The sequence below is a fragment of the Pinus tabuliformis genome, chromosome 2_2 (assembly GCF_031772625.1).
Source record: "Pinus tabuliformis cultivar Carrire ecotype Pingquan chromosome 2_2, CPIR1, whole genome shotgun sequence".
NCBI lineage: Eukaryota > Viridiplantae > Streptophyta > Pinopsida > Pinales > Pinaceae > Pinus > Pinus tabuliformis.
Genome location: NC_142300.1, coordinates 336,352,211 through 336,424,299, shown reverse-complemented (window position 1 = coordinate 336,424,299; position 72,089 = coordinate 336,352,211). Strand labels below are relative to the sequence as shown.

At 42.3% G+C, this 72,089-nt stretch overlaps 1 pseudogene; it reads left to right on the top strand.

The window, feature by feature from the left end:
* Positions 1–29,704: 29,704 nt before the first annotated feature.
* Positions 29,705–58,509, top strand: LOC149192656 (serine/threonine-protein kinase AFC2-like; annotated as a pseudogene).
* Positions 58,510–72,089: the final 13,580 nt, after the last annotated feature.

Genomic DNA, 72,089 nt, shown 5'->3' with positions numbered 1-72,089 from the left:
CACAAATGAAGTTGCAACCCTTCGAGAAGTGGGTAATAGATTTTGTAGGACCCATTTAGCCACAAGGGAAGACAGGAGCAAGGTACATTATCACTGTGACGGAGTATTTGACTCATTGGGCAGAAGCGCAGCTGGTGAAGGATTGCATTGGTGCGATGGCCGTGAAGTTCCTATTTGAGCATGTACTGACACGATTTGGATGTCCAAGGATCTTAATGAGTGATCATGGTATGCACTTCCTAAATGAGACAATCAGTGCACTCACAGAGGAATTTCAGGTATATCACCAGAAGAGCACACCATATCACCCATAGGCTAATGAGACAGTGGAGGTGTTCAACAAAGTGATTGAAAACACACTGACCAAGGTTTGCAATGCTCAGCGAAGTGATTGGGACCTACTATTGGGCAGCGGATACCTCGCGTAACAGTTTTGGGGCTCAAAGCCCGCAATTTTGGGTAAAAGTATTGTAATGGTTCCGCAAAGTGCGCAGAGTGTGAATTGTAATGGGTCAAGTCCAAGGGTAGTCCACCCTAAAATATTATAGGTTAATCTAGAATTTGTCGACTTGACCATGGTTCGCGGACCATGGGAATGTATAAATAGAGCAAGGATCTAGGTTTAGAAGGTAGTTTTTGGATAGTAACTTGGATGGAGATCTAAAGTGTGTGGGTTTGCAATAGCAAGAGTGCTCTGAGTCTGTAAGTCCGAGTCGTGGTTGGTAGTGGTTAAGGTAGGCTCTGTAGCTATGTGTGCAGAGGCCTGGTAAAGTCTGCAACTGTGTGCACGGACCCATACAGCTGTGTGCGCAGGGGGGAATCGGATTGTACTGAACTGAAGGTTAATAAAGATAAGTGATTCTGAAATATTGCATGTCTATTCTCGATTCTGGTTTATGCATCTAATCGCAGATCTTCATGATTATGCTTATGTTATCGTTTTATGAGTATATTTAAGATTTATGATTGTGCGCACTGGGTTTAATTGTTAAATGCTCGATTAAGGCCTTAAAGAATAGATCAGGTTTATAATAACTGCAATAATTCTAAGAATCTAAGAAACATCCCATTGCGGATCTTCGTGAAGGCCAGGCAGCTACATAGTGCAAGTGCATAAGATTGGGTTGCGACCCCTCCAGACCTCATCAAGACATCCCTAGGGTGCGGAAACCTGGTTCCAGCACCCTCCCATACAACCTTGGGTGAGACTTCAGTCTACGCTCTACGAATTGTTGCTGAAAGAGCCGGTAGTACAGGATTTAAGGAAATTGCGATGCTTCCAGGTGAGACTCCATGGGATCTAGATCAACACCTTAAAAGTATGATCCGTGAGGCTAATATGACGCTCTCAGATGCGCAGCACTGCTCCCAGTTTGTGGCATCCCTGACACCGCACCTAAGAACGGCGTTGTCACAACAGAAGATCTCAACCTAAGCTGAAGCATTAGAAATAGCGATGAGGTTGCATGAAACACCAATACAAGATCCTGGGTTGGGATTCCAACAAATCCATGCACAATTAAAAAACCTATGCCTAGAGATGTAGAGTTTGAAGAAGGATAGGGTGCCCCAGTCAGAGGCGTGAGAAGAAGTGTGGTGTATAAAATGTAAAGGCCAAGGTCACGATAAGGATCATTGTCCTGTATTCACGAACTATTTGGCAGGAGGGGGACCGATGCTGTTGAGACCAGAGGTGCAGGTAGGTCCGAGTGCATCCATTGCTCTCTAGTGCGCAATTTGTCAGGTAGGGGGGGAGCACACAACAGACAACTGTCACCTGTTGCAAAAGTATACCCAGACTCCGCGGCAACTATATTGTAATTTTTGTAGATCGGTGGGTCATGATGAGCGGACATGTTGAAGCTATGAACTAATGAAGGATAAGACTCCAGCTTATCGAATGTAGACAGAAATGCGAGGCCTCGACCACATTACAACAATAGCATGTGTTGGCTTCCAAGGGCAAGGTCGAGGATGAGGAGGAATGGGACCAGGACGAGGGCACGAACAGTTAATCTGCTACAACTGTGGAGGACCCGGGCACTACGTGCGCGACTGTACGAATCTGACCAGAATAAGTTGCCCATACTGCTATCAGTTTGATCATGAAGCAGTAGATTGTCTGACGTTGATTGCACAGATGCGTGAGAAGGGGGTACTACAGCCTGCTCCAACTCAAAATGTCCAAATGATGAGGTCGGAACCACGCGAAGGAGACCCCAATGTGAACATGGTACTTAGAAGTGGCACGAATATAGGGGAGGATAAGGAAAAGCAACCTGGGGACGATGTATGGGTCTGCAAGACCCCTACAAAGGCGTCTGAACTTGACTCGGGATGCGCAAAGGAAATGGATATGGAAGCTACGTAGAGCTTCGCAGATGTCTCTACCTCTGGTAGTAAGAAGCAACTAGAACCAGGAATGGATCACTAAGTGCGTAGGACCAGGGGAACCGCGCGTAGTCCGAAAGATGGGAAAGCATACTTTGCGTACGGGGAGGGAAATGTGGCTGATAGCGCAAATTGGTGAATATGAGATGGATCAGGTAGTTCTTGACCTAGGTTCAAATGCGAATGTGTTACCAAAATAGACTTGGGAATGGATGGGTCGACCCATGTTACAGTGGTCTCCTATTCAATTAAGGATGGAAAATCAGCAAAAGATTGTACCCATGGGAAGACTACAAGGGGTAACTGTGGATATTGATGGCGTGAATACACAGACAGATTTTGAGGTAATAGAGATTGTGGATGATAGTAACCCTTAACCTACATTATTAGGGATATATTGGGCTACGAACATGAATGGAGTCATCAACCTGAAGAAGCGAAAAATGATTTTTGAGAAAAAGTCGCTACGCGTAATTGTTTTGATGGATCCAACCGAAGGAGCGCGCTACACTGAACCTGTGCGCGATGAGGATAGTGATGATGAACTAGACTGCATTTACCAGATAACAGTGCAAGACCAGGATGGAGTGAATTCGATGGCAGGCAGGAGAATTTCATGGGAACACGACAGTTCCTCCACATCAGAGTCAGATGAAGAGATAGAGTGATGGCAAAACCGATTGCATGAAGTTACAACACTAAATTGTAATATTATGATCAGATTGTTGTGGTGAGTGACAGCCGAAGGAAGGACACTACTAGCAGAGGATGGTGCCACAAATAGGGAATAATTTATAGACCGTTGGGGAACTACATTTATGGAGCAGAAGCGGCACGGTGCACAAGAAGGGGTGTTGCATGCAACAACTACACAAGGGTGGAGAGCACCTGAGAAGATTAGGTGGAATAGGCACGACCGTAAAAGGCAGCTGCATGTAAGGGTTGGAGGCCCTCAGTGTCGAACATGGTCTGGGCAACAAGGATAGAGTGGTTTTGGCACCTACCTACGATGAGGGATGCAGCCGTATGTTGCGCAACCACCACCCCAACTAAATTTGCACGTACCAAGGGTTCGGTGGGCATATAGGACCATAAACAAAACGAGGCATGCAAAGATGACCCTATCCATGCTCAGACTAGATGAAATGAAGAAAGCAGAGAGAATTTCCCCGATCACCGCCCCTGCAGTTTGAACTAACCTGGGTGAAGGAATTCAGCAATTGCATGAAGTTATTTGGCACGACAACTTGAGACTTTGCGAACTTGATGAAGAATGGGCAAGGCTAAGGAGGAAAAGCGCGAGGTTGGATGAGGAAATTAGCAAAATAAAAATTGGAGTCGCACAAACGGGCCGTGCGAATTTGAGAATAAGGGGACCAGACCTGGCCGGCCCTCCTACAATACTAGAACGAACTGCGACCCTGCTATCATGGTTGCGACCACACCCTATTGAACGAGGGAGCACAGAACACAACGCGCTACTAGATTCAAAGGTATGCGAAGGGTGCCTACAGCCCAGGCTAGCAGGGAAGTGGAAGCCTCACATGGGGGGTGCGACCACCTGACTATCCGTAGGAGGCCCAGTCTCAGTGCTTCAAGCAGTTGAAAGAAGGCGCGGGACTATAAACAACTTTGCACGAAATCTACGTGGAAACGACGTTCCGCGCAGGACCAGTCGGTCATCCGGATCGCGGTCGCGAATAAGGGGTTGCGCTGCCATGTGGAGAGGCTGGGAGGTGACTGTTGACAGCACTATTCATGACAAGAAATTTGATTTACGGCCAAGAGGAGCGGGCGGCGGGCCATTAAGACAAGCATTCCAAGTTAGATACGAAAAGATCTACCGCCAAGAAGATGTTAATGACTCAAAAGTGGAGGGAAGGGTCGAATTCAAATTCACACGGTCTTATAAAAACCCTAACTGGCCACCCATGCATATGTGCCCGAGTGAATCTAGGATAAAAATCATGTCTAGAACCAGAGCAAGGTTCGTGGAAGAACCCTATCTGACCCAGGAAGAGTCGGGAAAGGCAGCCACTGCCCCAGAGATTCCAAAGTCCCCACATATGCCACGACCCTAGAAAGATAAACAAGTTATGGGGCTAATCCAAGCATCACCACGATTCAGTAAATTGTCAATGGCAGAAAATGGTAAGGCAATCACTACTGAAATCGAGAGGACGAGGACGATCTCCAAGCTCTGATCAATCAGATTGAAGCACAGGATGAGGAAGAGGAAAATGTTCCCCAAGTACCTTCGGCGATAATGCTACCACCATATATCTCTCCATGGAAAGGAACGACCAAGATTCTGAAGGACCTGGAGGCCACGAAGAGTACACTCTAGACCCCGCTTCTTTCGAATGAAATAAGGTTTGAAGGTCTATCGCTGGGTCAGATACCAAATATCAAGTTTGAAGATTGGGATCTCGCGAACAGTGAGAAGTTTCCCCAGTTGGCCAAGGAGAAATTACTGTAGCAGAAGTGGTTACGGGGTGTGGCGAAGGCAGGATTACTCAATCTAAGGTGGATACCCCACTATCACCGCGTGGCCATCACAATTTTTGTCTCGTACATGATGGGTATCTTTGGCTGGAGGAACCGATTCCCATCACGAATGATCTCATACACCGAATCTCCCAGCTACCTACTAAAGGAAACAATCCTGTAGACATAGCCGGAACGAGTAGCGACACGGGCCTTGCCGAAGCCATGAAGGTTAAATACAAGCTGGAAAAGCAGAAGCGAGGGTATGTAATAGCAAGCATCAAAGACCGAGGGGTGAACCTCGCCACCCAGTTGCTAGCTGGTAAGCTCATGAGGAAATGTCGTGCAAATGAGGTGCCAGCCTCTGTCATTGCGCTCGCGGAACAATGTGCAGAAGGAGTTCAGTTCAACTAGGCACAGTTTCTCTGTGATGAATTTTTTACGAATTTTCGAGAAGCCCAGGAGCAAGGTAAGACTTTCCATTATGCATGGTTGCTCCTAACAATCTTATTGGTTGCAGGAGAGCTGCCAAAAGGCAGCCATTTTTTCTATATTGAGAAAAACCTACCTGAAGTCGTGTGGTATAATTCGCTCTGGGCTACGAAAGATGCCACGAGGATTCGTGAGATCAAGGTGTTCTGGATATTTATGGAGGCAAGTATACAGACATGGATAAACCGTAGACCATGATTATCCCTGACAGTATACAACCAGTTTCAAAGTACAGCCGAGCTTAAGGCGGATATGCATAATCTATATATTCAAGCGTGAAAGGATCCTACTCGAGCATGGGTAAAGCTTCCATTCATTGCAACAGATGATACATTTTTTGAGGCAATGGTAGCATGGCCTCCAGAATGGCACACTCCAGACTTGGAGGAATTAGAAAAAGTTGCAGCTCAACAGTGGAAGAAAGAACTCAAGCTGCACATTACACAATTGGCAGAAAGAACGCACCACTAAAAGAAAACACGCACGCAGCAGGAGGTGACTAAGGCAACAGCAGAAACTATCACTGTGGCCACTGAAGAGATTATGGAGGAAATATCCATGGAGTAGGACATACAAGGGCAAGTGGAGACACAGGAATGCACAGACCTGACCACAACATCGACTTAACTTAAGAGACCGCGCGTCCAGGAGCAGCCACCAGCATGAAAAAAGGCGAAGACAGCAAGGACTTTGGAGGGAGATCTTCTTGCCAACAGGGAACCAGCACGTGATATCACTAAGAGTGCTCTGGAAGAATTGATGACGAAGCAAACAACTGTGTTGGGGGCGCTCAGAGCGCAACTGCAAGCATTACAAGTGTGACCCCCAGGAGGGATGGAACCAAACCTCACAGATGATACATTCGCAGCAAAGCAGATGGTGCACGGCCGCATAACGAACACCTTAGGATTACCAACAGGCACCATCATAGCAGAAGCCAAAGGTAACGTGAGAAGTTGGGGGTTGAATTTGTCCGCCCTTCCTAGAGAAACCCTCAGTTGCAGGATGGGGTAACAACTGAGATCCGCGCCAGGGAAAGCTGCGCCCTCCAGATCTTGATGGAGCAAAAGGGAAATCTAGACCAGGTCACTCTCCAGTGTGATGACTTGGTTGCACGCAACCAAGAATTGGAACAGGCCATGGCGGAGGTTTGCAGTAGTGTACCAGAGTTGGCTATGCCAATGGAACTCCCAACAGCCGACAAGATTCATCATATAGCCACAGGATTCCGTAAGGCTTTGGAGGAGGCTGCCAAAATTTAGTGGGAATTGAACTTGTAGATTGCGGAGCTAAGACTAAAAGCACAGCTCCCTACACCACTAGAAGTTAGAGAGCACTGCCGCCATGCCCTTCAAGAAGGATTGGCAGTAATGGAGCGCGCTATACAGGATTGCATGGGATTTTTGGATCAGTCCCTTCTTACACTCACATCAGTGCAGGAAGACCCAATGCTGCAATAGGTAGGAACAGAAGCACGGGAGTTCTAGCGGGCCTATGATAATGTCCGGGGGACCGCGCTAATGGTTGCCATTACTCAACGATTGGCCAAGATGAGGGAGGCCCGGGCACTCAAGGCACAAGTTGACACTTCTTGCCGGAAAGAAGCAGTCCTTAAAGAACGCATCCAATCGTGGCTTGATGAGTCATTCACAGTCACCACCAGCATCGACAGAAAGCTATCCCACATGCAAGCAGGATACGAACTCAGAGAAGCAAGTGAAGTTGATAATGATGTCTCGGAGGCTTGCGCGCAACAAGTACAGCAGATGGCAGAAGAGTGTGTTGTAGGAGTAAGTGAAGCGCAAAAGTTGTTGAATAACCTCCGCACAAAGATCACTGCACCAGCCATGTGACTCGGGACGAGTCACGATGATTATGCTGGGGGCTTGTTGTGTAGTGGATCCCCCGTGTAATGGTTTTGGGGCTCAAAGCCCACAATTTTGGGTAAAAGTATTGTAAGGGTTCAGCAAAGTACATGGAGCACAAATTGTAATGGGTCAAGTCCAAGGGTAGTCTGCCCTAAAATATTATAGGTTAATCTAGAATGTGTCGGCTTTCCCATGGGAATGTATAAATAGAGCAAGGATCTAGGTTTAGAAGGCAGTTTTTGAATAGTAACTTGGATGGAGATCTAAAGTGTATGGGTTTGCAATAGCAAGAGTGCTCTGAGTCTGTAAGTCTAAGTCATGGGTGGTAGTGGTTAGAGTAGGCTCTGCAGCTGTGTGCACAGAGGCCTGGTAAAGTCTGCAACTTTGTGCGTAGACCCCTGCAGCTGTGTGCACAGGGTGGAATCGGATTGTACTGAACTGAAGGTTAATAAAGATAAGTGGTTCTAAAATATTGTGAGTCTTTTCTTGATTCTGGTTTATGCATCTAATCCCAGATCTACATGTTTATGCTTATGTTATGGTTTTATGAGTATATTTAAGATTTATGATTGCGCACACTGGGTTTAATTGTTAAATGCTCGATTAAGGCCTTAAAGAATAGATCAAGTTTATAATAACTGCAATAATTCTAAGAATCTAAGAAACATCCCATCACGGATCTTCGCAAAGGCCAGATAGTTGCACAGTGCGAGTGCGTAAGATCGGGTTGCGACCCCTCCAAACCTCATCAAGACATCCCTAGGGTGCGGAAACTTGGTTCCAGCACCCTCCCATACTGCCTCGAGTGAGACTTCAGTCCACGCTCCATGGATTGTTGCCTAAAGGGCCAGTAGTACGGGATTTGTTTGGCTAACAACTCTTTTGAACTTGGGTCAGGGCCCCATAAGCCAACACCTATGCATACCTACAGTATTGTGGGCTTATCAAATGACATGCAAGAAGTTGATGGGACAAACCCCTTTTAGGCATGTCTATGGTGTGGAAGCCATAGTTCCTATGGAATACATCGTGCCTAGTTTGCGCATAGCAGCGCTCACAGGTATGACGAATCACGGAGCCCTAGAAGAGAGGCTCACGCAGTTGGATGAGCTCTAAGAAGAAATATTTTTGGTTGGATTTCACCAGCATGTCCAAAAGCAGAATGAAAAGGCATGGCATGATTGACACATCAAGTTTCACACATCTAAGGTAAATGATCTAGTTTTTTTGTAAGATAGTAAGTTTGAGAAATTTCCAGGAAAATTTAGGATGCACTGGTTAGGGCCTTATGTTATTAAGGAGATTACCAATGGAGAAGCGGTACAACTGGTCAAATTAAATAGAGAACCCTTCCCAGGAAAGGTGAATGGCAGTCGCTTGAATCCATGCACCGGTGGTCCGGCCATGTGACTCAATGAAAGTAGCATAGTCTTAGCACTCCAGGAAGCTAAAAGGAGGCGCGAGACTATAAACTACATTGCCCAAGTTGGGGAGCTGCATGATTGGAAAATGGTGCAAAGCAAGGACATGTCACTGGGTTCGCGACAGCGTGGAGGGAGCTATGCTACCCAAGGAGAAATCGTGCAGGTCGGCTGGAAAGTGACTATTAAAGTCACTGTTCATGAAAAGATAGTAGAAGTGAGGCCAAATGGAGCAGGCAGCCGACATTTAAGATTAAATTTATGGCTTATATCCTTGAAAATATATCGCCAATCCGACATTAATGAACCGATTTCGGGGGAACAATCAAATTTGAATTCAAATTGCCCGATAAATTACAAGTGGCTGCCCAGCGAAGAACACTTGGCATCTTGAGAATTGAGTTGTTGCGCTCTTAGGTGCACATGAACTGTGAATTGTTTCAAGACCTAATAGTAAGTCCAGCGTCTGAACAATTGTCAAAAGAGACACAAGCACTAGTGAAAAACGTCATGTCAACTTGTGTAGAAGCTATGAAAACCGAAGGAGTGGCCGCTGAGGAAAATGTGCAAGAAATTGATATGGGGACTGAAGTAGCTGCCCCGGAAGTGGCCGAATTATTGGCGGAGGTACCTAAATCCCCGAGAACACCAATATCGAAGCCAAACCCAACCAAGGAGACCATGAAAGACAAGAAGGGCAAGCAGCCTTTCGTCCTGGTGTGCACGTCGCCAAGACAAAACCCACCAAAGCCCACTACCCAAGGGAAAGGCAAGGCTACAAACCTAGAGGCAAAAGAGGAGGATATCGAAGACATCCCCATGGACGATGAGGATGTGGGAGTGGAAATAGAGGAGGTTGAAGCCTAGGGTACAGACCCTATTACACGGTTGCTAGAGTATGTCCCTCTGTGCAAGCCTAAGTCCGACGTCCCGAAGGACATTGATGAAAGTAAGACTCCCCTACAAACCCCATTGCTACCAGATGAGATCACTTTTCATGGTCCGCATTTGGCACGAGTACCGATTTTGAAGCTCGAAGACTGGGACTAGGCGGACCATGAGAAGTTCCCAATCCTGGCGACCGAATAGTTGATGCACCGCATCATAGACACAAATACGAGGATGACTACAATGGAGCCACGGAAGTGGCTCGGGGGAGTAGAGAAGGTAGGATTACTCAACCTTCTTAGGGTGCCGCACTATAACCGCACCCCCGTGATAGTTTTAGTCATCAAGCAGTTGTTGTGCTTGGTGCATGATGGGGTGACCCCACTGCAATGGTGACAACGCAGATCCTTGTAGGGAAGGTGATGCGGAAATTCCACGCCGACGAGGTGTCGGCACCTGTCGTCGCGCTTGCACAGTAGTGCACAGAAGGAGTCCAGTTTAACTGGTCAGACTACCTTCCTGGAGAGTTCCTAGCAAACTACCGCGAAACACAAGAGCAAAGCAAGGCATTCCACTACACGTGGCTCTTGCTATCGATTGTGCTCATAGTGTGGGAGCTACCAGAAGAGAGCCAATTCCCCTCTGTCGCGCCAGACCTTCCTGAAGCAATGAAGTACGCTTCGTTGTGGGTGACCAAGGATGCGGAGTGTGTTCGGGACAGCAAGATCTTCTGGATTTTGATGGAAATGAATATCAGGATGGCTATCAATCGCAAGTTGTAATTTTCGCCCACGGTATATGCTAACTTGCAAATCTATGCCGAATTCAAAGTTGATTTCCATCAAATATCAATCAGGGCATGGAAGGACCCTGCGGAAAATTGGTACGATTTGTTGTACCTAGACACAGATGATGCCATCAATGTGGTGTTGGATAAATGGTTGGCGGAGTGGCACACCACCATGAACTTGGCGGTGGGTGGAAGCAAGTCTGCCACACAAAAGAAGAAGGATGAGGCCAAGCTAAAGATGGCACAACTAGTCGAAAAGAGGAAGAAGGAGGCCGCTGAGAAGGCCAAGGCAGAACAGACAGGAAAGGGGGCAAGAAAACAGACAGGTGGCATAGAGTGGGGCTCTGAAAAAGGCACGCGGTCACCTTCACCTGAAACCGAAGAAGAGGACACAGAATAGCACGGCGTGAACCCTCAAGAGACGTCTGGTTGCATTAAGCGCCCGTGAGAGAAGGGAGGGTCCAGAAAGAAGTCCAAGGCGACCAAGACCTCACTGGACCCTATCACACTAGAGGAGGGAGATTTATATGACATCGGTGACATAGTCAGAGATGTCACCATGGAGGACCTACAGCAATTTGAAAAGCAGCAGCAGATCATCCTAGGGGCCATCTAGACTAGACTGCAAGAGTTGCAGACCCGTGTGTCGCAAGTTGGTACGGTGTCTACCAGCTTGGCTATCAACACATCAGAGGTTGTCGATATGCTGCGCACAAAGGTTTCTAATGCGCTAGTGCTACCGAATGGAGCACTGACAACAGAAAATGAGGCTGACAAGCCCACTGTCAACACCTTGAAGGGAGTGGGATTGAACCTGACAGCGCTCCCATGCGAAGCACTCCACCTCTTGCAGGATGGAGTAATTGCAAATCTGAAGGCCCGCAAGCACCGCGCCCTCCAAGTGATCAGTGAACAGAAAATAAAAAATTTGCAGATGGCCTTACAGAGGAATGTTGCCATCGCCGCCGAGGTCGAGGTGACCAGCCAAAGCAAGAAGATCATACAGGTCATGGAGAAGGCCTAGAGAATGGTCCTAGAATTGGCCATTCCGAAGGAGGAGCCAGTCGAGGTCCACATCCTTAAATTGGCCACAGGGGTGCACCACACTCAGATGGAGATGGCATGGGTTCAATTGGAGCTGAACCTGCAGATTATAGAGGTCCAGTTGAGGGCTCAGCGTTCAACTATTATGAAACCAGCTCACAAAAAGATAGAAGAGATAGATCAATGCCTTATAAATAAGCCTCTTCGAGGGAGAAACCTCCTTTACATTACACAAATGAATAATTCTTAGATGATGCAAATGACAAGACCTCCTTTCTATATATAGGAGTCTAAGGGGTCATAATATAATCAGAGCCGATATAACAATAATAATGTAAGGGCACAATAATAACAATAGTGGACTTCTATGGGGCACAATAATAACAATATGGGGACTACATGGGCACAAAAATATAATAAGGGGGTTGTACTAATAACAATAAGGGGTTACAATAGTAGTATAGGGACCTAACATGCCCCTCTCCTTCAAAAAGTGTTGTCCTCAACGCTTGAGTAGTTCTTGATGCTTCTATATAAATTCTTGTCCTCCCATGTGGAATCTTAAGCAAGTAAGTTCTTCCACTTGATGAGATACTCTAAAACTAATCTATTTCGTAGCTGTCAATTTCTTGGTTCTGTGACTGCTTCAGGTTCCAATATGATTTTTCCTTCCTTGTCAAGTTCTCGAAATATTGTTTGAACTGGGATCTTCTGCAACTTTTGAATGAGTTCCCACTCCTTTGGGTATATAGATATCTGTAAGGCATGATGTTTGAAGGGACACTTCCTGTAATCAAATGAATAGCATGATCATGATCACGAATAGGTGGGAGGCCTTTGGGAGTCTCAAATACCTTGGAATGATTGTACAAAACGTTTTGGAGATCTAGAGAAATACATGATTTCGATGTGGGATCCTCCAGTGAACATAATTGTGTAATTACACCCCATTGTTCTTTATTTAGAAGCTTTGTCATGCTGTTAGAGTTGATTATCTTTCTGGGTTTCCCTTCGATACCCCTCAATTCAACTTCTTTTCCTTCCCAAAAAAATTTCAAGAAAAGTTCTTGAAAATTAAAAGCTATCGTACCCAAAGATTGTAGCAATTGGACTCCTAGTAAAACATCAGCACCACCCATTGGAATGGAAAGCATTGGGCTATTCAATACATATTCTCCCATCGATAGCTTGATATTATGGCACTTTCTAGAGAAATTTATGGTTCCTGCACTTGCAACCATCACTTGACACTCTAGTGTTGGATATAGGAAGGAATTTAATTCCTTGGCTATATTACAATGAATAAAATTATGGGTACTACCCGAATCAATCAACACTATTACCTTTTTCTTCTTGATATGTCCTTCTATCTTGATAGTTTGATGAGTGGTAATTTCTTCCAATGCATTACAATATATGGTCGGATTCATTTCTTGATGCTCGATGTAATCTTTCAATTCTTGAACATTTTTCTTCTTGATATGTCCTTCTATATTGATAGTTTGAGGAGTGGTAATTCCGGCCAATGCATTACAGGATATGGTCAAATTCATTTCTTCTTTCTTGATGTGATCTTTCACTTCTTGAACCTTTTTCTTATTTATATGTCCTTCTATCTTGAGAGTTTGAGTGGTAATTCTTTCCAATGCTTTACAAGATATGGTCAAATTCATTTCTTCTTTCTCTGGGGTGGGTTCCTGGTGTATGCCCTCTTCTTTTGATGTTTCTTGATCCTTTTCTTCCTCCTCTTCATAATCTATGTAAAATAATTTCTTCTTAGCACACTTATGACCTTTAGTGTATTTGTTATCACAATTGTAACAAAGCCCTTTTTCTCTTTTTTCTTCCAATTGTTGTGGTGTAAACCTTGTAGGTTGTGGAAGGCTAGGAGAAAAGACACTTCCATAATTATAGTCGTGAGATGTGGGATTCCTTGTTTCCATAATTTTGCTTTCAATTTTTCTTGCCAACCTGAATGCCTTCTCCAATGAATCAGGTTCCCAAAGATGAACCTCGTGTTGAATGTTATCCTTTAAAGTCCCTATGAAGACTTCAAACATTTTCTTATCTGGAATATCATTTACCCTTATATTCAATTTTTGGAAGTCCTCAATGTGGTCTACCATTGAACCCTTTTGTTTGAGATTTATCAATTGGCTAAAGAAGGTGTTTCTCTTTGTATCCTCATAATGTGCTATCATTTCCTCCGTGAAAATTGACCACGTGACAAGTGGTTTATGATAACAAAGCCCTTTATACCATAAAAATTGATTTTGTTCTAACTAATTAGATGCAATATGTACCTTTTGTAACAGTGTAACACCATGTAGATCAAAATATTTCTCCATCTGTAGTATCCAATTTACAGGATCCTTGCCATCAAACTTTCTCATCTCGCTTTTTCTTGATTTTAGGAGCTCGGTCTTGAAACGACTGTAACTTTCTACTTTCGGATCTTTAAGTTCTGAAATTTTGGTCTGCAATATCCCTCTGAGTCCTCCTTCTAACTCTGCAAGTCTGATCGCAAATGGATTCCTGAAGAAAGATCTATTCCCAATCTCCCACAATGACCTAATTATAGACTAGTCCAGTAGAGTGAACTTGTATGACGTGCCACATGTCACTGTTTCAACCTTAGGTTCTAAAGTTTATACCAAAACAAAATACATTCTCTCCTCTTTCTGTAACTTCTTACTAAATTTCAATCTGATGCTCAGAGAGAACGTTGTGATGATTTTCCCAAGGTCACCTGTTTAGGATGTAATTCGGGAGTCTCCACAAACCCTAAATTCCTTAGATAATATATCCAAAAATATAGTGAGACAAGATCTAAAATTCGGACCCAAGGTTCAGACAGATTTCTTCTCAAATGGGTTTTTATTTTAGGTTCTGAAACTTTGTAGCAAAAACATTATAGTGAAAATTCCACGATGACCTGTTTTAGATGAAATTCTCGAGCATGCAAATACCCTAACTTCCTCAGATCATATATCCTAAAATATAGCGAGCCAAGACATGAAATTTAGATCCAAGTTTCACCGAGATTTCATCTCAAATGGGTTTTTTTTTAGATTCTAAAAAGTTGCATACAAAAAGTTATATCGAAAATTCCACAGTGGCCAGTTTGGAGCAACGAAACCCTAGAATCCAAGCTCTGATACCAAATGTCATGAAACCAGCTCACAAAAAGACAGAAGAGATAGATCAACGCCTTAGAAATAAGCCTCTTCAAGGGGGAAACCTCCTTTACATTACACAAATGAACAATTCTTAGATGATACAAATAACAAGACCTCCTTTCTATATATAGGAGTCTAAGGGGTCATAATATAATCCGAGCCGACATAACAATAATAATGTAAGGGCACAATAATAACAATAGTGGGCTTCTATGGGGCACAATAATAACAATATGGGGACTACATGGGCACAACAATATAATAAGGGGGTTGTACTAATAACAATAAGGGGTTACACTAGTAGTATAGGGACCTAACATCAACACCACCAGAGGTAAAGGAACAGCAGGCGACCATTGTCACAGAAGCATTCGCGGCAGTGGAGAGTGCAGTAGCAAACTTCACCCAGTTGTTCAAAAAATCATTTGAGGTCCTAACCAGCTTGCAGGAGGACCCAAACATCCAAAGGGCTAGAAACAAAAGCACGTGAACTCCAATAGCGCTATGACAAAGTTAAGGGCACGATGTGAACTGTCGCGCTGACACAGAGGTTATCCAAGCTGCAGGAAGTCAAGCAGCTGAAGGAATAGATGGACGTAGTGCTACACAAGGAACCAGTCTTGAAGGAGTGACTAAAGCCTTAGCTAGAGGAAGCTTATGCAGTCACAAGAAACATTGAAGGCAAGCTTGTGACTCTACAAGCGACGCAACAACAGCTTCAGGCTGACACCGCAAGGGCAATAACTAATAAAACAGTTGAAGATGTGAACCAGGCAACAACTCGATGCATAGCCAAAGTTACGGTCATCAGAGTTGAGCTGGATGGGCTTCGCTCAAAGATATCCATGCCTATCGAGTGACTTGAGGGTGAGTCACAATGTTTGTATTGGGGGCCTGTTGGGATCGGGATCCCCCAAGGGCAGTTTTGGGGCTAAAAGCCCATGTTTAAGTCAAATTTTTGTAATATTATTGTAAATAATCCGCATTTTGTGGTCACGGAGCATGAAGGTGTTATGTGTCATAAAAGGTTTTCTACCCTTATTTTTGTAAAGTAAAGTCGGTTGTAAGAGATCTACCCATGGTTTGCGGACCATGGGATTGTATAAAAAGAGTTAAGCTCTAAGTAGTTAGAGAAGAGAGAACAAGAAAGAGAGTCATAACTTTAGAGAAAGAAGTCTAAGTCTTGGGTTGTAGCGTAGATAGAGGCTCAGCAGCTGCGTGCACAAAGGCATAGGGTAGAAGTCCACAGCTGAGTGTGCAGACCCTTGCAGCTGTGTGCGCAAGGTGAACAAAGTCTATAACACTTGGAAGATATTAATAAAATGGGTTATTCTACAATTTCTGTGTATTTGTTCTATTTATGGGTTTGGATATTTTGTGTATCAATTTCCTTTATTATGTTTCTATGATGCGTGAATGAATACAATTACATTGAATAATTAAACACAATTATGAATATCTAATTACGCGGTGATAACTTTAAGTATTTGGCAAAATAAGCAAATCACTTAGGGTAATTAAGGAATCTACACGGCGCGTTGCCATAATAGCGTGAAAGTACCTGAGCCCTAGGTTAGGGCTACACGAAGGTCGATCGTATACTTTCGCGAAGGTATTGAAAGTTGGAATAAAGGGTTTGTCTTACAAGCCCTAGACCGAGATCACCTGCGTGAATGTAGGGATAGAAGAGATCAAACAACATCACAACCATCTCAACGTGTGGAAACTTGGTTCCAGCATCCCCCCATATTTCTTCGGGTGAGACTTCAATCCGTACTCCTCGGGCTGATGCCGAAAGGGCCAGTAGTGTAGGGATTTGTTTGGCTAATTAACGATGAACCTGGGTTAGGCCCCCTCAAGCCAACAAATGGTTCCATTGCCGGGATTGAAATCTGCATAAGAGATGTGTGATGCTGTATAACTGGAATCCAACTAAGAAGGAAATTGGAGACTAGTTGGATAAAAAGATCCACAAATTTGTGGCACAGGAGAATAGAAACTCGCGACTGACAAAGGAACAGTGGTTGGACTGATACCTGTATACAGAGATCCACAAGATCTTTTTCTGCTCTTTCGCTATTGATTTATACGAGTGGATCGCAAAGCTAGCAGATAGCCAAGGAAGGTGGGAACTTGATGGTCCTATTATGTGGACCCCAGAGCTAGTACGAAGGTTGGAATCATCGAAGGATAAGATCGCCTACGCTGTCGATCATTGGCTCGATAGCATCATAGGAGGATTTGTGACTGAATTCGCGGTCGACACCTTAGTCATTTACAGTGAGACAAAGCGACACTTTTTCAAAGGACCACGAGGTAAGTAAATAAAATATTTGAATACTTGGATTAAAAATTTGTTGTGCGAAAAATGGGTTATGCAACTACCTTGATGTTCGGGACTACACGAGGCGGAAAAAATTACAAAAACGAAGGAAAAAAAAGGTCTGGAGTATAGCCCCTTGATTTCACCTCCGCGAAGTGACGATGAAGGGATAGCAAAGGTTTCTCCGTGAAGTGCTATTTAGTTAAGAAGACAAGGATTCCGACGAATACCACCCCCACCCACACCACCTCTGACTTTGCCACCATTGCCTCCAACTTCACCCGTACCACCTCCACCTCCATCGCGGTTCAGTATGGAAAATAAAGTGAAGTTGCCTTTGTTCAAAGGCTTGGGAAATGAGGACCCGGACCAATTCTGGTTAATTGTGAGGGCTGTATGGGAAGCTCAAGGTGTTACAGATGATCATATATAGAAGGCTACACTGGTTAATTCTCTGAAAGATCGCGTGCTAACCTGGTATATTAAGTACTCTAACGATAACCCGAATGCTGGAGTAGCAGACATCCAGGCAGCACTAAATAGGGAATTTAGTAGGCCTAAATCTGAGGCGCAATCAATTGTGGGATTCAAAGAGATTGCGATGCAACCAAGCAAGACGCCTTGGGAACTAGATCAGAGGCTAAAATGTACAATCTGCGAAGCCGACATGAATTTGACATATGGATAGCATGGCGAGTGGTTTGTGGCTTTACTACTACCACACTTAAGAAGTGCGTTGTCGCAGCAGAAGATAACAACTCAGGCAGAGGCCTTGGAGATTTCCATGAGACTACATGAGACTCCGATGCAAGATCCTAATCTAGGAGTTTAGTAGATCCATGCACAGCTGAAGAATCTATGCCTTGAGATGCAAAGTCTGAAGCAGGACAGGGCGGTTCGACCAGAGGTACGCAAGTAGGTATGGTGCTTGAAATGCAAGAGTCAGGGTCATGACAAAGACCATTTCCCAGTCTTTGTAAATTACATTGCAAGAGGAGGACAGATGCCTTTAAGGCCAAAAGCTCTAGGATCTAGCACGGGGCCTGCATTATCGTGCGCTATGTATCAGGTTGTCAGAAAATATGCCACGGATAACTATCACTTGCTACAAAAGTATGTACAAGCACCGCAACAATTGTTCTGCAACTTTTGTAGGTCAGTAGGACATGATGAGCGTACTTGCAGAAGCTATGAATTGATGATGGATAGAACTCCCGCCTATAGGGTTCAGGCCAAAACGCGACCCCTTTATCAAAATGAAGGGATGGTGCGGACATGATTTCAAGGGCGCAGACGAGGCTGAGGCAGAGGAGGACATAGTAGAGGTCGAGGATAGTTGATTTGCTACAATTGCGGAGGACCAAGACACTATGCCTACGATTGCACTAATCCAACGTGTCCGTCGTGCAACTATTTCACATTGTTTCATCATGAAACATAAGATTGTCCTACACTGATAGCTAGGATACATGACAAAGGGGCGCTACCACCTCCACCGACTCAGAACCTATAGATGATGAGGTCTGAGCCACGAGAGGAAGATCCAAACGTAAATATAATGCTCAGGAGTGGAATCGTGACAGGAGATGACAAGGGGAAACAACCAGAAGATAGTACATGGGTTCGCAAAGCCCCAGAAAAAGAGGCTGAGTTCGATTTCGAGCGTGCTCATGAAGCCTTCATGGAAGCAAAGAAGAGCTTCGCTAAGGCCTCCACCTCAGGAAGCAAGGATAAGCCTGAGCTGAATATGGACCCGTCTATGCTCACAACTTTCCTAGAAACCTATATGAAGTTACTGTGTGATAGTAAGGCTGTCAAAGGGTTACAAGAACTCATCAATAGATGCACTGGAACCATGCCAGGTGAGCTGCATGTAGTACAAAAGATTGGCAAGCATAAAACAAGGACGAGACAGGAGATGAGATTGACCGCACAGATAGGAGAGTATGAAATGGATCAGGTCATTTTGGACCTAGGGTTAGATGCAAATGTCCTACCAAAGGAGACTTGGGAGCGAATGGGGAGACTCGCATTGCAATGATCTCTTATTCAACTAAGGATGGCGAATCAGCAGAAAATCATCCCCATGGGGCAGCTACAGGGGGTGACCGTGGATATTGAGGCAGTGAGCGCGCTCGCTGATTTTGAAGTAATAGAGATAGTGGATGACAACAATCCCTACCCTACACTCCTGGGAATTGACTTGGCTACTAATATGAACGGGGTAATCAATTTGAAGAAGTGAAAGATGATCTTTGAGAAAAAATCGTTGTACGTAATAGTACCCCTCGATCCTGCTGAAGGATCGCACTATACTGAACCTATCCATGATTATGAGAGTGATGATGACCTGGATTGTATCTATAAGATAACAGTGTGAGACCAAGATTGTGTGAATCCCACCGCGGATGGACGGATTACATGGGATTGCGATATTCCTGCACTTCAGACTCCGACGAAGAAATAGAACGCTGACAGAATCGGTTACATGAAGTAACTACGTTGAATTGCAACATGATGACCTATTCGTTGTGTTGTGTGTCATCAGAAGTAAGAAATCTGCCTATTTATGATGGTCTGAATGAGGTAGATATCTTTTTGGATGCATTTGAAAGAGAGGTACCAGAAAAGTAGTGCTTCCAGGCCTTGGACTAGGCACTACATGCTATGCCCGCAAGATGGTGGGGTACGCACAAGGGAATATTTGATGATTGGCATGAATGTATAAGGATGATGAGAACATGATTTGGGAAGCCTACGATGCGACTGACATACAAGTACGATGGGCAGAATGATCCGTGCGCACATCTGGCCAAATGGACGCAGGCTTATGGAGAATAGCCCCAACCTGAGTGGGTGCACCTATTCTATCATACCCTGGATGTTATCCCAATCAATTGGTATATAGAAACAGACCTCCGCCATGGGATAAGTGAATGGGATATCCTGTGCGAAGGATTCATGATGACATTCAGTTTTGAGGACGACTTTGACAGTATTGATGAAGCGCTACACGAGGTGGAAGCAGTTATCTTTAGGATACCTCAGGATCCTTTAGGCCTGATTCAACCTGAATGGGCTACTTAGCTGAGTCGCGCGCTCCAATGTTATAATGTAACTACTAAATCAGAGGACGAGGATCGCAAAAGATTAACATTCTAGAAACAGAAGGTCACCACGAGGTTCAAGGACCATAGATTAAGAACCCTGATATAACCGAACCGGTGAAAACGAAACAAGTGAACATTGGTACGAAGACAGAACCCAAAATCGCGAAGATTGGAGACTACTAGGATGATGCGACAGTGGATAAGGTCACTGAATTGCTCTACGAATACCAAGACTTATTCCCTACCAAGATTACAGATCTGAAAGTAACAATTGGGGACCTAGGAATGATGAAGATCACGTTAAAGCCCGATGCAAAGCCAGTTAAGCAAACACCTTACCATCTCAATCCGAAATACAAGGAGAAGGTCCGCTTAGAGCTAGACAAAATGCTAGTGGCAGGCATCATTGAGCCTGTGGAAGAATCTGATTGGGTAAGCCCAATGGTGGTGCAAGAGAAGAAGCAAAAGGATGAGATAAGGATATGCGTGGATCTCAGAAAACTAAATGACGCTTGTGTGCATGATCCTTTCCCGACTCCATTCATGGATGAAGTGTTGGACAATGTAGGTGGCCAGGAAGCATATTCCTTCACTGATGGGTTCTCTGGGTACCACCAAATCAAAATCACGCCAGAGGATAGGAGCAAGATAACCTTTGCGACTGAGTGGGGTTGTTTTCAATACACTGTAATGTCGTTTGGATTGAAGAATGCACCTGCAATCTTTTTGTGCGTGGTTGTTGCAGCATTAAAGGATTTATTCATAAGTTCCTGGAGGTGTATTTTGATGAGTGAACTGTATTTGGGCTAGTTAAGCGCCATGTAGCAAGCTTGCGCCTGATGCTGGATACCTGTCGAAGATACTAGATCGCGCTCAATCTCAAGAAGTTTATGTTTTGTGTTCCTTTTGGGAACCTATTATGGCATGTGGTTTGCAGACAAGGACTGATGGTAGACACTACGATGATCGCGATGATACTGATCTTGGAAGCACCAAGGAGTGTGAAACTGCTGCATGCTACTCTGGGACATATGAGATATTACAGCAATTTTATCAAAAGCTATGCCTAGATCACTGCGCCTATGGAAAAATTGTTGAAGAAGGATGTCATGTTTTGCTAGAACGATGACTGTAAGAAAAGCTTGGATATATTGAAAGAAAAGATGGTTACCGCACCGATTCCAGTCTTCTCGAACTTGAAGAAAGAGTTTCATGTACATGTCGATGCATCATGTATAGCGTTGGGGGTAGTACTAACATAGGTTGGAGGAGAAGGCTAGGACCATCCTATCGCATTTGCAATACATAGACTATCCAAAGCAAAGAAAAACTATTCTGCCACCGAACGCGAGGGGCTAGCTATGGTGTATGCACTTCAAAAGTACCAGCACTACTTGCTAGGAGGCCATTTTAAGATGTATACGGAACACTCCGCATTGAAGTACCTGGTCAATAAGCTTGTGTTAGGAGGGCGAATATGCAAATGGCTCTTATTATTCCAAGAATACGATTTTGAAGTTGTCGTGAAGCCTGGACGATTGAACGCGAGACTATACCATATGTCGCGCATCGAAACAAGGGAGGAACCTACTAACTTGGAAGAAGGATTGCCTGACGCACAACTATTTGCAGTGCATGTCATGGATGGTCATTTTGAGGATATAATACACTTCCTAACAACAGGAACTGCACTGGAAGGATAGTCTGTCCAGCAAAAGAAGGAATTAGTGGTGCACGTGGCAGATTTCTCTGTCATTGCTAGGAATCTATACAAGATTGGGACTGATGAGATATTGTGATGGTATGTACCTGAGTTTGAACAAAGCAGCATCCTCGCGGATGCTCATGGGGGTGCCGCGGGAGGACATTATGCAGGGAGAGCAACCGAGAAGATTCTACGCGCAGGGTTATGGTGGCCAACCCTTCATCAGGATTCAAAAGCATATTGCAAGGCGTGTGATGGATGTCAAAGAATGGGCAGGCCATCACAGAGGGATGAAATGCCTTTGAATCCATAATTGAAGTTGCAACCCTTCGAGAAGTGGACAATAGATTTTGTAGGATCCATTCAGCCACAAGGGAAGACAAGAGCAAGGTACATTATCACTGCGATGGAGTATTTGACTCATTGGGCGGAAGCACAGTCGGTGAAGGATTGCATGGGCACGATGGCCGCAAAGTTCCTATTTGAGCATGTACTAATGCGATTTGGATGTCTAAGGATCTTGATGAGTGATTGCGGTACGCACTTCCTGAATGAGACGATGAGCACACTCATAGAGGAATTTTAGGTATATCACAAGAAGAGCACACGTTATCACCCACAGGCTAACGAGACAGTGGAGGTGTTCAACAAAGTGCTTGAAAACACACTAACCAAGGTTTGCAATGCTCAATGAAGTGATTAGGACCTATGCATACCTGCAGTATTGTGGGCTTATTGAACAACATGCAAGAAGTTGATGGGACAAACCCCTTTTAGGCTTGTCTATGGTGTGGAAGCCATAATTCCTATGGAATACATCGTGCCTAGTGTGCACATAGTAGTGCTCACAGGTATGATGAATAGCAGAGCCCTAGAAGAGAGGCTCGCACAGCTGGAGAAGCTCGAAGAAGAAATATTTTTGGCTACATTTCACCAGCAAGTCCAAAAGCAACGTGAAAATACATAGCATGATCGACACATCAAGCTGCACACATTTAAGGTAAATGATCTGGTTTTGTTGTATGATAGTAAGTTTGATCAATTTCCAAGAAAATTCAGGATGCATTGGTTAGGGCCTTATGTTATTAAGGAGATTACCGACGAAGGAGTGGTACAGCTAGTCAAGTTAAATGGATAACCCTTCCCAGGAAAGGTGAATGGAAATCGCTTGAAGCCATACACCGGTGGTTTGGCCATGTGACTCAATGAAAGTAGAATAGTCTTAGCTCTTCAGGCAGCTGAAAGGAGGTGCGTAACTATAAACTACACTGCTTGAGTTGGGCAGTTGCACGATTAGAAGATGGTGCAAAGCAAGGACGTGTCACTGGGTCTGCGACAACACGGAGGGAGTTGCACTACCCAGGGAGAAATCACGTAGGTCGACTGAAAGTGACCGTTAAAGTCATTGTTCATGAAAAGATGGCAGAAGTGAGGCCAAATGGAGCGGGCATCCAACATTTAAGACGAAATTTATTTCTTAGATCCTTGAAAATATGCCGCCAATCCGGCATTAATGAACCGACTTCTGGGGGAACGGTCGGATTTGAATTCAAATTGCCTTATAAATTACAAGTGGTTACCTAGTGAAAAACACTCGACATTTTTAGAATTGAGTTGTTGCGCTCTCAAGTGCACATTAACTGTGAATTCTTTCAAGACCTGATAGCGAGTCCAGCGTTTGAACAATTTTCAAAAGAGACAAGCACTAGTGAAAAGCATCATTTCAACCTGTGCAGAAGCTATGAACACCAAAGGGGTGGTTACCGAGGAAAATGTGTAGGAAATAGATATGGAGACTGGAGTAGCTACCCCGGAAGTGGTCGAAGTATTGGAGGAGGTCCCTAAATCTCAGAGAACACTGAGATCAAAGCCAACCCCAACCAAGGAGACCACGAAAGACAAGAAGGGCAAGCAGCCTACCATCCTGGTGCGTGCATTTCCAAGACGAAACCCACCAAAGCCCACTACCCAGGAGAAAGTCAAGGCTATAAACATAGAGGCAAAAGAGGAGGATATTGAAGACATCCCCATGGACAATGAGGATGTGGGAGTGGAAATAGAGGAGGTTGAAGCCCAGGGTGTGGACCCTATTACACGGTTGTCGGAGTATATCCCTCCGTGCATTCCTAAGTCCAAGGTCCCAAAGGACATTGATGAAAGTAAGACTCCCCTACAAACCCCATTGCTACCAGATGAGATCACTTTTGACGGTCCGTGTTTGGCACGGGTACCGATTTTGAAGCTCAAAGACTGGGACTTGGCGTACCATGAGAAGTTCCCGCACGTGGTGACCAAACAGTTGATGCGCCACATCATAGACACAAATATGGGGATGACTGCACTAGAGCCGCAAAAGTGTCTCAGAGGAGTAGAGAAGGCAAGATTACTCAACTTGCTCTGGGTGCCACACAATAACTGCACCCCCGTGATAGTTTTAGTCATCAAGCTATTGTTGTGCTTGATGCATGATGGGGTGACCCCACTGTGATGGTGGCAATGTAGATCCTTGTAGGGAAGGTGATGCGGAAGTGTCGCGCCGACGAGGTGTCAGCGCCTGTCGTCATGCTCGTGAAAGGAGTCCAATTTAACTGGTCAGACTACCTTCCTAGAGAGTTCCTAGAAAACTGTCGCGAAGCGCAAGAGTAAAGCAAGACATTCCACCATGCGTGGCTCTTGCTATCAATTGTGCTTGTAGCGTGGGAGCTACCCGAAGAGAGCTAATTCCCCTTGGTTTCGCGGGACCTTCCTGAAAAAGTGAAATACACTTCGTTGTGGGTGACCAAGGACACAGAGCGTGTTCAGGACAGCAAGATCTTCTGGATCTTGATGGAAATGAATATCAGGATGGCTACTAATCACAAGTCGTGATTGTCACCCATGATATATGCTAACATACAGATCTATGCCGAATTCAAATTTGATTTCCATCGAATATCAATCAGGGCATGGAAGGACCCCACACAGAAGTGGTACGATTTGGCGTACCTAGCCACAGATGATGCCATCGATGCAGTGTTGGATAAATGGCTAGCAAAGTGGCACACCACCACAAACTTTGTAGTGGGTAGAAGTAAATCTGCCGCACAAAAGAATAAGGACAAGGCCAAGCTGAAGATGGCATAGTTGATCGAAAAGAGGAAGAAGGAGGCCACTGAGAAGGCCAAGGTAGAACAAACAGGAAAGGAGGCAGGAAAATAGACAGGTGGCACAAAGCAAGGCTCTGACAAAGGATCGCGGTCACCTTCACCTGAAACTGAAGAAGAAGACACAAGCAACACAACGCGGGCCCTCACGAGATGTCTGGTTTCATTAAGCGCCCCCGAGAGCTGGAAAAGGGGGGGTCAAAAAAGAAATCCAAGGCGACCAAGACCTTGCTAGACCCTATCACACTAACGGAGGGAGATTTATACGACATCAGTGACATAGTTAGAGATGTCACCATGGAGGCCTTGCAGCAATTTGAAAAGCAGCAGCAGATCATCCTAGGGGCCATCCAGACTGGACTGCAGGAGTTGCAGACCTGCGTGTCACAAGTTGGTATGGTGTCTACCAGCTTGGCTATCAGCACATCAGAGGTTGTCGATATGCTGTGCATGAAGGCTTCTAGTGCACTAGTGTTGCTGAATGGAGCATTGACAAAAGAAAATGAGGCTAACAGGCCCACTGTCAGCACCTTAAAGGGAGTGGGATTGAACCTGGAAGCACTTCCACGTGAAGCACTCCACCTCTTGCAGGATGGAGTAATTGCAGAGCTGAGGGCCCGTGAGCACCGCACCCTCCAAGTGATCTGTGAACAAAAAATAAACAATGAGCATATGGCCTTACAGAGGAATGTTGTCATCACCCCTGAGGCCGAGGCGACCAACCAAAGGAAGAAGATCATACAGGTCATGGAGGAGGCATGTAGAATGGTCTCGGAATTGGCCATTATGGAGGAGGATCCAGTCGAGGTCCGCATCCATAAATTGGCCACAAGGGTGTGTGACACTCAAACGGAGATGGTGTAGGTTCAGTTGGAGTTGAACCTACAAATTACAAAGCTCCAGTGAAGGGCTCAGCCTTCAACACCACCAAAGGTAAAGGAACAGCAGGTGGTCGTTTTCACAGATGTAGTCACAACAGTGGAGAGTGCAGTAGTAGACTGCACACAATTGTTCAAACAATCATTTGAGGTCCTGACCGGCTTGTAAGAGGACCCAAACATCCAAAGGCTAGAAACGGAAGTGTGCGAACTCCAACAGCGCTATGACGAAGTTAAGGGCACAGTTCGAACCGTCAAGCTGACACAGAGGTTAGCCAAGCAGCTGAAGGAATAGGTGGATGCAACACTACACAAGGAAGCAGTGTTGAAGGCGTGACTAAAGCCCTGGCTAGAGGAATTTTATGCAGTGATAGGAAACATTGAAGGCAAGCTTACGGCCCTGCAAGCGACACAAAAATAGCTTCAGGATGATAGTGTAAGGGCAATAACCGAGAAAACAGTTGAAAATGCGAAGCAGGCAGCAGCTCAGTGCACAGCCGAAGTTGCAGTCATCAGGGTTAGATGGACAGGCTTCACGCAAAGATCTTTGTGCCTACCAAGTGACTCGAGGGCGAGTCACAATGTTTGTGTTGGGAGCCTGTTGGGAGCAGGGTCCCCAAGGGAAGTTTTGGGGCTAAAAGCCCATGTTTAAGTCAAATTTTTGTAATATTATTATAAAGACTACATTTCGTGGTCGCAGAGTGCCAAGGTGTTATGTGTCACAAAGGGTAGTCCACCCTTAGTTTTGTAAAGTAAAGTCGGTTGTAAGAGATCTGGACTGTATAAAAAGAGTTAAGCTCTAAGTAGTTAGAGAAGAGAGAACAAGAAAGAGAGTCAAAGCTTTAGAGCAAGAAGTCTAAGTCTTGGGTTGTAGCGTAGGTAGAGACTCTGCAGCTTAGTGCGCAGAGGCCTAGGGTAGATGTCTATAGCTGAGTGCGCGAACCCCTGCAACTGTGTGCGCAAGGTGAACAGAGTCTGTAACACTTGGAAGATATTAATAAAAGGAGTTATTCTACAATTTCTGTGTATTTGTTTTGTAAACGGGTTTGGATATTTTTTGCATGAATTTCCTTTATTATGCTTCTATGATGCATGAATAAATACAGTTACATTGAATCATTAAACGCAATTATGAATATCTAATTACGTAGTGATAACTTTAAGTATTCGACAAAATAAGTAAATCACTTAAGGTAATTGAGGAATCTACACGGTGCGCTACCATAACAGTGCGAAAGTACCTGAGCCCCAGGTGAGGGCGCATGAAGGTCGATCATATACTTTCACGAAGGTATTGAAAACCAGAATAAAGGATTTGTCTTACAAGCCCTATAGCGATATCACCAGCATGAAGGCAGGGATAGAAGAGATCAAATGACATAACAACCATCTAAGGGTGCAGAAACTTGGTTCCAACATCCCCCCATACTGCTTCAAGTGAGACTTCGGTCCGCACTCCACGAGTTGATGCCGAAAGGGCCAGTAGTGTAGGGATTTGTTTGGCTAATTAACACTGAACCTGGGTCAGGCCCCCTTAAGCTAACAATACATAAAACCATGTAGTGTGTTTGGAGGTTATAAAGATATTAGAAAATCATCTCCTATCTTTCTCGAGTTTGGAGTTGTTCTTTTGAAAATATCTTGTAGTGCATATGTGAAATTTAAGATTTTTTCATTTCAAAGAGAATTATGATAGTTTTTAAAGTTTAACATTTAGAGATGGCATTAACTGATATTCATTGACAGTATTTAGGCAAGTCTATTGAGATATTATTATTGCAAACTCTGTAGAAGAAAATTTATGTATTCTTATAATCCATCAATCCTTCACTGAAGAGTGGTGTATTTTTAAAATAATTGATGTGGTTGATACATTCTGAATTGTAATTTCTATTAAATTTGTTACTCACAGCAGTACATTTCTATTGCTTAGATTATAAGCTTGGGAGATTGGTAAAAGCTATAATGCAAGCTCAAAGGAACGCCTTATGCCCTATACCAGAAACTTTTGATTTGGAAAATATGTTTTACCAACATAATGTGGATATGGAATCACATATTTATCCTGGTGAATGAATGAATCTCATGGATGCTCCAATTTTTCCTAATTATCAGGTTGTAGGGAGCAACATAAGATGTAGTTTCAGAAACATAGGAAGTCAATCTAGTGGTTGTAATTATTTCGTCAATGGTTGGACCACTGACAGTGTAACAAATTCTGATATTCCATCTGATCAGGGATGCACTTCTGAAGATAAAATTATTATTGGCTAGAATCCAATTTCAAATGTGCAATCAACTTCAAGGCTTGAAAGGCAAGTGGTGAAATCACATGTCCTTCATTCTGAAAGCTTGTTTGTGGATGTCCTCGACAACCAAGTCATGGATGATCTTCTACATTTTCGTTCAAGATATAACTATGGAATTACTTCTGATGGTAATAATTATATCTTCAGCACCAATCAGACAACAGTTCCAAATCAAGGGCAACCATTCATGGATTTAAGCTGCTATCCTCACCCAACTCAATTGGCTATATCAGAATCTAAATAAGTGACCTTTGCTTGTAGTAGCGTGGTTGGATGTATGCTAGAGAATAGCAATGGACGTGCCAATAATCCTATGGATGGTAGACAAGCATCCTGTAAAAGAAAGACCATGAAAATAATTTCAGGTCCATCATATTTATATTTCCTCCCATGTTCTTGAAAGTGGTATGATAGCAACCTCCACCTTACAACTCCTAGACGACACACCATCAGTAGCAACCTAAATATTCCTGCTACCACTGCAACAATTCGTGTTGTTAGGCCTGCAGAAGAACTAGTCATACCCAGGGCTAGCGTAGGTGACGTGGGTCCAGATTTCAGAGGTTTATCTATGGCTAGGCTATCAGAATCTCCCCAGAGAGTTGTTCAAGCAATACAAAACCCTCCATCAACATGAAAAATGTTTACCTAAAATATGGCTATCTGGAAATGTTGGAATGTATATACCTTTCTTGTAGCCAAATTCTTCACATTCCAGGAGGTTGTTTTCAGGTGACCAGTCTACAAACACAAGTCTAGCAGGTGTAAGCACTAGTGCCCAACTGTGGCAGCCTAGTATGTTTCATGTGCCAACTGATATACAGAGGAGTTTGCATTTAGTTGGATGGAATGAAATTTATTATATGCCTAGTCTTGGAAATGCTTCCAGCTCCAATCCTGGTACAAGTGAGCATTCATCTTCTCAGCAAGAAGAAGCTAGTTCAAGAAACATGATGATGGGTATTTCTAGTAATACCTAGTTTCTTGTAGGTTTGGAGAACATAAAAACTAACCATGAATCTGGAAATTGGGTTCCAATGAACCGAAATCCAAATGGACCTGGGGATATTGCTTCTTCAATGCTACATCCACTACCAAGTATGCCTTGGGGATCACATCATATTTCATTCACACAAGCACCTAGGAGAAGTAGTGGTTCTTCTCAAGGACAAGGCTTATCATCATCTATTTCCAAGCCTTCATAAGGTAGTCATTTTAATCCTTCTCAGAATATTCATTCCTCTTCATCATCAAATGTGCCTGTGCCACTAGTCACTAGTTTTCAAGTCCCATAATATCTTAGATCAGTCATAGTATTGATGGAATTCTAGGGCGATGGGTTGGTAGGTGTACCATTTGGTTCATTGCAAGCAATTACTATTGAAGGTGATGGATGCAACAGAATAATGACCGAGGTTTATATCTTACCAAGATTTTTTAATGAAGCTTAGTTTTAGAGACAATGACTAGTATATTAATGGCATTTTTATGTATTTCTTCAATCTCTAAGGTGGCTATAATTTCATATTTGGATCTTGATGAAATGATCTATGTATAGATATCATTGCTTGTAAAAGTAGTGGAATGTGTACAGAGAATTGAACTGATCCCAACATAGGGAAGGAGAGACAACATAGACTAAAGTTTCTAAATCTTTGTCAAGACAAATATCAATTATGAAATTTGGTTCAACCCTTGTTGAAATTGATGTACTGCGTAAAGTTGCCAAGCATGATAGAACTAGTACACAGTATGAAAGAATGAATATCTATTGTGATATGTCATTTAGTTAATCAATCCACAATTTTTAATAGATATAGCCATTCACAATGATTATTTTCTTTAGAATCCTTAAGTTACAGTATCTCACGGGTCAGTTGACATGTGTGGCTTGTTTGATACAGTTGTGTGCAAATGCATGACTAGTTTGACTATAGGAATCACACGTGTATCGTGAGTTCTCAGCAGAACTTCATTTTTTCATTAGTGACTTTTATGCATTTTAAATGGCCTCTGAAATATCTTATTTTGTTTGTTTCTAGAGAAGTTTTAATTTTTTGATGTATGCAAATAATCTTAACAAGTTTTTGAAAAACTTGGGCCAAGCTTATATGACTTTCTTCAGAAAAATAACTATCACCCATTTCCCATTGATCTTGTTGAGGAGGTTCGCAGGCAATTATTGTAGTTTGTAGCATGTGTGTAACAAAACTTATTTTCCACTATTAGAGAGCTTCATTGGCAGATTTGTGATATTATCATCTTAGAGTTGTGATGAGCACCAGTATTGAAGCAAGAATGTTGCAACTCCTGGGCTACTAGCTTTACTTTATCAACTCGGGGTTCGTACAAACTTGGAGGTGACAATGTTGTATACATAAGTAAAAGTGATGGTCCTGCCTTTTGTCACTTGTTCAGCTGGTGAGAGACCACTGGGGGTTTTCAAGCCACACTTCTATGGATTCAGAAGAAGCTTGGTTTCTTGATGAAAGAAAGGGAAATCTAATCTAAGACAGAGCTGATCTATTGCAATAATGAAAAAGACTGAAATTCAATGCTAAATCACACAATTTCCTAATTAACTGCTATTAAACTATGCTTTGCAATATTGCTAAATTAACATGAACCAAATGCTACTATCTAAGCATGGAAGTTAAAAGCATAAAACATCGCCATTGTGCAAGTAAAGGGACTGAAATAACTCTATTTTTTTCTTTTTGTTCTTTTCATGCAAAATCAAATATGCAAACTAATCTCTTGTGGTGATGTGGCAGGTGGTTTAGGGATGTTTGAGGATGGTTGGAACGTTTAGGAGATGGCTGGATGGTGTGAGAGACCCTAGAGTGACCTTTGGGGGCTTCCTAGAGGTTTTCCCTCAATTCGGCCTCAAAACAATCCACTACAAGAAAACCTATAGGATGTACTAGAAACCTATTAGATTCCCTGTATTTCTACAGGATGCAGCCAAGAGAAAAATGAGAGGTGTTGGAGGTGATGGAAGGCTTAGGGAAGGTGGTTTATGGGTGGAATAGTGTGATAAAAGGCTTAGGGTCACTCAGAAGTCAATAGCAAGGTTAGGAGATGGTTGGATTTGCTCAATGTGCTTGGAAGAATTTCTATGTAAAATGATGAAATTAGTGAAGACAATGGTGAAAGCAAGGAATGATTATGGTGGATGAAGTGGAAAGGTGATTGCTGGCTATGAGGTATATTTCTTCTCCTGAAGCACCTGCTCTGTATCAAACATGTATAATTTCCAAAAAATCATGTAAACAAGAAGCATTCTCATAAGCTAGAAAAGCAGAATTAATGAACTAATTGTCTACCTTATGCATGAGAAAAGTAGTTGAAAGGAATGGAATCATGGATGAGATTTACTACAAGAATGAAGATAGAAGAGATGGAAAGGTAGTCCTACTTTGCAAAACTGATCAAATGCTAGCTTCAATACAGTAAACTCTAAAGCTTATGAAAGAAATAGAAATCTGTGTTTTTGGGGCTACATAAGGGTCCCTTCCTCAAATCATGATCCTAGTGAGGCCAAGACACCTGCTGACATCCTTTTGGTGCTTCTTTTATCCCTACCAACCTGCTACTGAAGTAAGGCACAAATGGAAGCAAACTAACAAACAACCAATCAAATCTACACTACTTTGTAATGAAAATACCTCTAAACACAAATTAACAATGAAGCTATGAAACTAAGCTAAACATACAAATAAAAAAAGAGGATCCTTGGCTACTAGGGTTGGTACCTAACCCAAGAGCTTCATCCCTCTGAGTTAACTCAGTACTGGCTCAAAAAAAAATTCATTCTTATTACCAAAATAGAGAATTACATCAAAATCTTCCACAAGTCTGGAGCTCGAAAATAACTTAGAGTTTTACAACAAAAATTTGAATCCTAATGAGGCTCTAGGCCTCTCTACTTATACAACTAAAGTCCCCAATGACTTCCTTAAAATTAGGGAGGCTCGGCTCCCAAACTCGAGATAAACTAGCTCTTTTTCTCTCACTTGCTCAATTGCCTTCTAATCCTCATGACTTGGCTGCTTGCACTCCGAGCTGGTGTGATAAATGGAGGAATATTCGAATGGGGGAGAAGTAAATGAGGAGGATTTACCTCCTACAATCCCTCTCACTTGTCCCATTCGAGTTTCAACCTTAGTATTTGCCAAAATTCTTTGGTTTTCTCCTTCAAACCTACATTCCTTACATATTAGTCCACTAGGCATGATATCCCACTCTAACTCATCTCATAAACAAAATATAATCAAAAACATGTAATAAGTTGTGAGAAAAGTTGGTTTGACTAAGCTAGGAGGTGAATTAAGGCCCATATAATTACCCAATGATCAGGCTCATCATCACCCCCTACTGAAAGTGTTGCTCATCCTCTGAGCAACTCAATCAATATCCATATCCTTCATGGCTCTAGTGGCTTCCCTGACATCCCATGTCTATGTTGTGGTTTCCTCTTCTTATTCATAGAAACCTGCTTTCTTTTCTACCTCCTACCACTGTGATCTAGGTCCGGGTGTAAAGAAGTACCTTAACAAGACCTTTTACTTTTGTGATGTGTTAAAATTGCCCTTTTAAAAGAACATTAAGGAATACAAGTGCACGCGGAAAAGAAGAGGAGCATAAAAATCATCAGCACATGAAAACAAAAGCCATTGTTAACAGAGTTTGTCCAAGAGGGACTACATCTCTAGGCCCCAGTCAAGGTGGTGTAGGCCATTGCATTAGGTGTTGTCAATAAAAGTGATGTCCACAAGAGTTTGTTGTCTCGATCATACAAGGAAGAAGGCCCTCACGCAGGAGTGGCTCTAAGAGATATTCTACAACTAGAACTCTCAATCAATACTCCTATCAGTATGACCAAAAACATGCATGGTGTGCATCCTGCCAACAAGGCACAAAAGGAATGTCAAAGAAAAACACATGCACACGACAACAAGAGTATCCCATAAACATACAAAGGGATCTCAAAGCATAAAGTACATCATATGAAGATTCCTCATAACATGAAGCAAGGAATCATGACAACATGAAAATAAAGAAGATCCTACATCAATATCAATCTAGGATCTGCAGCATAATGTAAAAGAAGAAATATATGAATAAATCATATACCTCACACCAACCACAGGCCAACTAAAGATATGAATGAAGAAGTGGATAAATCAATCCACGGTGAACATCTATTCACATTATCAATGTGCAGGCACGGTCTACTACCAATCTGCACGGCCTCATTATGAATGGCCATATGAAGAAGTGGTGATCTGAAGTAAACTGTCAAAGTGTTGATGCTTGCTAAAACATTGATCTCACACCATCAATATGCAAGAAGAATAAGCAATCGAAGAAAAATAATCGATCTCAAAGAAGCATTGATCATACAAGAAGAATCGATGACAAAGAAATATAACCGATCATAAAGAGAAGAATCATTTGGGTCTTCTCGCTTGGTAGCTCTATGCCTATTTGGCCATATAGTGCTCAGGTGTGTCTCCTGCTCTACGAATCTGCCAAAATTTCAAGCACTCTCCGGCTAACATGCTTCGTTGTAGCTCTCTGCGGTGCTCTAGCTATCTCTGTACAATGTCTAGCCCTCTCATTTTGTAGCTCTCCATCAGCGCAACCTCCTCATTGAGGTCTCTGGCACTCAGGCTCTATAGCATTCCCCAACACAGGCTCTCGGGCTCTTCTGGCACTGTCTCTCCAGTATTTTTCCTCTGGCTTGTTGCCCTCAGGCTTTCTGTCATACCATTACTACACAACCTTCCGCGCTCTCCTCGGCTCTGTATCACCCATCATGTTTTATACATGTTTGGGACAAGGTCGCATACAAATCGGGGTCGTTTCTGTTCAAAATAGAAGTCGTTCGCTTAGAAACATCGGCCATTGCAACAAAACTTTGAAAATAGCCTTCTTTCTGGTTTAAAATAGAAATACACTAAAAACTAACAAATCTGACAAATCCCTTTAAAGCCAAACTTCAAAACAGTTTAAATCAGCCCTAAAAACCTTATCAGGTCCGCTTTAATCGCTTACTGCATCGCATAAATGATTTCACCAAAACTGGGAATACACTAAAAATTCTAAATTCTCGGACCTCAAATTTTATAAAATCAGATCTATTATTCCATTGGGTATGTGCCTAATCATAAGTCGGGATCACCGATCGTTCCGATCACCGATTTTATCATGGTCATTGATCGGCTTCCTGATCTAAAAGCTGAAATTAAATCGCATATCGCTATCGCATCAGCCCTAGGTCCTTCGCCGATATATTGGCATGTGCCAACGCCGATCGCCGATCACTCCGATCACTGATATCAACGATCACTAATCGCAGGGGTCCCGATCCTCGGCCTTTTGGTTTTACCGATGTCGATATTCCATCGGCGATTCGCAACGCCAATATCACTGATTTGACCGCCAATCGCATAACCTAACTCTCTGACATCGCCGATTGCCTGCCCCCAATCCCGATTAATCAGAGATCGTTGATCAGGGGTCCTAAAGGCCCGTCTTAAGTCTGCCCTTTGGACTATGTCGATTTCGATTTGACTCTTAAGGCTTAAAGTCCAATTTTTATGGAAAAAACTCATTTTCTTAAGGATCAAGCTGACCTTCTTTTCAAGATAACTTTCTCATCCAGCTCATATTAACGAGATGTTTGCACCTCCACGATCAGAAAGATGAGCTCTTCGATCTAGTCCTAGTTCAAAGTCTTTCTGATCACTTTGATTTTCAAGCGTTCATGCCATGGTGTCTAATGATCCACCTAGATCAATCCTCCCCACTGAGGAGCTTTTGGTCCTCCAAAAGCATAAAAAGTAATCTGCACCTTTCTCTATACCCTATTTGCATCACAAATGTCTTAAAAAAGTCTCGCTTCCATCTCCTTCACCTTTTTTCTTCGGAGCCTTAAGCGACAAGCCAACACCTGCTACTTCTGCAACCTGTAGTACATGGATTTGCAATTACATGCTTTAAATGACATGACCAAACTAAAGACCCAAACGTCCCATACTTGCCATGAGTTTATAACTCATACTCGGTGGTCAAGTTTACAATAAGATGGTCGTAATACTCTAGATATGACAACAAGACCAACTCATCATGGTTACTTCAAAAAGTGATGGAAAACAAATCATCACTGCAACACATGACTTACATATATAAGGCCAAACACTATTGTTTTGACAAGTGATGGAAACATAACATCACTTTCAAAGTATTAATATGCGACTCAAAATACGACTCAGAACATGACCAAGCATCATTGTTGCTAACCAAGTGATGGCAAACACAACATCACTTTTACATTAAAAATGCAATGAATGATTTACAAAGAATGACCATGAAATGGCAGCAAGTCAAAAGAACCATTTTTCACTTATCAATGTGAATGGGTCACCTCCTTGAGGTGGTTTTGCTTGTCTCACAACCGCTCTTCCTGGTTCACGCACTGACGCTTTGTCTTTAAGGCGTTGCTCTGGATGGAGCTTCCAGCAAGTGGCTCTCTGATGGCCATTTCTGTCACAATAACTGCAGTATGTTTTCTTCCTCCATACCTACTTAACCTGTTGTTGCGAGGGTTTTTCACACCTCATCTTTTTTAGTGCTGCCATCCTTTTCCAACACTTAGAAAAGGTATGGTTAGGTAAACCACAAAAAGTGCATATCTTTCGATGCCTTTGTCTTCGTTCATTATTAACAATATGATCATACTGAAAATTCGAAGATCGAAAGTGATTATACCTTCCTTTTCTATCTTTGATGTCAGTATGGCGATGAGAGTTTGCCTCAGCTCTCTTCCTACAATGGAAACTACCATGTGATGATGGGGATGTTTTCCCATCATTCTCTTTCCTGAATGAAGTCTTAGACAACTCTGACACCTTTGAGCACCCTCCTTTGGTGTACCTCAATCCTACAAATCTGGGTTCATGCATAACCTCCAAAGGTTGGTTCATGCCTTGGTTGTTAGCACCAAGCTCTTTCCCCTTATGCCTTGTATTTGTAAGGAGCCTCATATTCGTCCCTATAATCGGGATCTCCAAATCTCCAATAGACATCATACTATCAGAAGATGAAATCGAAAGAAAATAAACATATTTTACCTTCTCTTTCGATTTGGAAAGATTTGATGAGGGCTGCTCATGATTTGTTGTTGGTGGATTGCATTCCCTAACTTCTTTCCTACCTTACCCAAGTCTTTCCTGTTGGGGTAATTCCTCTACTTGGATGGGATTAACAATGCCTTGGCCATTAATGCCTAAGCCTTTCCCTTCATATCCCATTCTCTTCAGCAATTTGGAGCCAATTCCAGTGGTATGATTGTCAAACATAGTGAAATCATCATCAGGAAACATACATGAAGATGGAGAACTACTTTTTACCTCACATGGGTTATGCTGCAGCTTTTCCAAGGCCTCGTCCTTTGCTTGTAGCTATAGTAGAAAACTTTGCCTCTCCTCCTTCTCTTCATGTAAGCGCATCTTCAATTCATCATTCTCTGTTTGAAAATTATGTTTGTTTTGCTTCAGTTCCTCCATGGCCTCTTCTGTGGCTTTCAACTGAAGCTGTAACCGCTCCTTTTCCTCTGTTTCTTTCTGTAGAGTTTCATACACAATTTCCAATTTCTTGGAGATGTTAAGCATGGTCTCGCACATCACTCTTTCATCCTCTATCATTACACGTTCCATTGTTCACGCTGCAATTCACATCAACATTAAGACTTGCTCTGATACCACTTGATCCAGGTTCGGGTGTGAAGAAGGACCTTACCAAGACCTTTTAATTTCATGATGTGTCAAAATTACCCTTTTAAAATAACATTAAGGAATACAAGTGCACACAGAAAAGAAGAGGAGCATAACAATCATCAGCACATGAAAACAAAACCTGTTGTTAACGGAGTTTGTCCAGGAGGGACTACATCTCCGGGCCCCAATCAAGGTGGTGTAGGTCCCTGCATTAGGTGTTTTCAATAAAAGTGATGTAAACAAGATTTTTTTGTCTCGATTATACAAGGAAGAAGGCCCTCACGCAGGAGTGGCTCTAGGAGATATTATACAACTAGAACTCTCATTCAATACTCCTATTAGTATGACCAAAAACATGCATGGTGCGCATCCCGCCAACAAGGCACAAAAGGGATGTCAAAGAAAAACACATGCACACGACAACAAGAGTATCCTAGAAACATACAAAGGGATCTCAAAGCATAAAGTACATCATATGAAGATTCCTCATAATATGAAGCAAGGAATCATGACAACATGAAAATAAAGAAGATCTTGCATCAATATCAATCTAGGATCTGCAGCATAATGTAAAAGAAGAAGTATATGAATAAATCATATACCTCACACCAACCATGGGCCAACTGAAGATATGAATGAAGAAGTGGATAAATCAATCCACGGTGAAAATATGTTCACATTATCAATGCGCAGGCACAGTCCACTACCAATCTGTCACGGCCTCATTACGAATGGCCATATGAAGAAGCAGGCATCTGAAGCAAACTGTCAAAGTGTTGAAGCTCACTGAAACACTGATCTCACAGCATCAATATGCAAGAAGAATAAGTGATCGAATAAAAAGAATCGATCTCAAAGAAGCATTGGTCATACAAGAAGAATCAATCACAAATAAATATAATCGATCATAAAGAGAAGAATCATTCGGATCTTCTCGCTCGGTAGCTCTATGGCTATTTGGCCATATAGCGCTCGGGTTTGTCTCCCGCTCTACGAATCTACCAAAATTTCGAGCACTCTTGGGCTAACATGCTTCGCTGTAGGTCTCTGTGGCGCTCTAGCTATCTCTATGCAATGCCTGGCCCTCTCATTCTAAGGCTCTCCATTGGCGCAGCCTCCTCATTGAGGTCTCTGGCACTCAGGCTCTCTAGCATTCCCCAACACAGGATCTCGGGCTCTTCTGGAACTATCTCTCTGGCCTTTTTCCTCTTGCACGCTACCCTCAAGCTTTCTATCATACCATTTCTACAAAGCCTTATGCACTCTCCTAGGCTCTGTATCACCCATCATGTTTTATACACGTTTGGGACAAGGCCACATACAAATCGAGGTCATTTCTTTTCAGAATATAAGTTATTTTCTTAGAAGCATCGGCCCTTGCAACAAAACTTTGAAAATAGCCTTCTTTCTATTTTAAAATAGAAATACACTGAAAACTGACAAATCCAACAAATCCCTTTAAAGCCAGACTTCAAAACAGTTTAAATCGGCCCTACAAACCTTATCGGGTCCACTTTAATCGCTTATCACATCGCATAACTGATTTGGCCGAAACTGGGAATACACTAAAAATTTTGAATTCTCGGACCTCAAATTTTATAAAATCGGATCTATTATTCTGTTGGGTCCGCACCTAATCGCAAGTCGGGATCGCCAATCATCGATGCCGATCGTTCCGATCATCGATTTTATCGTGGCTATTGATTGGCTTCCGGATCTGACGGCTGAGATTAAATCGCATCGACCCGGGGTCCTTCGCCAATATATTGGCATGTGCCGACGCCAATCGTTGATCGCTCTGATTGTTGAAATTTTGCAATCGCTAATCGCAGGGGTCCCGATCCTCGGCCTTTGGGTTTCGCTGACGTCGATATTCCATCGCCGATTCGCAGCATCGATATCGCTGATTTGACCATCGATCACATAACCTAACTCTCTGACATCGCCGATTGCCTGCCCCCAATCCCAATTAAGCAGAGATCGCTGATTGGGGGTCCTAAAGGCCCGCCTTAAGTCCACCCTTTGGACTATGCCGATTGTGATTTGCCTCTTAAGGCTTAAAGTCCAATTTTTATGGAAAAACCTCATTTTCTTAAGGATCAAGCTCACCTTCTTTTCGCAATAACTTCGTCATCTAGGCTCGGATTGACGCACTGTTCGCACCTCCACGATCAGGCAGATGAGCTCTTTGATCTTTTTCTAGTTTGAATTCTTTCTAATCACTTTGATTTTCAAGCGTTCATGCCATGGTGTCTGAAGATCCACCTAGATCACACTGCCTCTTTTCTTCTTCTTCCCTCCTTCCTTCTAGCATTCCTAAGAGCAGTGGTGGACTTAGTTTCAAGTCAATCCAATTGACTTTGAGCCTTTTCATGGATTTCTTGTACATGGGTGTCATGTTCAGCACTTCTCTCATTCTTTGAGGAGAGTGGTATGTATTCTCTTATCTTTAAACTGTATGGCAATGTGTTCCATCTCCTGAGGCAAGCATGTATGTTATCATCCCCTAACAACCTGAACATGTCCTCAAAATGTGAAATTTCTTGCTCTTGGGCAGCAAGATACCTGGGTGCAAGCTGAGGATCATTTGCAATTAAATTATGCATGTTGATGAGAGCCACTGGATTGGACTGCTCAGCTCTGATCATAAGGGGCTATGTTTGTTCTTTTGCCAATATCTTCTTCATTTCTATAGCCCTTGCTTCCTCATGGTTCATCTATGATGCCAAAGCCATCAACTGTAGATCTCCTAGATTGGCATTAGGGTCCCATACATTCATGTTTGTTAAGGCCATGTTATGAAAATAAAACTCAGACATATTGGCCCTATCTTCTAGTGTGCTCTGATCACAAAGATCAATGAACTACCTGTAGTCCTAACATGATATAGTGCCCCTCTGTGCTAGGGTCTTAATTTGGAACTGTAGCCACTATTCCTTAACATATAGGGCATAGTATTTAGTTAGCATCCTACACTGGATCACTTCCAAAGAGAAACTGGCCATACATGCCAATTGGTTCTCTCTTTCTTGCAGTTGTCCTTTCAACCATGCATTTTTTGTCTCTAACTGATTTCTCATTATGGCCACTCTGTCTCTCAGGCTACTTAGTTCTTTGCCCATCTCCTTGAGCTTATTCTCCATGTGAACAATGTCTTTCACCCCCTTGGATTTGGCAATCTGCATCCATCGATGAGTTCTGGCTCTCTCCTTCTCAAGCTCCAAGAATAGTGGAATAGCAAATTTTTGTGGAATGACCCTGCCCCCTTAATTAATTCTGTAGTAAGAGTCAAGGTTAGGTTGGGGGCTAGGTTCCTTTAACTTTGGGTCCTCTTCTTTGGTTTCTTTCATAGCCTTCACTCCTTATCCAATTTTTGAGTCTCTTGTAGGTGTAGCAAAGTATCATGTAGGATTGCTTCAGCTTCCTGTAGGTCTTGTTGTGTATCCTGTAGGATTGCTTTTCCCTTGGATGAGGTGGATCTAGTTATAGGCCTTCTCACATAGGTGATAGGAGACTTAGGAGGAGGCATTTTCTCCTGCCGTTTAGGTGATTCCTCAATCACAATGGGAATTTTGGTTGGTGTTTTGGGTTTCCCCTGCCTTATCCTTGTGCTTTTCCTTGTCCTAAAATATAAGGGGGTTTGCCTCTGTCTTTTTCCTTTCTATTTGATACAGGTGCTAAGAGAAATGAGGGAAGTTGTTGCTTCTCTCTCAGTGGCCTCTGGAGACACCCTAGATGACTCCTCGTTATCTTCTGCCTCCTCTTTTTCATTGCCCTTTTCCTCTCTATTTTTCCTCTCCTCTTCTCCTTCTATCTCCTCATCTTGTTTATCAATCTCTTCTTTGTCATCTTCCTCTTTTTCATCATCATTCTCTTCCTATTTATCCTCTTCTTCTTCATCTTCCTCCTCATCTATCTCATGTTCATCCTGTTCTGTTTCTTCTTCCTTTACTTTAGTCTCTTCCTCATCCTTTTCACTGACAATAGGACTAACATCATATGTGAGAGCCTTGATGTCCTCCTCTGTCTGCATGTCTCTGAAAATTAACCATTGGATAGGAATTTTGAGGTTGTGGGTGGCATCTTCTATGATGATTCTAATTAACCTATGATGAGCTAATTATTGGGAAATTCCCTCTTGCACCTTTATGCTTGTGTCTATCAGTGATTGCAGAAGGAAGTATGGTATGTTGAGCCTGTGGTGAGGAGGTGTTTCTGCTCCAAACCTCAACTCTTAAAGGAGCCTAAAGTGATAGCCATAGACCACACTATACCTACCCTCACATGATATGTATTTGATAAGTTGGTAGCTCACCTCATTCCAGGGATATGGCAGGCTTGCTCTCCTTACTCCATTCTTGTCTTCAATGGGTTCCTCACCTTCTAAAAAGAATTTCCTCTTGGAAATCTAGCTATCTCCCTTGTCTTCCTTCCTCCATGGTACTCCTAGGGGAAGTGTGGTAACTTTGCTGATGAGTTCAGGGGTGAGATCTATGGAGAGGCCTCTTACCACAACAGTGGCATGGACTCTGGTAAGTGGAATGAGGGAGAGAGCAAACTCTCGGGCCACTTCATCATCATACCCTCTTAATTTTTCGAAATACCCCATCCAATTATGCCTTGTGAAGATTTCTAGCACCTGAGGGTGTTGTTGAATTCTCACAGTGTTAATGGGCTCCCTTCTATTAAACCCTCCTGTCATCTTGGTTTGTGAAGTTTGAGGAAATGAGAGGGTTGATACAATTGTTAAATGCAGCAATAAATAACTGAAATGACTGTGTGGACAATTCCCTTACATAGCTACCAAATTCACTCAAACTAGAGGATTTCTTGTTCAATTCACTTGGAAAAAGGGAAGTAATTACAGATCCTACCTCTTCATAGTGTTTGTTGTGGCCAACCCCCATGTTTTCCCCTCTGAAACTCCTCTCAGCCAATCTTGTAGACTGTCTCTGTGTATCTTGTAGGAATCTTGTGTGCAATCCTATGGGATTTCCTGTTCAATCCTATAGGAAGTCCTGTGCAAAAAAACGATGGAGTTTTCCTCTTTTGTAGGTGGCCTGGGTATGAGAGTGACTTTTGCAAGAGTGAGCCTTGAGGAAATGCATGCATGAGTGCATGGGGATCAACAAATATTTCTTCTTATGGCCAAGTTATCTGAGGTGGTGTGCTGGCAGCGAAGGTACGTTTTCTATTTTTGGACCATTGGTCCCCACTAACACTTCATCATTTCCCTCTCCTCATAATCAACTCCCAGTTCATGCCTCCGTAGACTTAACTCTTTTTGTCTTGTTCTTCTCCTTTTTTTGAGTTGACTGTTGCCATGTGTGGGAGGACCAACTGTTTTGTCTTCGTCGAATGAACAAAGGTGGCCAAGTTAACTGGCCACCTTTCACTTATAAACCAACTCACTCATAACCTTTACATCTTTTGACTACATTATGAAAATAAGAGAGTGAACGATATACTTACCTATGTGCTAACCCTTGCTGCAGTTGTTGAAGACTGGAGGTGTTTGTTGTGTGTTGGTTGCATGCTATTTTTTCCTTCTTTTTTTATTTCTCCTTGATGATTCCTTTGATGTGCAGGTATCTGGTGTTGAAGATGTTGGTGTTGCTGCTACTTTGGAGCTCCTTCTTCTCTTGGATAATTATGCTAGAAGCTTGCTACAATCATGATTTGTATTATGTGGGATAGACTGCTACAGGATGTCCTATAGTTGCTTCTCCCTCAGAACTCTTAATCATACACTCTGCTGGGATTTTGAGGATGGTGACATGGATTGAGAGGAAGACTAGGAGTGTGGAGAAATGAGACATACTCAGGTGTTTCTCCCTTTTGTTCTCTGTTTCATGTTTTTTCCTTTTTTCTTTTTTTGAAGACTGTGACAAATATTTTTTTGAACTAATTTTTTTGATGGTGACTGCAGAGGTGATGAAAGTGGACATTGGTATGGTAATGAAATGTTGATGTAGGGGTGTTATGTCTTTTACATAGCAGGTCCTTTGTTTTCCTTGTGTTCACTTCCTGTAGGATTCCTGAGCCACTGTAATTCCCACAGGATCATCTTGTAGGTTTTCAGTGGATCCTGTAGGTTTACAGGGGATCTTGTAGAAAGCACAGTCCCCTTGCAAACTGAAGCAAAGGAGTGAAAAAAATGGAAGAAATGGTGGAGTGATGAATGACAATGAGTGGAAAAATAGCAATGTGAGTGAAATAGGTCCCTTTTTTATCCTCCTTTGTTCTCTGATCGTCCTCCTTGCTAACCTGCAAATAGAAATTTTCATGATTTTTTTCTCTCATATATTTTTTTTTTAACAACTAGGTTACCTCTGAGAGGTTTTCATCCTAGTTGTTTGCCCTGGGTGCCTCAAGAGAGGTTTTCACTCAGGGATCTTTTTATTTTCCCTTCTTCTTTTTCTAACACCATTGGGTCACCCCAAGAGGTTTTCAACCCAATAGTGGTACTCAGGCGCCTCATGGAGGTTTTCACTTGAGTCCTTATTTTTCTTTTTTCTCAGTGATTTGATGAGGTAGGAGATGAAACTTACTCCACTACCATCACTATTTTATTGATACCATCAATGAACTCTTGCTTTAACAATGGTCTTTTGTAAAATTTCAATCGGTGCCCATTAACAAGTAAAGGAATGGACTCTTCATCTATGGTTCTGATCTGCACTAAACCATTATCATGACATCTCTCTATAACATAAGGTCCTAGCCATCTAGTCCTCAACTTGCCCTTAAATTCTTTATATCTGGAATCATATAACAAGGCCCAATCACCTTCTCGAAATTGTTTATCCTTGATGTTTTTATCATGCCATATCTTCCTCTGAAGTTGGGTTACCTCTGTGTGCTAGAGGGCCTGAATTCTAAGCTCATCTAAACCATTTAACTGTAGCAATCTCTCTTTTTGTGCACTGCTGAGATCTAGATCTAGTTGGGCTGCCATCCTTAGTGTGTTATACTCGAACTCAATGGATAGCAGGGCCTTTTTCCCATAGACCAGCTCATAGGGTGTGAATCCAGTGGTGCTCTTCTAGGTGGTATTATAGGCCTGGGTGGCCTCAACTAGTCTATCTGCCTAATCTTTCCTACTATTGCTAACCACTTTGGTCAATATGACCTCCAGTGCTCTGTTGGTCACCTCCACTTGCCCATTATCTTGTGGGTGATAGGGAGTGGAGGTCCTATGCTTGATCTTGTGCTGGCTGAGCAAGTCTTCAATCATGTTGGAGGTAAACTGACTGCCTTGATCAGTGACCAGCTCTCTAGGGTACCCAAATTTGTAAAATACATTCTCCCTTAAGAACTCAACCACCTTCTCCTTTGTTGTTGCCTTAATTGCCTTGGTTTCATCCCACTTAGTCAGATAGTCAATGCACACAATGATGTACTATTTTTTCTTGGAAGGAGGGTCAAGAGGTCCAATGAAGTCCATTCCCCACTTTTCAAATGGCTCGAAAGTCACTTGAGGCTATCGAGGCATTTCATCCCTTGGAGTAGGTTTTCCCATCTTTTGGCATTGATCACACTGACTAGTATATCTTTTCACATCCTGATGAAGAGTGGGCCAATAATAGCCTGCTTGTAACACTTTGAATGTTGTCCTCTCTACTGCAAAGTAACCTCCAGAAGGCCCATCATGACGGGTCAGAAGGATGTCAAAGACTTCCTCCTCCCTAACACCCCTTCTCAAAATTTGATCTGGGCCAAGTTTGAAGAGGTTTCCCCCAATCCAAGTGAAGGGGACGCTCTTCCTTATAATCTTACTTTTCTCTTTGGAAGATAAGTTCGGTGGGAACTATGTAGATGCCAAATAGTTTGCTATGTCAGCAAACCGTGGATAGAGAACTGAAATGGCGAACAAGTGCTCATGATCCAGGTCTGGGTGTGAAGAAGGACCTTACCAAGACCTTTTACTTTCGTGATGTGTTAAAATTTCCCTTTTAAAAGAACATTAAGGAATACAAGTGCATGCGGAAAAGAAGAGGAGCATAACAATCATCAGCACATGAAAACAAAAGCCATTTTTAACAGAGTTCGTCCAGGAGGGACTACGTCTCCGAGCCCCAATCAAGGTGGTGTAGGCCGCTGCATTAGGTTTGTCAATAAAAGTGATGTACACAAGAGTTTGTTGTCTCGATCATACAAGGAAGAAGGCACTCACGCAGGAGTGGCTCTAAGAGATATTCTACAACTAGAACTCTCAATCAATACTCCTATCAGTATAACCAAAAACATGCATGGTGCGCATCCCGGCAACAAGGCACAAAAGGGATGTCAAAGAAAAACACATGCACATGACAACAAGAGTATCCCATAAACATACAAAGGGATCTCAAATCATCAAGTACATCATTTGAATATTCCTCATAACATGAAGCAAGGAATCATGACAACATGAAAATAAAGAAGATCCTGCATCAATATCAATCTAGGATCTGCAGCATAATGTAAAAGAAGAAATATATGAATAAATCATATACCTCACACCAACCATGGGCCAACTGAAGATATGAATGAAGAAGTGGATAAATCAATCCACGGTGAACATATGTTCACATTATCAATGCACAGGCACAATCCGCTACCAATCTATCACGACCTCATTACGAATGGCCATATGAAGAGGCGAGCATCTGAAGCAAACTGTCAAAGTGTTGAAGCTCGCTGAAACACTAATCTCACAGCATCAATATGCAAGAAGAATAAATGATTGAAGAAAAAGAATCGATCTCAAAGAAGCATTGATCATACAAGAAGAATCGATCACAAAGAAATATAACCAATCATAAAGTGAAGAATCATTCGAGTCTTCTCGCTCGGTAGCTCTATGGATATTTGGCCATATAGTGCTCGAGTTTGTCTCCCACTCTGTGAATCTACCAGAATTTCAAGCAGTCTTGGGCTATCATGCTTTGTTGTGGCTCTCTCTGGCACTCTAGCTATCTCTGTGCAATTTCTGGCCCTCTCATTCTATGGCTCTCCATCGGCGCAACCTCCTTATTGAGGTCTCTGGCACTCAGGCTCTCTAGCATTCCCCAACATAGGTTCTTGGGCTCTCTAGTACAGATTCTCTTCCTCTGGCATGCCACCCTCGAGCTTTCTGTCATACCATTGCTACACAGCCTTCCGCACTCTCCTCGGCTCTATATCACCCATCGTGTTTTATACACGTTTGGGACAAGGCCGCATACAAATCGGGGTCGTTTCTATCCAGAATATAAGCCGTTTGCTTAAAAGCATCGGTCGTTCCAACAAAACTTTGAAAATAGCCTTCTTTCTATTTTAAAATAGAAATACACTGAAAACTGAAAAATCTGACAAATCCCTTTAAAGTCGGACTTCAAAACAGTTTAAATTGGCCCTACAAACTTTATCAGGTCCGCTTTAACCGCTTATCGCATCGCATAACTGATTTGGTCAAAACCAGGAATACACTAAAACATCTGAATTCCTGGACCTCAAATTTTATAAAATCGAATCTATTATTCCATCAGGTCCACGCCTAATCTCAAGTTAGGATCTCCGATCACCAACGCTGATCGTTCCGATTGGTGATTTAATTGTGGCTATTGATCGGCTTCCTGATCCGACGGCTGAGATTAAATCGCATATCACTATATCATCGGCTCAGGGTCCTTTGCCGATATATTGGCATGTGCCGACGCTAATCGTCGATCGCTCTGATCACTAATATCGGTGATCGCTAATCATAGGGGTCTCGATCCTCGGCCTTTGGGTTTCGCTGACACTGATATTCCATTGCCGATTCGCAGCGCCGATAAAGCAGATTTGAACGTCAATCTCATAACCTAACTCTCTGACATCGTCGATTGCCTACCCCTGATCTCGATTAATCGAAGATTGCTGATCGAGGGTCCTAGAGGCCCACCTTAAGTCCACCCTTTGGACTATGCCGATTGCGATTTGACTCTTAAGGCTTAAAGTCCAATTTTTATGGAAAAACCTCATTTTCTTAAGGATCAAGTTGACCTTATTTTCGTGATAACTTTGTCATCCAGATTCGGATTGACAAACCATTCACACCTCTATGATCAGGAAGATGAGCTCTTTGATCTGGTCCTAGTTCAAAGTCTTTCTGATCACTTTGATTTTCAAGCATTCATGCCATGGTGTCTGAAGATCCACCTGGATCAATCCTCCCTACTGAGGAGCTTTTTGTCCTCCAAAAGCATAAAAATTAATCTTCTCCTTTCTTTGTACCCTCTCTGCATCACAAATGTCCTGAAAAGGTCTTGCTTCCATCTCCTTCACCCTTGTTCTTCAGAGCTTTAAACGACGAGCCGACACCTACTACTTCTGCAACATGTAGTACATGGATTTGCAATTACATGCTTTAAATGACATGACCAAACTAAAGACCCAAACGTCCCATACTTGCCACAAGTTTATAACTCTTACTTGGTAGTCAAGTTTACAATAACATGGTCATAATACTCTAGATATAACAACAAGGCCAACTCATCATGGTTGCTTCAAAAAGTGATGGAAAACACATCATCACTGCAACACATGATTTACATATATAAGGCCAAACACTATCGTTTTGACAAGTGATGGAAACATAACATCACTTTCAGAGTATTAATATGCGACTCAAAACATGACCGGACATCATTGTTGCTGACCAAGTGATGGCAAACTCATCATCACTTTTACACTTTAAAAATGCAACAATTGATTTACAAAGAATGACCATGAAACGACAGCAAGTCAAAAGAACCATTTTCACTTATCAATGTGAATGGGTCACCTCCTTGAGGTGGTTTTTCTTATCGCACAACTGCTCTTCCTGGTTCACGCACCGACACTTTTTCATTAAGGCACTGCTCTGGATGGAGCTTCTAGCAAGTGGCTCTCTGATGGCCACTTCTGTCACAATAACTGCAGTATGTTTTCTTCCTCCATATCTGCTTAACGTGTTGTTGCGAGGTTTTTTCACACCTCATCTTTTTTAGTGTTGCCATCCTTTTCCAACTAATGAAAAGGTATGGTTAGGTAAACCACAAAAAGTGCATGCCTTTCGATGCCTTCGTCTTTGTTCATTATTAACAATATGATCATACTGAAAATTCAAATATCGAAAGTTATTATACCTTCCTTTGCTATCTTTGATGTCAGTATGGAGATTAGAGCTTGCCTCAGCTCTCTTCCTGCTATGGAAACTGCCATGTGATGATGGGGATGTCTTCCCATCATTCTCTTTCCTTAATGAAGTCTCAGACAACTCTGACACCTTTGAGCACTCTCCTTTGGTGTACCTCAACCCTGCAAATCGAGGTACATGCGTAACCTCCAAAGGTTGGGTCATGCCTTGGTTGTTAGCACCAAGTTCTTTCCCCTCGTGCCTTGTCTTTGTAAGAAGCCTCATATTCGTCCCTGTAATCGAGATCTCCAAATCTCCAATAGACATCATACCATCAGTAGATGAAATCGAAAGTAAATCAACATCTTTTACCTTCTCTTTTGATTTGGAAAGAACCAATGAGGGCTGCTCATCATTTTTTGTTGGTGGATCTCATTCCCCAACTTCTTTCCTACCATACCCAAGTCCTGCCTGATGGGGTAATTCCTCTACTTTGATGGGATTGACAATGCCTTGGCCATTAATGCCTAAGACTTTTCCTTCATATCCCATTCTCTTCAGAAATTTGGAGCCAATTCCTATGGTATGACTTTAAAACACAACAAAATCATCATCAGGAGATATACATGAAGATGGAGAACTACTTTTTACCTCACATGGGTTATGCTGCAGGTTTTCCAAGGCCTCGTCCTTTGCTTGCAGCTGTAGTAGCAAACTCTGCTTCTCCTCCTTGTCTTCATGCAGACGCATCTTCAATTTATCATTCTCGATTTGAAGATTATGTTTTTTTTGCTTCAGTTCCTCCATGGCCTCTTCTGTGGCTTTCAACTGAAGCTGTAACCGCTCCTTTTCCTCTGTTCTTTCTGTAGAGTTTCATACACAATTTCCACTTTCTTGGAGATGTTGAGCATGGTCTCGCACATGGCTCTTTCATCCTTTGTCATTGGATGTTCCATTGTTCATGCTGCAATTCACATCCACGTTAAGACCTGCTCTAATACCACTTGATCTAGGTCTGGGTGTGAAGAAGGACCTTACCAAGACCTTTTACTTTCGTGATGTGTTAAAATTTCCCTTTTAAAATAACATTAAGGAATACAAGTGCACGCAGAAAAGAATAGGAGCATTACAATCATCAGCACATGAAAACAAAAGTCGTTGTTAATGGAGTTCGTCCAGGAGGGACTACGTCTCTACGCCCCAATCAAGGTGGTGTAGGCCACTGCATTAGGTGTTGTCAATAAAAGTGATGTACACAAGATTTTTATGTCTCGATCATACAAGGAAGAAGGACCTCATGCAAGAGTGGCTCTAAGAGATATTCTACAACTAGAACTCTCAATCAATACTCCTATCAGTATGACCAAAAACATGCATGGTGCGCATCCCGCCAACAAGGTACAGAAGGGATGTCAAAGCAAAACACACGCACACTACAACAAGAGTATCCCATAAACATACAAAGAGATATCAAAGCATAAAGTACATCATATGAAGATTCCTCATAATATGAAGCAAGGAATCATGACAACATTAAAATAAAGAAGATCCTACATCAATATCAATCTAGGATCTGCAACATAATGTAAAAGAAGAAATATATGAATAAATCATATACCTCACACCAACCACGGGCCAACTGAAGATATGAATGAAGAAGTGGATAAATCAATCCATGGTGAACATCTGTTCACATTATCAATGTGCAGGCATAGTCCACTACCAATCTATCATGGCCTAATTACGAATGGCCATATGAAGAAGCGGGCATCTGAAGCAAACTGTCAAAGTGCTTAAGCTCACTAAAACATTGATCTCACAGCATCAACATGCAAGAATAATAAGCAATCAAAGAAAAAGAATCGATCTCAAAGAAGCATTGATCATACAAGAAGAATCAATCACAAAGAAATATAACCGATCATAAAGAGAAGAATCATTCGGGTCTTCTCGCTCGGTAGCTCTATGGCTATTTGGCCATATAGTGCTTGGGTTTGTCTCCCGCTCTACGAATCTGCCAGAATTTCAAGCACTCTCGGGCTATCATGCTTCGTTGTAGCTCTCTGCGGCACTCTAGCTATCTCTGTGCAATGCCTGGCCCTCTCGTTCTGCGGCTCTCCATCGGCACAACCTCCTCATTGAGGTCTCTGGCACTCAGGCTCTCTAGCATTCCCCAACATAGGCTCTCGAGCTCTCTGGTACAGACTCTCTTCCTCTGGCACGCCGCCCTCAGGATTTCTGTCATACCATTTCTACACAGCCTTCCGCGCTCTCCTCGGCTCTGTATCACCCATCATGTTTTATACATGTTTGGGGCAAGGCCACATACAAATCGGGGTTGTTTCTGTTAAGAATAGAAGCTGTTTTCTTAGAAGCATCGGCTGTTGCAGCAAAACTTTGGAAATAGCCTTCTTTCTATTTTAAAACAGAAATACACTGAAAACTGACAAATCTGACAAATCCCTTTAAATCCGAACTTCAAAACAGTTTAAATCGGCCCTACAAACCTTATCGAGTCTGCTTTAATCGCTTATCTCATCATATAATTGATTTGGCCGAAACTGGTAATACACTAAAAAGTTTGAATTCCCAGACCTCAAATTTTATAAAATCGGGTCTATTATTCTGTCGGGTCCGCGCCTAATTGCAAGTCGGGATCGCCGATCGTTCCGATCACCAATTTATTCGTGGTCGTTGATCGGCTTCCTGATCCGATGACTAATATTAAATCGCATATCGCTATCTCATCGGCCCGAGGTCCTTCGTCAATATATTGGTATGTGTCGATGCCAATCGCTGATATCGACGATCACTAATCGCAAGGGTCTCGATCCTCGGCCTTTGGGTTTAACCGATGTCGATATTCCATCACCGATTCACAGCACCAATATCGTCGATTTGACTAGATCGCATAACCTAACTCTCCAACATCGCCAATTGCCTACCCCCGATCCCGATTAATCAGAGATTGCTAACCGGGGGTCCTAATGGCCCACCTTAAGTGCACCTTTTGGACTATACCTATTGTGATTTGCCTCTTAAGGCTTAAAGTCCAATTTTTATGGAAAAACCTCATTTTCTTAAGGATCAAGCTGACCTTCTTTTCGCGATAACTTCGTCATCCAGATTCGGATTAACGAACGTTCACACCTCTACGATCAAGAAGATGAGCTCTTCGATCTGGTCTTGGTTCGAAGTCTTTCTAATAACTTTGATTTTCAAGCGTTCATGCCATGGTGTTTGAAGATCCACGTGGATCACTTCACCTGCAAGCAAAGTTAATCTGGACAAAAAGTTTGCAACAACATTTTCCTTACCAGGCTTATCAACAATAGTTAGATCAAATTGTTGTAATAAAAGCAAACATCTTATAATACGATCATTCACATCGGGTTTATTCATTAAATATTTGATTGCAGCATGGTCAGTATGGAAAAATATTTGATAGTCTGTAATATAATGCCTAAATTTATTTAATGAATGCACAATAGCCAGGAGCTCCTTTTCGATCACTGTATAGTTCAGTTCGGCGTTTGATAGATTCTTACTAATAAATTAAATGGCATAAGGAAATTTTTCATCTGTCTAACCTAGGGCTGCTCCTATGGCTTTGTGTGAGGCATCAGCATGAATGTGAAAAGGAAAGGCCCAATTTGGGCCTCAGAGAATTGGGGCAATGGTTAACTTGTTCTTCAGGATGTCCAAGGCCTCTTGATAGCTTTTTGACCATATAAACTCAGAGTCCTTGGCCAACAACCAAAATAAAGGAGAGGCCAACTTGTTGAAGTCCTTTATGAACCTTCAGTAGTATCCAGCTAATCTTAGGAAACTTCTGACATCTCTCTGTTTTTGAGGAGGTGGGACCCTTTGGATAATAGCTATTTTGTTGGGGTCCACTTGCAGTCCTTACTGAGATATTGAATGACCCAGCACAGTCCCTTTAGTCATCAAGAATTCACATTTCTCGGGACTGAGAGACAGGTTCATCTCAATACATTTGTGTAGTACCTTACCTAAGTTGGACAAAGCCTCCTCGAAATCACCCCCATAAGGTGTGAAATCATCCATATAGATTTCTACCGCATCATGGACCAACTCAGCAAAGATACTTAGGACTGCTCTCTGAAAGGTGGTAGGAGCATTTCATAGGCCAAAAGAAAGGACCCTATAGGAAAAAGTTCCCCAAGGACAAGTGAAGGTGGTTTTATCTTGGTCTTTCAGGCTAATCTGGATTTGGTTGTACCCGCTGAATCCATCTAGGAAAGAGAAAAACTTTTTCCCTGCCAGGCCATCTAACACTTGGTCGATGAAAGGTAGAGGGAAATGGTCCTTCTTTGTGGATTTGTTCAATTCCCTATAATTGACACAAATCCTCCACTTACCATTTTTCTTGGGAACTAACACCAGAGGGGAGACCCACTCACTGTCGGAGATAGGATAAATGAATCCTGCATCTAACAATTTTTGTAGTTCTTCTTTGACTATATCTTTAAGAGCTGGATTCATCCTCCTTTGGGATTGTTGGACTAGCTTGCAACCTTCCTTGATATAAATATGGTGAGTACACACTAAGGGGTGTACTCCCTTCATTTCTTTGTAACTCCAAGCGAAGGCATCCAAATGTTCCTTTAGCATGTTGCACAACTTCCCCTCTTGGAGAACAGAAAGAGATGGATTGATTTTCAAAGTTTTCTGAGGGCTAAATTATATGGTTTTGACATGAAGAGGATTGGAATCGTCTAAGTACATATCAATTGGATGGTTGTTTTGGGTTTCCTTTACTACTTCTTCTAGGGACAATGTACTAGGAGTTGGACTTTGGAGCAGGTGTTCAATCAAATTGTCTTCATCCTGTGGTCCTCCTCCCATGGTTGTTTCTAAGGTATATAGTTGGGCAGTATAAACTTCATCTTCTTCCTCCTCTTCCAGCCATAAAGGTAAATCATGTTGTAGATATGGCTGAGCAGGAGGGTATAGGACTAACTGCTTGGACATATGCCCATTCTTGATGGTCATATTCCCAGCTCTGCAGCTAATGTAAGCATCGGCAGTGGCCAACTAGGGCCTCCCAAGGATGAGAGGGTAACCAGTAAGCTTATCCTTAGGCTAGAGAACTAGGAAATCTACAGGGTACTCCCAAGAGTCAATGGAGACCATCACATCCTCCACAGTCCCCCCAGGTGTCACTGTGGAGCGGTCTACAAGTTACAGGACCGTTGTGGTCTTTCTCAATGAACCTTGGAGGTTGAGCTTGAGCATGGTGTCCTTAGTCATCACATTAATGGCAGCCCCAAGATCGATCAAAGTGTGTGGGACAATGGTGCCATTGATGTGCACATCTACTACAGGGCTTCCAGGGTCCAAATACTTTGGACAGATTACCTGCCCCAGCATTAAGTCAGACAGTTTTCCAATGACATTAATGGTAGGGGCATCTCTTCTTCACCTCCCTGGATGCTTGTAGCACTTCTCCTTAATCAACTTATTATAAATAAGCACATCTTTTATTGCTTGAAGAAGTGGAATATTTACACATATATTTTTTCAATTCTCCCAGAAGTTCAGTCTCTTATAGGGTAGGTTGGGGTGGTTGAGTTAGTCTCTCAGGAAAGGGTACTTTAATAATGCTTTCCTCCCTTTCTTCTTCAACCCCCCTAGGTGGAGGTGGAGGTTGGTTATCCGGGAGAACTCTCCCAGATCTCAAGTTAATTTCCTGGATCTCCATAGCATAAGTTGGATATGATGTCTCTCCATTGTATACTTGTTGTGCCTGTCTGTTGTTCGGGTTCGGATTTGGATGGGTAGGCATATGGGTTGTTTCGATGGAGCAAAGTGTAACAAATGTGGTTGGGCAGGTGGTGAAGGCAATAAAATTGGAAAATTTGTGTACTAGGTCCTCCACCCCTGGGGCGGTGCATTCCACTGAGGTTGTGGCGGAGCATATGGTTGAAATTACTGGCTGGCTGGCTGGGAGTGATACTGAGATGCAAAGAACAAAGGAGGAGGTGTAGACCAGGAAGGATGAGCAGGGGGTCCCCAAGAAGGTATGGATGTGGTCTGGTTGGGGTTGTAGTATGCATGGGATGACCCTTGCATTCCCTGCTAGTATGGCCTAGGCCCATGAGGTCTCATTTGGTTTATTTAGCAAAGTTGTTCAGTGACCCCTTCAGCTCCTTGATATACATCTTTGAGTCCAGGCAAAGAAGGGAACTTGTCTGTGGAGTGGTTTTCTTCATTGACTTAGCAGATTTCAATAGAATTTAATGGACATTCATTCCTAAGGTGCCTCCTGGTGCACCTAGGATAGAAAATGGCCAAGGCTCTCTCTGCTTCCTCCTGCTTCCTCTTAATGTGCATAGTGTCCATTTGTAAGGCAAGGGTTTGCAGCATCTCACTCTTGAAATCTTCCAGCATGTTTCCAATTTCACCCTTGATGGATGAGTTGGAAGAGGATGTATTGACCATAAGTTGACTACCCCTACCCTTTTTCCTGGCTGCCCTAGAATGGTTTCTAAAGATAGTCTTCATGTCCTCGTAGGGTAACCAGTAGATATCTCCTCCTACTAACAAGTGTAGGGTTTCCAGAAGATCTTCCCTTACGCCCCTTAGCAGGACCAGCTTTAGTGACCAGGGTCAAGTGTGCACCTAGCCCTTTTGTAACTAAGCTGGAATATCTCTTCATAATCCTCTAGGGATTCATCATTGCCTAAGGTCATCCTAAAAAATTCTTCTTTAGTATCCTTAGACCTACAGTAGTCTCAATACTTATTTTTGAAGGCTTGGTGCATTTGGCCCCAAGTTGTGATGTTATCCCTAGGTAAACCCATGAACCGGCACAGAGCTGCATCCTTCAGGGTAGATGGAAATAGTTGCAACTTCTTCTCATCATCCGTATAGTCATAGGTTCGTCATATAACAACAAACTCAAATAGGAAAGTGTCGGGGTCTTCTGTGGTTAGGCCATGGAAATGAGGAAGGGTAGAGGGGCTTATATTTTTCATCTTAGTGTCCCCATTGGTTTCCCTGATGGGGAAGGCACCCTCAACTCTCTCTCTATTCCCTCTATCATTTCTATTTTTAGCCATTGGCTCGGTAGGAATGGGTTCTTCTTCTTCCCCTGTAGGTTCTTCAAATATGTCTGGTTGCTCACCTAAGGGTTCCTCCAGTTCAAAGCCACTGAAGAAGAGAGAAGGTTGGTTGTTGGATGTAGTGGGGGTATTTGGAAAAAAATTCCCTAAGTTATCCCTATTCCTACAAGGCATGAAAGGAAATGTTTTTGGTTTGGTTTGGTGATTTTTCTTAAATTTTGAAAGTGCTTTGCAAAAATAAATTTTCAAATGGAGTGAAAACTACTAACTGAATGAAAAACTAATTGCTGAATTGAAATATAACTTGCAAAATGGAAAGGAAAGCAAAGAATGCAAAATGAAAAGAAAACTAAATTACTTTTGTAGAAATGAAACTAATGGCGGAATAGTAGAAACAAGAAGGAGGAGAAAGAAAGCAATAATCACATATTACTCAGACACCTCCCCGGCAACGGCGTCAAAAAGCGATGAGCACTAGTATTGTAGCAAGAATGTTCCAACTCCTAAGCTACCAGCTTTACTTTATCAACCCAGGGTTCGTACAAACTTGGAGGTGACAGTGTTGTATACACAAGTAAAAGTGATGGTCATGCTTTTTTTCACTTGTTCAACTGGCGAGAGACCACTGCGATTTTTCAAGCTAGAATTCTATGGATTCAGAAGAAGCTTGGTTTCTTGATGAAAGAAAGGGAAATCTACTCTAAGAGAGAGCTGATCTATTGCAATAATGAAAAAGACCGAAATTCAATGCTAAATCACACCATTTCCTAATTAACTGCTAAGAAACTATGCTTTGCAATAATGCTAAATTAACATGAACCAAATGCTACTGTCTAAGCATGGAAGTTAAAAGCATCAAATTTCACCATTATGCAAGTAAAGGGACTAAAATATCTATGTTTTTGTCTTTTTGTTCTTTTCATGCAAAATCAAATATGCAAACTAATCTCTTGTGGTGATGTGGCAGGTGGTTTAGGGATGTTTGAGGATGGCTGGAAGGTTTAGGAGATGGCTGGATGGTGTGGGAGACCCTGGGGTGACCTTTGGGGGCTTCCTAGAGGTTTTCCCTCAATTTAGCCTCAAACAAGCCACTACAAGAAAACCTACAAGATGTACTAGAAACCTACAGGATTCCCTGTATTTCTACAAGATGCAGCCAAGAGAAAAACGAGAGGTGTTGGACGTGATGGAAGGCTTAGGGAAGGTCGTTGATGGGCGGAATAGGGTGAGAAAATTCCTAGGGTCACTTAGAAGTCAACTGCGAGGTTAGGAGATGGTTGGATTCGCTCAATGTGCTTGGAATAATTTCTATGTAAAATGATGAAATGGGTGAAGGTAATGGTGAAAGCAAGGAATGATTATGGTGGATGAAGCAGAAGGTGATTGCTGGCTATGAGGTCTTTGTCTTCTCCTGAAGCACCTACTTTGCATCAAACATATATAATTTCCAAAAATTCATGTAAACAAGAAGCATTCTCATAAGCTAGAAAAGCATAATTAATGAACTAACTATCTACCTTATGCATGAGGAAAGTAGCTGAAAGGAATGGAATCATGGATGAGATCTACTACAAGAATGAAGATAGAAGATATGGAAATGCAATCCTACTTTGCAAAACTGATCAAATGCTAGCTTAAATATAGTAAACTCTAAAGCTTATGAAAGAAATAGAAATTTGTGTTTTAGGGGCTGCATAAGGGTCCCTTCCTCAAATCATGATCCCAGAGGGAAGAAGTGAGGCCAAGACAGCTGCCGACAGCCTTGTGGTGCTTCTTTTATCCCTGTCAACCTTCTACTGATGTAAGGCACAAATGGAAGCAAACTAATAAACAACCAATCAAATCTACACTACTTTGCAATGAAAATACCTCTAAAGACAAATTAGCAATGAAGTTATGAAACTAAGCTAAACATACAGATACAAAAAGAGGAGCCTTGGCTACTAGGGTTGGGACCTAATCCAAGAGCTTCATCCCTCTAAGTTAACCCAGTGTTGGCTCAAAACAAAACTCATTCTTATTACCAAAACAGAGAATTACATCAAAATCTTCCACAAGTCTGAAGCTCGAAAATAACTTAGAGTTTTACAACAAAAATTTGAATCCTAATAAGGTTCTAGGCCTCTCTACTTATACAACTGAAGTCCCCAACGAATTCCTTACAATTAGGGAGGCTAGGCTCCCAATCTTGAGATAAACTTGCTCTTTGTCTCTCACTTGCTTGGTTGCCTTCTAATCCTCATGACTTGGTTGCATGCACTCCGAGCTCGTGTGATAAATGGAGGAATATTTGAATGGGGGAGAAGTAAATGAGGATGATTTACCTCCTACAATCCCTCTCCCTTGTCCCATTCGAGTTTCAACCTTAGTCTTTGCCAAAAATCCTTGATTTTCTCCTTAAAACCTGCACTCAATGCATATTAGTCCACTAGGCATGATATCCCACTCTAACTCATTTCATAAACAAAATATAATCAAAAACATGTAATAAGTTGTGAGAAAAGTTGGTTTGAGTAAGCTAGGAGGTGAATTAAGGCCCATATAATTACCCAGTGATGAGGCTCATCAAGTTGCATATATGATACTTATTACTAATTAGGTCATGATAAAATGTCTATCCATTATAAGGGATATTCATTTGAGATTAATAACAATCTGGATTGGCAGATATGCATGGCTTGAAGCTCATTCACATAGATTTAAAGCCAGAAAATACACTTTTTGTTTCTTCAGACATTGTGAAGATTCCATATAAGGTAGTTAAGTGGCAAGAGAAACAAATTTTTTTCAGTTAACAGATTTGATTGTATTCTCAAAACATAATTATTTGATTATGGTTCCTTTGGTTCAATACATTCTTTCTTTGTTCTCTGGTCTCTCTGTGTCTTTAAATGTATGTTCTCATACATTCCAAGCATTTAACTCTGATTAGTATCCGTTTTAAAAGGGTTTGGAGAGGTCATCACAAGAAATATGCAACTGATTTCCAAAATCAAGTGCAATAAAGCTGATTGATTTTGGAAGTACCACTTTAGAAGGTGAAGATCACAGATCAATGATCTCTACAAGGCATTATCGATCTTCTGAAGTGATATTGAGTAAGCATGGAAAGATGACTAAATAGGATTAGCTTAGCCAATTAAGTGAACTAAGTGGATTAAAGGTCTTTCTAATGTTCAAATGAGCCATTAGAGTGAAACTATATCGAATTTCATTGTAATTATTAACAGGACTTTCATGGAGCTACCCCTCTGATATCTGGAGTGTAGGATGCATACTTGTGGAGCTTTGCTCGGTAATTTATTATACCATAAACATTTTGTGTTTATGATATTTAACCTGTTGTAAATTAGAAATATATTTATCATAGTTGCATATTAAATATGCAGGGGAAGACATTGTTTCAAACCCATGAGAATTTGGAACATCTTGCCATGATGGAAAGGGTATTGGGCTCATTTCCACATCGTATGATAAAGAAAGCAGAGTGAGTTTCATGACATTTTTCTAGTGAAATAGTGTCTCAATAAGTTTTTCAGGTGTTATAAACGGCCTATGTTAAAAGTAAACCATAACATTCAATATCATCCTGTAAATAGTTGCAAAAGTGCAAAATATTTTAGGCATGGAAAAAGTTTGGATTGGCCAGAAGGAGCATCTTAATAAACCCTGTTCATGCCAAAGAATCCTTTCATGGAAAACAAGAATATTATACTCACAATAGGTGGCTTGTACAGATGATCAGGATTTATTATGGTTTGATTCTAGCCATTTCTCTATATTAATTGAACCCCTTCCTCTAATGGTTTCTATTATGTTCCGGCAAAGTTTGTGACATTTAAATCATAACTATGTTCTATGACAGGGTTTTCTAGACTATAGTTGGTCCTAGCCACCTTCTTTAGTGGTATAAACCAACTACGATGAAAGTTTGCCTTCCATCTCCTGAGGTGCCTCAACTTTTGTCTTGTGTGCAAGTTGGAAGCTAATGCCACGCTGATAGGGATAGATTTTTCTTTTGCCATGAAAAAAGGCTTGAATTTTGTATTGAGCTACCCTTTTGTTTTTATTTATCTTTATGCTATGATATATAGAATATATGTATATTTAAAATCAATATTGTGGTAACTTTTAGTTAATAACAATTATAACATAGGGAGGGGTATCTAAACCTTTCACCATTGAGGATGATTGTTAAACAAGGTTGTAGACTAATGTGTTGGTATGCTTGTCTTGAGCATATAATGATATTGATCCATTTCGCATTGCAGCAAATTCGCAGCATATTGGAGCTTGTGCAGAGCTAGAGAGGTGACGATATGATATTTGAGGTAATTTTTTGTGTTATTTATATCTTGTTTGATCTGATTTTAATTTCTTTGTTATATATTTACCCAAATTACATCATAGACGACATAAATGGATTCTTTTTTCTCCTCACCCTTCATCAGAATGATGGGAACTTAGGCCTTTAATTTCCCTTGGGTCGCAAAGATGTATTGTTCTGTCTTCCTTTGGCATAGCTTGGAGTGAGTTCTCAATTCCTTGTGTTAGCTACCTATACCAGTAGGTTTCATATTTCATGATTGGCTATGGAAGGTCCAAATATGCTCTGCTTTGATGATTCAAAGATCACATATTTCCTAGGAATTTTTGATCAGTGCTGATAGCTTGGTATGGACTCAAAGTTTTGATGGATGATCCAACAGTTTAATCTGGATCATGCCATGTTTTCAATTTTCAGTTATAGAATAGAGAAAGCAGTCTGTCCAAACTGTTTAATCTTGGCAGACAAGCAGTTCAGGTAGAGAAGAAAAGGCTCCCAACAGCTTAATCTGGGACCTTGGAGGAAATAAGGGTAGAAGTAGATAGAAATAACAAAGAAAAAGCCAAAGAAAAGAAAAGGCAAGTAAGGGTCTGCAAGTTCAAGTGCACCCTCCAAGAAGAAATAAAAAAATGCTAGGCAAAATAGTTGGGTAGGTAGTGGTGGTTGCAGAAAAGGCTACTTTCACCATTGCAGGCGTGGTGACTATGATTACCAAGGCAAAGTCTATCAAGTGACAAGGTGGGCATATTCATCAAGTAGCAGTAGGGACCATGACTAATTTCCCTCATTCCCCTCCAATGTCATTTCTAACATTCCCCCATCAGCTAAGATTCATGGAAAAGACTAAGGTGTCATGGTGGTTCTTAATCTTTAGAAGCCACATTTCTTGTCTAAAAATCTTTTCATTTTGATATACTCTCAAAACCAAGTTTGTTTCACATAAACTTAAATGGTTTCCCCTCCACTCACCCCCTCTACTCCATGCTAACACTAATTCTACTATGTAAATCCCCTATATTACCTTTTCCCCTATTATTACTAACACCACGGTGTATAAACCCCAAAACCTTATAAATACCCACCCCCTTGGCATTATAGCCAATAAAGTCTCGATTCAGGGATCAAATGACACCAGGTCATGTTGATGAACCTATGCCAACTACCCCTTCCCCTTCATGAGCTAATTCCTCTATTTTAACCCCTTTTTGCACATAAAAAACCCCTAAAAGGCCTAAAGTCCCACCTTTACCCGCTTCAATGAACAAAAGACATGAAAAAACCCACCTTCCGCTCTATAACCAAGGTTAGCGCATGTAAATTGTTTTTTTGAAATACCTTGGAAATTCGTTCAAAACATGTTTTTATGCCTCCGCCCGATTCCGTATACACTGCCCATGTCACCTCCCCGATGACCGTTAGATCAGGCCCTCCAGATCCGACGGCCCTGAACGCGTTGGAGTCCTTCCGACGTCCGACAGTTATGTGTACTATCCCCCTGTCACGTCAGTCATCCGACCACCGTCCGATTAACCTCTGCAGATCTAACGGTCACCATGACGTCAGAGCTCATCCGTTGCCCGAAACTTACCTCCCGACGGCCGTATTTTGAGTACGTCACTCCGCTGCCACGCGCCCTCACCACAATGCGTCGGAGGTACAACTGACAAATACCGCCCCCATACCGGAAGCGGTGCGATACGAAACCACTGCCGGTTTCCGGTTTCCTCATCCCGCTCGCTTACGCCCTCGCCGCGTCAGCAACCTGTCAGCGCTCCGTCACCCAGGTACGCTGTCTCGTCATTCCCTTGTCCTGCCATTGGTCCACCTGTCCTGCCATCTCACTGCCCCTGTGGACCAACCAGACCCCGCCACGTCACCCGATGACGTCAGCATGACGTCATCCGACCTTGACCCCACCAATGACGTCATGCTGACGTCATCGCAAAAAGGCGCCAAAGTATTAAAAATCTATATTATGGCCAAAAATCGCGTTTTTACGTTCTTTTTCACTCATTCGTCGTTATTTCTGCCTCATGCGCTCGCGTCCAAGTTTGCTGTCAACCTGCTAAATCGACCAGGAGACCTCCGGAGTACGAGTCCAACCTGCATCTGCGACCTTTGCTCACTGTTTTACCAGGTATTCTTCATCATTTGTCCTCTGTGCGCCTGCAATTCTCTATAAATCACTCTGAAGGCTTAAAGAACGTTAAAACTTATGAATTCACCACTGGATTCCTCTGCATAGCTTTTAATTTCCAACTACCACCTCGAAAAACACCAGCCGAGCTTTGTTCTACCTACATTCTGTTAAAAACTAGGTTCTGTCTGCGCAATCGCGGCAGGCTCATTTAAACCAAATTTCACCATTGAGAGAGACAAGGAAAAGCCAAACATTGGTCCCAGTTGCTATAAATAGCATTTAAACTGCTGTAGACTCTGCATTCACCCTTTTCCTCAGACATTTTCATTCTTTGCAAAGAGAACTCTGGTTGTGTTACTCTGCATAGTAACACAGTCCTTGAAGAAACAGAAATCCTAAAGGAGAACAATGGACCCCCCTGTAGCTCCTATAGCCCTAAATGTAGCTCCCCTGAATGCCCCTCACAGAGCATTGGACTGGAAAGCATTAGCTGACTTAGATTATAAGATATCAGAAGAAATGCTAAGCAGGAGCAGGTTTCATCTCCAAATCCTAAATGAAATAAAGATCAAACATGAGAGGGGGACAGACATCCTGGGAATTTGGGATTCATTTCTCCCAATATTCAAGCTTCCTCAGGTTAATCAATTCCCTGAGCTTATCCACTTAGTTGTTGACCACTATGATGCATCCCAAAGGGCAGTGCTGGACTCTTCAGGCTCAATTTTGTTTTTCATTACCCCTGAAGCCATCAGGGAGATGCTACAGTTCAAAACAGATAAGAAGTTGGTCCCTCTATCACTAGCTGATTTGATTATGGAGGGAGCCAGAATGACAGAGGCTCAGATCACAAAACTTAACCAGTTATTCATCAAAGCTAACACTGTGCAAGTCCCTCCCATCAACTATGTCTACCTCAACCAATTGGGCCTGGACCTTGTTGACATGATCAGTCCCATCCTGGGATATGATTCAGTGGAGTATGTGGATGAAACAGTTATGCACATAATGCTCATGTTTTCTCCAGGAAGAAAACCAGTCTGCTATGACTATGCCACATACATCTCAGACAAGATGCATGAGCAGTTGATGAACCTATCAAGAGAAAGGGTATTTAAATATACTTCTTACATATATCATTTGCTTTTATACTTCCAGCATGAGAAGTTCTCCTTCCCAATGAAAAGAGAAGATGCACAGGGAAATTTGAGATCGGTGGTGTACTAGACATCTGCTTTCCACCTCAATTTCTATTCTCCATACACCTACTGTGAGTTCATTGATAACTTCATTCATCCAGCCATGACTCTACTTTTGGGCTCACCTCCTCCCAGATTGACAGATGATATGCAAAGACTCCTGCATTTATCAAAAGCATACAGCATTGGGGATTGGTACTTCTACCAACACCACACCGTTATTAGAATATATGGGTGTGAGTTGCCCCCATTTAGACTACCCAGGTTTGTGCCCATGAGACTATTTGCCTTAGAATACTTCAGGCAGTTTGGCTTTGTGGACATGTTCCACTTTTCAGGCAAAGGTAAGAAGGCACAGCTAAAAGTCAGAAGTCAACTTGGCCATTTCCTCTATAACGAAAGGGATGAAGGGTGGAAGGAGGCAGATAGAATACTTGGGGGCCTTGGTCTTAAATACAGCTTCCTATGGAAACCTTATGACCCTAACAACTTCATTACCATGAGGAGGCTTAAATACAAGTTGTCTGCTTATGATCATTGCAGCCTTCCTCACATAGAAAAACATGCCAATCAAAGTAAATGGAGGAGAGGGACTTTAGAGGAAGCTGTTACTCAAGAAGAGCTTAATCAAAGAGCTCAAAGAAACATAAAGAAAATGGCTGACCTTGAGTTTTATTCACAGGTCAGCTCACTACCAAGCATACAAATTGGAGCAGCAGCATCCTCCTCAACTGCCCAACAGCAAGCCACGAGAGTTGCTGGAAATATATCAGAAAAGGGAAAAGAAAAGGTGATGGAGATAGAGCCAGAGCAGCAAGAGAAAGAACAGCAGGAACAGCAGGAACAGCAACTAAAACAACAGCAGCAAGCAGAAGGGCTATAGCAAGGGCAGCAAGAAGAATCAGAACAGCAAGAGCGTCAACATCAAGAAGAACAAAGGCAGGAGCAGTCTGCCCAGCAAAAGGAAACAGTGGAGACTCCTCAGACCACTGAAAAAACGGTGCCTGCAAGACAAGACACTACCTTTGATGCCTCGGTCCTCCAAACCCCTCAAAAGGAGGATACATTTGTCTTTAGAAAAAGAGACAGAGAGACTCCCCTGACATCCTCTGTAGACCAGGGAGAGAAAAGGCAGAGACTCAATGATTTTCCAGAGGAGGATATAGCAATAAGAGAGGCATTGGGCATGGGCCCACCCAGCAGAGAAGCTTCAGCAAGTTCCTTCCAGCAGGAACAGGACAGTACCATGGGAGGGGAGGTCAGCTCCTCCAGCCAGCAGAAAGAAGGACAAGTAAGCATCAAGCAGCAATTTATAGACATCAAGAGGAGGAGTGATCCTATCAAAGTACAACTGTACAATCACCTGCTAAACATGGCTCCTTCCAATCAGCAGAGACTTATGTCTGCTTTTGATGTAAGTGAAGGCAAAATGATAATGAGTCACTTTATGCCTACGGCGCTCCAGCCACAATCTACTGCTGACTATCTTAGGACTAACCTAGAGGTCCTCGCCAAGGACATACACCCTATGGACAAAATTGAGCTGCATAAGCAAACTGGCGAAATGGTGTATGCTTCATTGGCCGACAAGACTTTGGAGAATTATAAATTAACAAGCAGTTTGAATGCTACAACCTCCCAACTAGAATTGGAGAGGGCTTCATCTCAGGCCAAAGACAACAGGATAAAATCCCTGGAGGAAATCATTATAGAAATTGGGCACAATCCCAATGACATCAAAGGGATACAAGAGATCCTGAAACTTAGAGATGCTGACATGGCTGCATTAAGGAAGAAAGTCAAACTCCCAGCTACCATTCACCCCCAAACAGATGAGGTAGCCCAACAAAGGATGGAAAAGGATGCCACAGACCTACTAATATCTATATATAAGCAGCTCCTGCAGACACAAGAGAAATTAGGAGAGTCTGAGGCCGCACAGGTGGCACTGCAAGCAGCACTAAAGCAAAGGGAAGAGGGCCAGACCTCTCAGCCTCCCCCGGTCATCAATCTTGAGAACATTGCTCCTACCACTGTGCCTCCACCTCAACAAACTGAGCAAACAGCTACATCCACTTCAGCAGCACCTACAAGTACAGAACAAGCACATAGCCTAGACATGCAGAAACTGAGGAATGAGATACAAATCCTGGAAGCTCAAATGACAGAGCTGCATGAGACCAAGGAAAAGCTGGCCAAGATCGATGATAAATATGATAAATCAAAAAGAGAAGTGGCAGAAAAGGGCAGGGAGATCAAGGCCCTTAATGACAGGATCAAAGAGCTGGAAAAGCAGCTCAGATTGGATAAGATTGTATCTGAAGTCAGAGCAATGATATGGGCCAATATTGGCCAATCTATTACAAATCAATGGCAATACATTGAGACAATCCATGAGCAATTAGATCTCATCCCAAAAGCACAAAAGGAGGTCCATAGGGCAAGAGCTGCATTGAGCAATATGCCTGAAGTGGCCACCAAAATGATCAATGTACTCAATAATAGGACAAGCTCTCAGTTAGCCACCATTGGAATCACAAACAGAACTGAGACTATTCAAATGATCAAGAGGGTGCTTAGTTTGAGAAATTTGGTGCAAACACTGGACAGAAGAACTCAGGATATGCACACTGAGGTAAACAGGTTCATGGAGAGATTTCAGGTATTGCAGAACAGAGGACTCCCTAGCTTACTGAACAGCGGAGGGAAATTATTCACCCATGAACAGTATGCTAAAAGAGTAAACATTTTTGCCTCAGCACAGATCAATGAGAAGGCCAGCACTTCAGAAGACATAGGACCTATTACAGGGCAGGATTTCTATAGTAAGATAGAAAATCTATTTTTTATAATGAATGAAATTAATCACTTGTTTGATGTAGCCCCAAATTTTTTCAAATATACAGAGGCAGAGGAAACAATGGAGGCCATTCTCAGGCATCAAATGCCTCCACAGGACTGGTGGGTCAAGGCAATTCAAATGATTCTATGAACAGCAGGCCATCCACTAAATTTCGGTTTCAGAAAAAACTGAATTGTCATGCACAGGACAGTTTATTTCGGTCAGCAGGCATTTAAGACGAAAGCTGAGCCAACTCAGCAGAGCCCATAGCCAGCACAGCAAAGGGAAAGCCACAGGTGTCCCAGCCGAGAAAGACAGCGGAACAGCTCCACAACGCCTTCTTCAGCATTGATGCGGATCATTCCAACCGACTCGTTGGATTCCCAAAGCTAAAATATCTTCTGACAAATGCAAAAGCATTTATGTTGTATTAAAGGAAACATTAACTTTTACTCCGCTGTAATGACAAAGTTGGTGAAGGAGTTATTTCTCAGATGACTCAACGCCTTGATATTTTGTAAAGATGTTTTGTATATATAGAGCCCTCGCACTAGAGATAGGGTTGTTGTTGATTTCTCCTGAAGAAGTTCTGATGCTGTAATCCTTTTCAGAAGTTAATAGAGCAAAGCAATGGAATTTCTCGGATTTCTGAGGTGTTGGATGCGTTCTGGTGTCTGTTGATAACTACTGGATCCCTGTGTATTTCATCATACAATAAGTCCTGTATCTCTCTCTGTTATTCAGTTGTTTGTTAAAATCCATATATGTCATCTGTTTCAGTACTAAACAACAAGGAAAAAGAATAGCTTTCAGGATTTATTCAGTGAGTAACCTGAGTTCAATCTGCGTTGTTTATTAATGTTTTCTTCAGCTGTAATCTAGTTAAGTGTAATTCTTAAATGCTGCACTTGTGGAATACATCTATCACAGTGACCTTTGTCACAGGAATTCAAGTTTTGCTCCTGTGCAGTTCACTTTCATCCACCAACTCAATAGAAAATTCTTAATTGCTTTCTGTTGGTCAACATACATAACCATTTGATCTAGTTTGTCTGTTTAAAATACACAATAGGCCCTGCAGTTTGAGCACCACCAAACCAGCGTATCAGATCATTTCACTACTTCAGACTCCATTGCCCAATGGTATTATACTGTCTAAACACTGCATCATAAGACCTGAAAGGAATCCTTCAACCAAAACATAAACCAAAACCTGAGCATAATAGCTAGCCTAAAACACCATCATAACAGAGACAAATCATAAAGAGAGAGCCCTCTCTGGTTGCAGTTAGGCTAGGAACTGTAACCCAAAGATTGGTTAGTGGTTACCCCGGCCGTATTCCCTTGGGAGTCATAGGGAACAACCTGGGTGTTAACATAATTGGCGACTCAGCTGGGGACTTTTAGATTTTGTTATTACTATCTATCTTCCAAAGCCATCATCAAGCCCGAAACCAGCCAAGAGGCCTTAGAACTGTTTCTGTACCACAGTCACAGCTTTAGGGAAGAGCTAGATAGGGAATCTTCATCTTAACTTTGAAACATATATAGCCATTTCAAAATCTTTATCCAGTCCTTGCATACATAAAAAACTTCCTATAAAATTCCTGAAAAAATAGTTGGAAACTGGCTCCTAAGAAAAATCCTCGGCACACTAGGGCAAATCCTGACCCTAATCCACCCATCATTGTTGATAATCCAAATACCATCCGAAAAAACATTAGAAAGCAGCAAAAACAGGACCAGCCTGCCATTTCCACCTCGATTGCAGACTTTCCTAACCTTTCTACTCCACTTAAAGTCCTCTTTAGGTCTGTCCCTAGTTCCCCTAGTTCATCATCAACACCTCAAAGTCCTCCTCTCACATCTTCACCCACTGCAAATACTCTTTCAACCACTCTCCCATTAGTTACCCATCCCATTAACCCTGTTACACCAGTAATCCCTGTTGTCCCATTTATTCCTGTCAACCCTATAAATCCCATAAACATGGCCAACAGGTATGCACCTCTGCAGATACCAGCTAATGCTGCAGCTTTACCTCAAGATTATCAAAGTAAAATCTCATATTTTGACTCAAATGGCTCTCTAACAGCTGTCCAGCATGCCAAGAAGATGCAAGACCATTTTGAGACCTATGAAATAGATGATGACAGTGTCCGAATGAGGATGTTTGTTCAAAGCCTTACCGGGGATGTAAGAACTTGGTTTAGATCCCTGAATGCAAACTCTATTGCAACTCCCAATGATCTGTATCAAGCCTTTACTACCAGATGGGAGAAGAAGAAAGATCCCCTGCACATACTTGCTGAGTATGAAACAATCAAGAGAGGTCCGCAAGAAACCGTTCTGGAGTATTGTGCTAGATTCAACAATGTGTACAATGCAATACCACAAAACCTAAGACCTCCTCCTGATTTGGCCTTGTACAAATTCCCTGATGGATTTGATCCTGACATGGCATATCAGTTGAAGGAAAGAGAACCTGAAACCCTTGAAGATGCCCAAAAGGCTGCTGTCACAGTGGAGGCAAACCTGATTGCCAAAAGGAACAGGGCAAGGTTAGAAAAGAGAAGCATATACAAAGAAGAACCTACAGCCCTTGATCAAAAACTTGATGCAATACTTAATGGTATGAAGAGATTGGGTGATAGGGTAGAATCGGTTGAGAGAAAAGCATCATGGGAAGCACCACAAAACAATCCTCCTAGGAATCCAAATTTTAGGAGAAACCCAAACCCAAACATTGGCAAGCCCAGTGCTGACCAAGACATAAGACCCCCTTTCCAAGAAAATTATGCAGAAACTTCAACATCAACTGAGCCCAATGAAGATCCTGAGATTAATTTAATAGGTCTGGATGGTAAAAGCCAAGTTTTTCTAACACAAAAAGATCAAGAGGATGAGGAAACCGAACTATTCCAAACTAAATCAGGAGAATCCTTTGACTTCAAACAAGGCTATGACACTGCAGTTTATGAAGTCCATAAACAATACAAGCTGAGGAGCAGAACTGTAAATATTAACCAGCCTGAAAAGGAAAAGGAAAATCAGCAGCCTGAAAGAGTCACAGGCACAGAACCTGGTGACAAAATAAATTCACATACACAACAAGTGATTGTTGAAGAGATCATTGAACCATTGCCACCACAACAACAGCCTTTGGCAGCCTCATCCTCATGCTCTAATCTAAACTCTATTCCTCATGAAAAGGGTGAAAAGGGCAAGTCTCAAAGTCAAGATGAAAACCAACAGGAAAACTTAATCAACAAAGAAAGGACTGTTATCCATAACCCCAAAACCCAATCTGATAAACCTTTTGACTTAGGTACAGAAATTGGCAAACTAAAGATAGCCATTCCCCTCTCAGAATTAGCTAAGCATGACATCTATAAACGACAGATCAAGAAATCTCTACAACTTACTAGTAGCATAGATGATGTCAATGTGCTGGATGACACTCCTGAATTGCTGTTTGGTCCAGAAGTGGATGGAAAAACAGTAGTTACAGGAGTATTACCTTTTTATGTTAGCTTACACATCCATGATAAGGTACTACACAATGCAATGTTTGACTCAGGTGCATCTCACAACCTTATGCCAAAAGCTGTCATGGAAAGACTGAACCTAGACATAACAAGACCATATAAGGACCTGTTTTCTTTTGACTCCAGCCAAGTCAAATGCCTAGGGCTCATAAAAGATTTATGTGTGTCCTTGGTTCAATACCCAAATAAGACAATCCTAATGGATGTGGTAGTTGCTGACATCCCACCCAAGTATGGGATGCTGTTATCAAGATCATGGGGAGCTAAACTCCAAGGTTCCTTACAATTAGACATGTCATATGCCACCATCTCTGTTTTTGGGCAACCAAAAAGACTGTACAGAGAAACACTCATGAAATACATGGTCAGCAGTGAGGAAAAGCCTCAAAACTTTCCCATATATGCTATCCATTCAGACATAGACTCATATATCCTTTTCAATGACACCACAACTCCCTTGCAAGGGGAAATTGAAATCAAGACAATCATACAAAAAAAGGACTCAACTGAAAGTATCACCACCCACGAAACAGCAGCTAAACAAACACTAAATGCTTGCTATTTTAAATCCCAAGCATAGCCAATCAAGTGAGGAAATTGCCCTAGAAGACAAGCTTGAGACAAAACCCCAACTCCTGCTTACATTGCCATCCCATGAACCGATTTTTAAATCCCCTGTCAAGCAAGATATCCTGTGGTCCCTAGAATTTGATGGCTCTGTCAACAAGTTAGGGGCAGGAGCTGGAGTTTGGATACATAACAAAGAGAAAACCCATGCAGAAGGCAGAGCTTATAGATTAAACTTTAGATGCACTAATAACATGGCAGAATATGAAGCTCTGTTACTAGGTCTCAAGCTAGTAAAGGCATTACAAGCTCCTACAGTTTCGATCATGGGAGATTCTGATCTAGTGATTCAACAAGTGAAAGGAAGCTTTGTCACCAATGACAAAAGGTTGAGGTCTTACAGGTCCGCTGTAATTGAAATATTGAACACTTTCTCTGAGTTCCTTATCACAAAAATTTCAAGAAGCCACAATCTCCATGCACACAGTTTGGCGACATTTGCCAGCACTTTCAAATTTCCACTGGAACCCAACAACTGCTTCACTGCCGAGGTCAAGTACAGACCCTCCATTCCAAACAATGTCAAAGATTGGCAAGTGTTTGATGATGACAAGCAAATAAACAATTTCTTGACTTTGCAGCAGGAATTTTCAGGATTAAATATTGACAATGACAAAGCAAGTCAATCACAAATACTCTTTCAACAAATGGTTCATCCAATATCACCTAGAACAGCAAAACAATTACTGAATCCAACCAATTTCAACAACGAAGACATTCAGCAAATTCACCAAATTGACTGTGAAGAGGTGACCAGCGCTGAGGCTGAAATCATAGAGCTGAAAGACAACTTTTTACCCGCTGGTTTGGCTCCTTTGGAAGACATTTTTAATTCAAATGATGTTCCCAACAAGCCAAAAATGCAGCCCATCAACAATGCCATAGAAGAGTACAACATAGGTACAATTGACAAACCCAAAATAATTAAATTGTCTGCATCCTTACCTCCTGATCAAAAGCCAAAATACATTGACCTTTTTAAAGAGTTCCAGGATGTCTTTGCGTGGAGTTATGAGGACCTAAAGTCCTATGACACCTCTGTTATCCAGCATACTATCCCTCTCAAGTCTGATCAAAAGCCCTTTAAACAAAAATTGAGGAGAATCAATCCTATGCTTCTCCCAGCAATGGAACAAGAAGTACAAAAAATGTTTAAGGCAGGCATCATAGCACCAATCAGATTCTCTGAATGGATATCCAACTTAGTCCCTACAAGAAAGAAGACCGGTGAAATTAGGCTGTGTGTGGACTTAAGAAATCTGAACCAAGTATCCCTCAAAGACAATTATCCCTTACCTAAGATGGATCATATTCTCCAAAGAGTGGTAGGGGCCTCAAGGATCTCATTACTTGATGGATTCTCGGGTTTCAATCAAATCCTAGTACACCCTGATGACCAAGACAAAACGGCATTTACAACCCCATGGGGAACCTTCAAGTATGTTAAAATGCCTTTTGGGTTGAAGAATGCTGGGGCAACATTTCAAAGAGCAATGGACATTGCTTTTGCGAAGGAGATTCATGATTTCCTTGTCATTTATTTGGTTGACCTCACACCTTTTTCTAAGTCTGACCAAGAGCATTTGAAACATTTGAGACAGATCTTCCTAACATGTAGGAAATATGGAATTTCGCTGAATCCCAAAAAATCCCTGTTTGGTTTAGAGGAGGGTAAACTATTGGGCCACATCATCTCTAAAGATGGCATAAGAATTGATCCAGATAGGATACAAGCTATCCTACAAATGCCCCACCCAAGAAATATAAAAGAACTACAAGGGTTTTTGGGAAAAATCAACTTCTTAAGGAGATTTATTCCAAATCTGGCCGAGTTGATCAGATTGCTTAACAACATGTTAAAGAAAGATTCAAAGGTCAAATGGACTGTTGAAGCCAAGCAAGCCTTTGAAGGAATAAAACTGGCCCTTACCCAAACTCCGGTGCTGACCAATCCTCAGTTTGACAGAGAATTCATTATCTTCTCTTTTGCCTCCCAGCATACTATTGCTGCTGTTTTATTACAGAAAGATGACCAAGGGAATGAGAAGCCTATTGCCTTCTTCAGCAGGGCTCTTAGAGATGCACCTCTAAAATATCAAATTATGGAAAAACAAGCCTATGCTTTGGTCAAAGCTATTAAAGACTTTAGGATTTACATCCTTTATTCCCATGTTGTGGCTTATGTGCCAAGTCCTATTGTCAAAGACATTCTCACCCAAGAAAACTTAGAGGGCAGAAGAGGAAAATGGATTGCCAGCATACTAGAATTTGACATTGAAATAAAACCTACAAAGCTAATAAAAGGGCAAGGCTTGGCCAAATTGATGACAGAAACAAATTTCCAAGCTCTAGATATCAATCAGCTGGACAGTGAAACAGAGCTGGCGA